Source organism: Triticum urartu, chromosome 2 (assembly GCF_003073215.2).
Source record: "Triticum urartu cultivar G1812 chromosome 2, Tu2.1, whole genome shotgun sequence".
In the NCBI taxonomy this organism is placed as follows: domain Eukaryota; kingdom Viridiplantae; phylum Streptophyta; class Magnoliopsida; order Poales; family Poaceae; genus Triticum; species Triticum urartu.
The window spans coordinates 547804483-547876571 of NC_053023.1; positions in this window are offsets into that span (position 1 = coordinate 547804483).

The following is a 72089-nucleotide window of genomic DNA, read 5'->3' on the forward strand; positions in this document are numbered from 1 at the left end:
TGTCTGCCTACAACATACACACGCACCTTCCATCTCCTCCTTTCTATGTCCATGCCTCGTGTCTCTCATACGGTCCCACATGTGTAAACTCTCTCCCATATTTTCATCGATCTCACAATCGCACACTCCTCCCCATATCTAGCTAGTAGCTAGGCCTCTCGCACCACCTCCTAGCTCAATTCTCTTTGTCTATCCGTCTCGCCGGGCCTTATTTGCCTCTAACAAATGGATGTACACCGACCGATCTCCCGCTATACATATAGCTAGCTAGGTCGTTATAACTCGTTTTCCCCACGCGTCGATCGATCTACCTCATTAGTTATGTCTCTCCCTTCCTCCGACAAACAACAATTGATCTACCAATCTAGTTAGGTTTGCTTACCAAACACATGATCCCCCTTCATCATCCATGCATGCGTCCCGACACATCTATCACGCACACGCACACACAGAAACACATCCTCATTCTTATTGATAATATTGCAGTTCTACCCTCAGTTTGTCTAGTAGGCCTTTCCCACCATCTTTGAGAAGCAACTCCATCACCCATCCAACACTCTACCCCTCTCCCTCCCTCCCTCCTCTCTCTCTCTATCTCTGTCCCAACCTATTTCCCGTCCTTCACTTATGTATGGATGTCGACTTATCTCCCTCAAGACATAGCTGGGTCTCTCCTCCTCAACACATATACGAGTCGATCTACCTCTCTAGTTACGTCTCTGCCTCCCCCCTCCCCCCACACACTGATACATCGAGCGGTCTAGTCATGTCTCCCTGCCACACACAAACTTGCCCTGTGCCCTCTGACATTCCGGTAGGTCAGTCGCCCTATATCTCTGACTTGCACACACACAATTTCGATGGCTCTCTTCATTGATCTCGCACCCACCCACTTGATCCTCTCTTCGACTCTATCGATATCTATGACCCCTCCCTCTCTTCTTGTGGATCGCCCCCTCTATATATGATATAGATAGGCCTCTATTTCACACACATTGCATGTGTCAAATTTTTGTTTGAGATATCATCGACACATATTCCAACAAATACATTCACGAAATCACACCCCCAATAAAAAACACTCACGAATGCACACGCCATTTGTCTAGGTTTGTATATCTCTCTCACACACCCACGTAGGTGGGGGACATGCATGAAGAGAAGAGGTGCACGCACGGCGCATGTACTCCCGTCTCTTTCCCAACCACACCCACACGGGTACACGGTGGAGCTCATTTCTGTATGAAAAGGCAGCCCACGTGGTAATTTGACTTGTGTACTGGTTGTCCACTTGATGGAGGATCGTGTACCATGGGTGAACAAACAAATTGTGACTTGACGGGTTATGTTAAAAAAGAGGCAAACCATGTGGGGCCTACCTTAGAGGCAAGCCTCTATACACTGGAGATGCTCTGTACGTATTATTTTTGATGTGTCCCGTCAACTGGCAGAACGAGGAGAAGCTTTCTTAGTACACCGTCTCCCCTGCCCACGAGCGCGGTGGCTCGCAGGACGAGGTGAAGCTTGCTTACTACGCCCTACGCCCGCTCCCTCGCCCACACGCGTGGTGGCACGTAGGACGAGGAGAAAATTTTACTACTCCCTCTGTTTACTCCTCGTCCCTACCTTGGTTAGAGAGATTATCATATTGTTCGAAATATATGTCTAGATTTCAATATGAACTACTAATACATACTCCAAACACTGATGTATATATACATTAGGGTTTAGATTCACTCATTTTGCTCCGTATGTAGTCCATATTGAAACAGACATAACAGTACGCACTCTCCCTCACCCCTCGCCCCTCGACCCTCGCTTGACCATCGCCCACGTGGTGGATGTGAAGAAATTCATTTGGTCTCAGATAGCCAGAACGATATATACTACAATACCATTATTGCTTGACTTCCCGAAGAGGCGAAGAGCCAAGCGCAAGGTTAATATTTTGGAGATGCCAAGTGCAAGGTTTATAGGAGAACGAGTAGTAGTGGTACTAGTAGTACGTACCAGTGGTATGTACTGTATGAGGAAGAAGGCAACAAGATGTATGTTTTGCATGATAGTCTCTTCTTACAGGATGTGCTAGACCTAGTGGACCTCATTGTTGCAATGGGAGTACTCCCTATCATAGATGGCATGATTCAGAGTGGTGGGCAGCGGGCATAATTCGGAGCTGCTTAGTCTTAAACCCCATGAAGAAGTCCCGTCGAAAGGAATAGCCATCCTCTACACATGCTCCTATGTAAAATGAGTAAATGAGACAAAAAGAGAAAGAGACAAAGTAAAAAAAACCACCAGCCTTAGATCCAGCCCTATTGTAACAGTGAACGATATTTCTACGTCATGATTGACATGGCTATATTATTAACCATGCTACAAAGGGGGAAGCAGATTTTTATTTATTCGCGGAGGTAGCAGCTGATAACCCACAAGTATAGGGGATTGAAACAATTTTTGAGGGTAGAGTATTCAACCCAAATTTACTGATTTGACACAAGGGGAGCCAAAGAATATTCTCAAGTATTAGCAGCTGAGTTGTCAATTCAACCACACCTGGAAACTTAATATCCGCAACAAAGTGTTTAGTAGCAAAGTAATATGATAGTAATGGTAATGGTGGTAAAAGGTAATGATAGCAAAAGTAATATTTTTGGTATTTTGTAGTGATGATAACAATAGCAACGGAAAAGTAAATAAGCGAAGAACAATATATGGAAAGCTCGTAGGCAATGGATCGGTGATGGAGAATTATGCCGGATGCGGTTCATCATGTAACAGTCATAACCTAGGGTGACACGGAACTAGCTCCAGTTCATCAATGTAATGTAGGCATGTATTCCGAATATAGTCATACGTGCTTATGGAAAAGAACTTGCATGACATCTTTTGTCCTACCCTCCCGTGGCAGCGGGGTCCTATTGGAAACTACGATGGAATTACTCACGCACGGCGGTGAGCATCATGAAATTGGTGATGGAGGATGGTTGATGATGACGATGGAGACGGATTCCCCTCTCGAGAGGCCCGAACGGACTCCAGATCAGCCCTCCCGAGAGAGTTTAGGGCTCGGCGGCGGCTCCGTATCGTAAAACATGATGAATCCTTCTCCCTGGTTTTTTTCTCCCCGAAAGTGAATATATGGAGTCCAGGTTGAGGTCGGTGGAGCGTCAGGGGGCCCACGAGGCAGGGGCGCGCGCCCAGGGGGGCAGGCGTGCCCCCCACCATCATGGACAGGTGGGGGCCCCCTGACATGGATCTTCCATCCAATATTTATTATATATTCCAAAATAATGCTCCGTTGATTTTCAGGTCATTCCGAGAACTTCTATTTCTGCACAAAAATAACACCATGGCAATTCTGGTGAAAACAGCGTCAGTCCGGGTTAGTTCTATTCAAATCATGCAAGTTAGAGTCCAAAACAAGGGCAAAAGTGTTTGGAAAAGTAGACACGATAGAGACGTATCAACTCCCCCAAGCTTAAACCTTTGCTTGTCCTCAAGCAATTCAGTTGATAAACTGAAAGTGATAAAGAAAAACTTTTACAAACTCTGTTTGCTCTTGTTATTGTAAATATGTAAAGCCAACATTCAAGTTTTCAGCAAAGATTATGAACTAACCATATTCATAATAACATTTAGGTCTCATGTTACTCATATCGATGACATAATCAACTAGCGAGCAATAATAATAAATCTCGGATGGCAACACTTCCTCAAAACAATCATAATATGATATAACAAGATGGTATCTCGCTAGCCCTTTCTGAGACCGCAAAACATAAATGCAGATCACCTTTAAAGATCAAGGACTGACTAGACATTGTAATTCATGGTAAAAGATATCCAGTCAAGTCATACTCAATGTAAACTAACAGTAATGGATGCAAATGACAGTGGTGCTCTCCAACTGGTGCTTTTTAATAAGAGGATGATGACTCAGCATAAAAGTAAATAGATAGGCCCTTCGCAGAGGGGAGCAAGGATTTGTAAAGGTGCCAGAGCTCGGTTTTGAAATAGATATGAATAATATTTTGAGCGGTATACTTTCATTGTCTACATAACAACCAAGAGATGGCGATATCTTCCATGCTACACACATTATAGGCGGTTCCCAAACAGAATGGTAAAGTTTATACTCCCCCTCCACCAACAAGCATCGATCCATGGCTTGCTCGAAACAACGAGTGCCTCCAACTAACAAGAGTCCCGGGGGAGTTTTGTTTGCAGTTATTTTGATTTGATTTGCATAAAGCATGTGACTGGGCATCCCGGTGACCAACCATTTTCTCGTGAATGAGGAGCAGAGTCCACTCCTCTTGAGAATAACCCGCCTAACATGGAAGATACGGACAACCCTAGTTGATACATGAGCTATTCGAGCATACAAAACAGAATGTTTATTTGAAGGTTTAGAGTTTGGCACATACAAATTTACTCAGAACGACAGGTAGATACCGTATATAGGTAGGTATGGTGGACTCATATGGAACAACTTTGGGGTTTATGGAATTGGATGCACAAGTAGTATTCCCGCTTAGTACAGGTGAAGGCTAGCAAAAGACTGCGAAGCGACCAGCTAGAGAGCGACAACAGTCATGAACATGCATTAAAATGAATCAACACCGAATGCAAGCATGAGTAGGATATAATGCACCATGAACATAAATATCGTAGAGGCTATGTTGATTTTGTTTCAACTACATGCGTGAAAATGTGCCAAGTCAAGCCACTCGAATCGTTCAAAAGAGGATACCACCCTATCATACCACATCACAACCATTTTAATAGCATGTTGGCACACAAGGTAAACCATTATAAGCTCCTAGCTAATTAAGCATGGCATAAGCAACTATAATCTCTAATTGTCATTGCAAACATGTTTATCCATATAGGCTGAATCAGGAACGATGAACTAATCATATTTAAAAAAACAAGAGAGGTCGAGTTCATACCAGCTTTTCTCATCTCAATAAGTTCATCATATAATCATCATTATTGCCTTTCACTTGCACGACCAAATAGTGTGGATAATAATAATAGTGCACGTGCATTGGACTAAGCTGGAATCTGCAAGCATTCAATTCAAGAGAGAAGACAAGGTAATATGGGCTCTTTGTTAGATCAACAATAATGCATATGAGAGCCACTTTAACATTTTAATTATGGTCTTCTCCTCTCGACCCCCAAAGAACAAGAAAAGAAATAAAACTATTTACACGGGAAAGCTTCCAACAAGAAAAAGAAGAACGAGAAATCTTTTTGGGTTTTCTCTTTATTTTTTTGACTATATACTGCAAGGCAACAGCCTCACAGTGCTTTATTAGAAAAATAATAGGTCTACATAATTACAGAGAACCAGAAAGCAAAGAAAGAGATACTTACAAGAGATCTATGAGAGAGAGGCTCTCCAGGAGACTAGGCTATCCTTATATTTACATTTGATTCTATGAGCTAATAAGGAAATATCATGTATGAAGTTCCTCCTCCAAGAAATGAAGGCAGGTCTCTCATTTCTAAAGATTTTCCCATTCCGTTGTGTCCAGATGTTCCAAGTAGAAGTAAACACCACCTTAGTGAAGAAAGGATAACAAAAATCCCTCCTAGCAGCAAGAGCCATGTCATATGTATTTTGGTTGCGTTGAGCATTCCAAGAAATCCCAAGGTAATTCCAAACCCTCTGGCTGAAGTTGCAAGCAAAGAAAAGATGTGCACGATCCTCATGTGAAGTAGAGAGGCAAAGAACACATGTATCATCCTGGATGATCCAGTTCCTGCGTTGCATCATATCCCTAGTGTTTAAACAGTCCATTAAAAGAAGCCATCCAAACACTTTAAACTTTAGCGTGCAAGAAGATTTCCAAATCCATTTGAAGATGGGATCGACCACCAAATGGGAGAAGCAAGACTCATAATATATCTTCGATTTAAACTCCCCAGATTTGGATGGCCACTTCCATATGTCCTTACCCTCCTCATTCAAGTTGACTAAAGTGAGCAAGTCTTGAAGCTGAGTTAGTTCAGTATATGCTTCCTGCGACAGAGGCAGATGGAAGTGCTCCGAGATCTCTGGAAGCTCCAAAAACTCTCTGACTGTGATTGTGTCATCAATGACAAAAGAATGAAGCCTAGGGAATTGCTCGCACAAAAGGACCACATTATTACCCAGCTGCCAGCGACCAAGCCAAAATACCACCGTGTTGCCAGCATGCACTTGTGGGACGAATAACTTGCAGAAGTTGGTGTACAAGCTCATGACATCCCTCCACCAAAAAGAGCCACAACTCTATGTGACCTGTGGTGGTGAAGCAACATAATAAGTGTCCCAAATTAATGTGACCCAAGGCACGTCCAATCTGTTAAAAAACTTGAAAAGATGCTTAAGTAACAAGGCTTCATTTTGGAGACCCAAATTAAGCACACCCAAACCACCACACTTCTTAGGTTTGCAGACCCGATCCCATGCAGCTAAGGATTGTCGAGGATTATTTGTGTTGCCTCTCCACAGACATTGATGCATGATTCTCTCAATCTGTTGCAAGATGCCCTTAGGGAGAGATAATGTGAACAGGAAATAGATTGGCATTGAACAAAGTACAGATTGTAGCAGTTGCAGCCGACTGCCTTGATTTAGCAAACAAGAGGAAGCAGACAGCCTTCGCTCAATACGATCCACAAGTGGCAGCAAATCATAGATCGTGGGCCTGGAAGTACCCATAGGTAGCCCCAGATATGTGAAAGGCATAGATCCCACATCACAACCTAGTAGGTTGGCGACCCGAGCGCCCTCTTCATCAGTCATATTGATTGGAATAAGAGATGACTTACTGAAGTTGATGCGTAAACCAGTTGATGCTGCAAAGGTGGTGAGCATGTCCTTGAAAGCGATCGACTGGTCATCAATCGCAGGAAAAATAATAAGTGTGTCATCCGCATATTGTACGATCGGGTAGTCATTGGAGTTTGTTGGGATTGGTAAAGTGAGTATGTTTCTCGAACACATCTCATTGACTACGGACTGAAGCAAATCCACCGCAATGACAAATAATAGCGGAGATAGCGGGTCACCTTGACGTACACCAGATCTGCAAACAAAATGATTACCTGGCACACCATTTAAGAGAACAGAAGAAGAACCCGTGGACAAAATGCTATTAATCTAGCCAGTCCAACGGGCATCAAAACCCTTGCATTGTAGGATTCAGAGAATGGCCTCATGCTCGATTGTATCAAAGGCCTTAGCGAAATCAAGCTTGAGGAGGATGATGGGTCGTTTAGATGCTTTGCATTGATGAATATATTCAAAACACAAGGCTAGACAATCTTGGATAGAGCGGCAACGAAGAAAACCGTATTGGTTGCGGTGTATACATCTGAGAATCACCTTTCGTAGTCGATTGGCTAGCAATTTAGTCAGAAACTTTAAACACGTGTTTGTCAAGGATATCGGCCTGAAATCACCAACCACTTCTGGACTTAGCTTCTTGGGGACCAAGGTAATTAAGGAATTATTAAGACATTCCAAATTACACTTCCCCTCATAAAATTCATTGACAAGTTGCATAAAATCCTCCTTGAGAATAGACCAACACCTCTTTAAGAACAGACCTGTAAAGCCATCGGGGCCCGGAGCACGGTCGCACGGCATGTTCTTAATTACAGCATCAACCTCAGAATCCATGAACGGCACAGATAAATCTTCCAGACCGTCAACTCTCTGAATTAAATTGGGCAGATTAAAACCCATTTGTATTCCTTTTGCATGGCCCATACGCTGATTGAAATCAGACCAAAACATGCCCGCCAACATTTGGTGATCAGAAACCAACTCACCCGCCGAATTCTTGATTGAAGAAATCGTATTCCTTCGGTATCTTTCAGTGGCCATGGCGTGAAAAAATTTAGAATTTTCCTCCCCAACCTTAATGCTTTTGATCGTGCAGCGTTGCTTCCAATAAACATATTGCCAGTGCAGAATATCCTGCAGATGCAACTTAACTATTCGCCTGAAATTGAATTCAGGCCAACTTAATGGCCGGATCTCCTCCATCTCATCAAAGTACAGAATAACTTTGTTACAATCAGAAATTAGCGCCTTAACTGTGGAGAGCTTTAAATGCCATTGTTTTAATGCATGTTTGAGCGCTTTGAACTTAGCGGATATCGTTAAAGCCGCTGTAGGTTTACGCGCCGTGCTGCCCCAAACCTATGCAACACACTCATTAAAGCCAGGTAAGTCAACCCAGTAATTTTTGAAGCGAAAAACTTTAGCCTTGGGAATGTCTGTGGCAATTGTGACAACACAATTAACATGATCTGATGTCGATCGTGCAAGAGGCAAGACCAAAGTGTTTGGATGATCCGAGGTCCAAGCAACCGAGGTGAAGAACTAGTCAATTTGTTCAAGAAGTGGCTGAGATTGCATATTCGACCAAGTGTATTGCCTTCCCTTAATTGGCAGCTCAACAAGACCCAAGTGACCTATGATTTCATTAAACAAAAAATGTCATTGACATTACCACCAGACAGGTTACGGTTTTCAAGTGACCTCATAAAGTTAAAATCTCCCAAAAGAAGCCATTTGTCATCCCAATTAATGTCCAGATTATATAACCACTGCACAAACTCATCACGTGCAGGACTCTGAGAAGGGCCATAAACGGTCACTAGCTTCCAAACCTCAGATGTATGTTTGGAAAGAAACTCCACAATAATACCAAAAGGTTTGGACTCAATTAACTTGCCCTCAAAAAAAGAAGAATTCCAAATAAAAACCATACCAGCTGATGCACCGACCGAAGGCACATATGCAAAATTGTCAGAACGGCGAGGATAGAACTTTCTAATGAACCTATGATCAATATGCATGCACTTAGTTTCTTGTAGGCAAACCACTGAACAACCACTTTCATCAATTTTCTGTTTGACAGCAAGCTGTCGCGCTTCAGAATTAAGGCCACGCACGTTCCAACATAGAACCTTCCATTCTTTAAACCTAGTCTGATTCATTACAAACCATAAGACGATGCAGCAAAAGTAGACCACGCAATGATCCACATAGACCGGCTAAACAAAGCAAAATGACAGAGTTAGAAACATAAAGACATAAATAAAGATAGATGACGTTTAAAGTGGTACTCCATGGACCAGAAAGCAGACATATGCACTCAATCATCAGAACTGCTGCTGTTGGTAGGTTGAGCTAGATTAGCAACAAGCTTATCCGCAATGATCTTCTCTGGAGCAATGCGCAGACGAGCCCCAATACGCTGAAGGTCAACAATGGCAATTGGTGGAGGCACAGAAGCATCCTCATCATACCTAGGCGACCTGGTCTTGCGTTTCTTCTGGGTGTGCAGAGATCTGTTCGGACCAGTAGATTTACTGTTGCCACTGCTTGGCAAATGGTAGCCATCCCGTAAGGCACTGAGACGTGCACTGCGACGGACTTCAGTCTCTACCAAAGCTGCAGATTTTCTCTTGCGTTCACGTTTCAGAATGACCCTTGGTGCAGCAGTGAACTCAAAAGTCTCAGTTACAGGTTCAGAAATGTCATCAAAACAAAGGGACCGAGCAACTGGCCTTTTTGCTGGAGAAAGCAGGCGAGTACTGACACTTGAAGAAGCAGGCACAAGTGGCAGAACAAAGCTTAGATCATATCCATTAAAGGAAACATCCCAAGACTTGCTAGAGAGCAGAAGAGACCCAAATCCAGACCTGAACATGAGCTTTGGGATTTCAGAAAAGCAGAGAGAGGGCATCATCTTCTGAAATGAGCGGTGCCACAACATGTCTGGAGGCAGGACATGCCCAAAGACTGTGAGAACCTGTCCAATATGCAGGGGAGGCTGCAAGGGAGCCCCATGTTGCTGAACAATGACAAAATCATCCACTGGCATGTTATTGACTGAATCATTTGAAACTTGCAGGACCATGGACTCCTGCGATTGCTCCACAACAACTTGATCTTCATCCACCATCTCCTGCTGCACATTGTGTGGCTAATCATGTGGGGCATCCTGGTGATGCGGCTCATGATTATGCTCTGGTGGAGGTAACTCATCCCAGCCAATTTCAGGAAATTCAGGCATAACCCAGTTATGGTTATGAAACTGTAGGTGTCCAGGGAGAGGATGCGGGTTGCCATCAAAGGGCATAGGGTCCTCATCTGCTGGCAGAATATCAGCAAAGTCTACAGAAAAGATGTATATCGGAGCAGTCCAAGAAATGCGGGATCCCCCAAAGTCAGCAAACTCCCGATACACAACATCATGAGGCACTAATGTGGTTGCAGGAAAAGATACATATGCCAGAGTATGAACAAGTAGAGGATCATCCTGGTGCCAGTGATGGAAACGACCAAAAGTACTGATAGCATCTGAAATAAACTGCGTGCGCCTATAATCCAGAGGAATTCCAACAAACATGACCCAGCCCCTTCTAAAACCTTGGATAGCTCTATAGTTAATACCCTCATCATGCGACACAAATCGAACAAATCTGTCATTGCCAAGATCAAATGGAGGAGGATCTACAAGAGCTTGCCTAGCAAATGGGCTATTGAAACGGAAGAGCCCAACTCCATGAATCCATGGCTGAGCATCAAGAATAGCGCGCCCAAGATTGTGAACCACAAAATTACTGACCATATTTCTGAAGATGAGGGTTTCCTCAGGCAAAGGGGCCGGCTCGACGATGACAATGGCGTAGTCTTCATGCTGTCGACCAGGAGCCACAGCCGGAGAGTAGAAGGTGCACGGGAGTTGCCACGGGCCACCATCGATGATCTCAAAACCATGCGGGATGAACGGCGTGGGGTCGAGCGCAAAGGTGGCCATTGCTGAATCCTGAGCAAGCTCTGCTGGCAAGGAGAGAGTCTTGGAGGATGGTGGCAAGCTGGGCGACGACGACGATGGGGCTGGCGGTGTGGTGGGCGGTGGCATAGAGGTAGGTGGCGGAGGCGTGTTGGGCGGTGGCTCTAAAGGCAATGGTGGAAGCGATGGGGTGGCAGGCGAGATAGGACTGGGCACAGACCCCAGGGTGGAAACCGAGGCGGCGGGCGAGTATATCTCCGCAGACCGTTCCGGAGAAACCGAATTGGTTCGTGGGACCCACCTGTAAGTTGGGGAAGGCGCAGAGTCGGAGCATCCCTTGGCTCTATGATCTGATCGAAAGCATTGACGGCATCTGACCTGGTTGGTGCACGAATTGGTGTGGTGCAACATGGATAAACAGTTCTGGCACTTCCAAACGTTGAACACGATGTCGTCGATAATATTATTAACCCTAGCAGAATCCCCAGCAGAGTCCATAATCAGTTGAGAATAACTTGCAGGCGAAGAAGTCACCTTATCCAAAAGTGGCACTGATGGTTGGGCCGCAACTTGGGCCATAGAAGCCGTACAGGGAGGAAAATCACCATGTTGGGCCAGAGATCCATGATGGGCCTGGGGTTCCGGTGCAACGCAAACAGATGGCACAACATCCTGCATGCCAGGTGATTGTACAGTTTGCGTGTCATGCAACACATTGCGGAATCCAGTGGGAGTTGTTTCGGAAATGATGACAGTATTATTGGCAGGGACGTTGATCGTTCCGAAAGAGATGGGTGGCATCGCCACCGTCCACTGGAGATTGCTCGCCGGCGGCGATGGCAAGATCACCTTCTCGGAAGGGTTAACTTCATAGCCAGCCTCAGTAATGGCGTCAACCAGGGGCTGATTAGCTGGGTATCTATAGCCCTTACAAACAGGGTACTGTTGGAACGTGGCAAAGGAGATTTTCTTCCTTGCCGAAGAACCCAATCTAAGAGAAGACTTTGATGGGGGTTTATTCATAGCAATCAAACCCAAAGTTGCACGCTTTTTAGTGGGACTAACCAGAATCCACTCAGCGTCACATTCCTTCCTCCAGATTACTAACTCACGTCTCCAATTTGGACCACCGTTTCCCCAAAGGTGAAAATAACATTTGAAATGCGGGCATGCATACGATCTCAACTTGAGAATGCAAAGGCCAACTTGCTTACAGGAGACAATAAAAGAAAATACCTTGCCCTTGATGAGTTGGACCGACAAATCAATGGCCGATCCACCAATTGCTGATTCCAATGCAGCCGCCACACAATCCTCATTAAGACAAAAATCATGTCGACTAAAGGACACAACCATAATGAAATGGCTCGTGTCGTCCAAAGGGTGGACAGATCTCCCGCAAGAAATGAAAACCTTATCCGCAAAGATGGAGCCCAGCGAGAAATCAAAACCCAAAGTTGATCCGCCAGAGGAACCCATAGGAGATGGGTATAGCCGTGTAGATCAAAGCCCGCCGGAGAAGATGAGCGGAGAGGATCCACAATTTACAGGCTAGAAGTGTAGGTCGATGGAAAACCTAGGCCGTGGGTGGAGAGGGTGGGTGGGTTCCATTCTCGTAATCTTTCAAGCCGTTTTCTCTTTAATTACTACTACAAGCATGGAAAGTAAACTAATTAAAAGCTACAACTAATTTTTTGTGTTTTTCTTAAGGTTTATTAAACACACAAGAAGAAAGCATAAAAAGGAAAATAAACTAGCATGGATACAATGAAAAAGTATGAGCACCGAAAACTAGCAATGAGTGTGTGAACATGAATGTAATGTCGGTGAGAAATACGTACTCCCCCAATCTTAGGATTTTGGCCTAAGTTGGTCTATGGCCACGGCTGGCCTGGCGGATATCCAAAGTTGTAGTTGGGGTCGTACTGAGATGCAGCAGCTATTGCCTCATGAGCTGCCGCTTGGAGACGGACCGTCTCCATCCTCCTCTTATACTTGTCCGCCTCCTCCCTGGTTATAACATATCTCCCTTTTGCCTGAAAGTCAAAGAAAGCAGGAGCAGGGAGAGCGGCATGATAGGTGCGTCGCATGTCAAAGATTAGTCGGTACTGGAGGAACTGATCGTTCCTCTAAACAAACTGATGACGAACCATGGCCTCATAATCCAAATAAACAGGAGGCAACTCAATATCATACCCACGTATGGGTATACCAAGAAAATTAGCTAGATGGGTTGCATAAATTCCACCAAAGAAATCTCCACTAAATCTATTATTACGCAACCTACATGCAACAATGGCTCCCAAATTATAATGTCTATCTTCTAATACATCACTCCTGAGAACACTGAGGTCAGGGACACACATGTCACATGCTTCATCCTTACCATTTATGAACCTACCTATGAAGAGAGCAAAATAATGTATAGCAGGAAAATGAATGTTCCCTATGGTAGCTTGTGTTATGTCTATAGATTCCCCCACAGTTATACTAGTGAGAAAATCTCTAAATTCAGATTTGTGAGGTTCATTAGGACTACCCCATTGTGGAAGTTTGCAAGCAATGTTAAAATCCTCTAAGTCCATAGTATAAGTATTTTCATAGAGATCAAATAGGACAGTTTGAGAATTGCGTGACGATGAAACTTCAAACCTCCACACAAAGGAATCAGTGAGATAGTGGTACTGGCGGCATTTGTCTGCCTCGAAGCTCTCAAGATCAGCATTACGCACATATGCGTTAAATTCTTCCTTGATTCCTGCTCGATCCATAAAGTCCTCTGAAGGCCATTCACAAGCCCGTACTTGAGCTTCCCTCGGTGGTTCTTCGTCGGCATCGCACATTGCGAGCCTGGGAACTTGCTTCCTTGAATGACCACCTTGGTACATTTTCCTAAGAATATTTCTACCTCTGGAAAATTTCTGAAATTTTAGTAACTTCAAAATAAAAGTGAACCAAACTCAACAAAATTGATAGCAACTACTCCTACAAGTGCCTAGAGGCAATATCATGCATCAAAACTACTTTTGACCACATAAATTTGACATGCAAGCTCAATAACAGGGTCACCTAAGCAGCAAAAATATGCAATGAATAAAGCACTAGAACAAAAACTAATTGGACCATTGGAGGAGTCACATACCAAGGAACAATCCCCCAAAGCAGTTTTGTGAGAGGTGCTTTGAGCAAGGAGATCGAAAATGGCAGCAAAATGAGCTTGGACTCGGGTTTGAGCTGGTAAGTGATGTTTGTGGGAGGAAGAAGGAGTGTGTGGTAGCTGTAATAAGTGGAGGGAAGCCACCGTGGGTCCACGAGGCAGGGGGCGCACCCTCCACCCTCGTGGCCAGGTGCTTGCTCCCCCTGCTGTGTTTTTAGTGCCAGATATTCTCAAATATTCTAGAAAAAATCATATTTAATTTTCAGGGCATTTGGAGAACTTTTATTTTCGGGGTATTTTTAGTGCATGGATAATTCAGAAGACAGACATGAATTACTATTTTTGCTTTATTTAATATAAATAACAGAAAGTAAAAAGGGGGTAGAGAGAGTTATGTTTTCTAAATTCATCCATCTCATGCTCATCAAAAGGAATCCACTAACAAGGTTGATCAGGTCTTGTTAACAAACTCATTCCGATTAACATGGAACTGGAGAATTTTCGAATAACACTAGGTTACCTCAACGGGATATGCACATCCCCAACAATAAGAATATCATATTTCTTCTTGACAGTAGGAAGAGTAAATTCAAAACCTCCAAAAATAACCGATGGAATTTTTCCAATAGAGTTTATAGTGTGGACTTGAGGTTGTTTCCTCGGAAAGTGTATCGTATGCTCATTACCATTAACATGAAAAGTGACATTGCCTTTGGTGCAATCAATAACAGCCCTTGCAGTATTCAAAGAGGGTCTTCGAAGAATAATAGACATACTATCGTCCTCGGGAATATCAAGAATAACAAGGTCCATTAAAATAGTAACGTTTGCAACCACAACAGGCACATCCTCACAAATACCGACAGGTATATCAGTTCATTTGTTAGCCATTTGCAAAGTTATTTCAGTAGGTGTCAACTTATTCAAATCAAGTCTACGATATAAAGAGAGAGGCATAACACTAACACCGGCTCCAAGATCACATAAAGCAGTTTTAACGTAGTTTCTTTTAATGGAGCATGGTATAGTTGGTACTCCTGGATCTCCTAGTTTCTTAGGTATTCCACCCTTAAAAGTATAATTAGCAAGCATGGTGGAAATTTTAGCTTCCGGTATCTTTCTTTTATTTTTAACAATTTCTTTCATATACTTAGCATAAGGATTCATTTTAAGCATATCAGTCAAACGCATACGCAAGAAGATAGGTCTAATCATTTCAGCAAAGCGCTCAAAATCCTCATCATCCTTTTTATTGGATGGTTTAGGAGGAAAAGGCATGGGTTTCTGAACCCATGGTTCTCTTTCTTTACCGTGCTTCCTAGCAACAGAGTCTCTCTTATCATAACATTGATTCTTTGATTGTGGGTTATCAAGATCAACAGCAGGTTCAATCTCTACATCATTATCATTACTAGGTTGAGCATCAACACGAACATCATCATTAACATTATTACTAGGTTCATGTTCATTACTAGATTGTGTTTCAGCATTAGAAATAGAAATATCATTGGGATTCTCAGGTGTGTCAATAATAGGTTCACTAGAAGCATGCAAAGTCCTATCATTTTTCTTTTTCTTCTTCTTAGAAGGACTAGGTGTATCTACATTATTTCTATGAGAATCTTGCTCAATTTTCTTAGGATGGCCCTCAGGATACAAAGGTTTTTGAGTCAATTTACCACCTCTAGTCATAACTCTAACATCATTATAATTCTTTTTACTATTCAATTCATTGAGCAAATCATTCTGAGATTTAAGTACTTGTTCTACTTGAGTGGTAACCATAGAAGCATGTTTACTAATAAGTTTAAGTTCACATTTAACATTAGCCATATAATCACCCAAGTGTTCAAGCATATCAGCATTGCGTTTTAATTCCCTACCAAAATAAGCATTAAAGTTTTCTTGTTTGACCATAAAGTCATCAAACTCATCCAAGCATGGGCTAGCAAACTTAATAAATGGGATTTCAGCTTTATCATATCTATAGAGAGAATTTACCTTTACTACCTATGTCGGGTTATCAAGACCACGTATTTCTTCAACAGGCGGGAAATTAAGACCATGTATTTCTTCAATAGGAGGTAAATTCTTAACATCTTCAGCTTTAATACCTTTTTCTTTCATAGATTTATTTGCCTCTTGCATATCTTCAGGACTGAGAAATAGAATACCCCTCTTCTTCAGAGTTGGGTTAGGAGTTGGTTCAGGAATTGGATCAGGAAGTGTCCAATTATTTTCATTAGTCAACATATTATTCAACAGAATTTCAGCTTCATCTGGTGTTCTTTTCCTGAAAACACAACCAGCACAACTATCCAGGTGGTCTCTGGAAGCATAGGTTAGTCCATTATAAAAGATATCAAGTATTTCATTTTTCTTAAGAGGATGATCAGGCAAAGCATTAAGTAATTGGAGAAGCCTCCCCCAAGCTTGTGGGAGACTCTCTTCTTCAATTTGCACAAAATTATATATTTCCCTCAAAGCAGCTTGTTTCTTATGAGCAGGGAAATATTTAGCAGAGAAGTAATAAATCATATCCTGGGGACTACGCACACAACCAGGATCAAGAGAATTAAACCATGTCTTAGCATCACCCTTTAATCAGAACGGAAATAATTTAAGGATATAATAATAGCGAGTTTTCTCATCATTAGTGAACAGGGTAGCTATATCATTTAATTTAGTAAGATGTGCCACAACAGTTTCAGATTCATAGCCATAGAAAGGATCAGATTCAACTAAAGTAATTATCTCAGGATCAACAAAGAAATCATAATCCTTATCAGTAACAAAGATAGGTGAAGTAGCATAAGCATGATCATATTTCATTCTAGCATTCAGAGTTTTTTGTTTCAGCTTAGCTAATAGTTTCTTAAGCTCCTATCATTGCAAGCAAGAAAATCTCTAGCAGTTTCTTAATCCATAACATAGCCCTTAGGCACAACAAGTAATTCATATCTAGGGGGAGAGTCTTCATCATCACTTTCATCAATATTATCAGTTTCAATAATTTCATTCTCTCTAGCCCTAGCAAGTTGTTCATCAAGAAATTCACCAAGTGGCACAGTAGTATCAAGCATAGAAGTAGTTTCATCATAAGTATCATGCATAGCAGAAGTGGCATCATCAATAACATGCGACATATCAGAATGAATAGCAGGTGTAGGTTTTGCAAGCTTACTCAAAACAGAAGGTGAATCAAGTGGAGAGCTAGATGGCAGTTCCTTACCTCCCCTTGTAGTTGAGGGATAAATTTTTGTTTCGCGTCTTTCAAGTTCTTCATAATGATAAGTTGTCAGATGTGGGGCTCCGGCTAACCCTTAAGGTTCGAACACTGGGGTGCACACGAAGTCTTTCCCTCCTACCGATCTACGCTCTAGCTTGCTAAGATCGTGCGGACAAACTCGATGAACTCACAACACAGAAAGACACGGGGTTTATACTGGTTCGAGCCACCATTGTGATGTAATACCCTACTCCAGTGTGGTGGTGGTGGATTGCCTCTTGGGCTGATGATGAACAGTACAAGGGGAAGAACAGCCTCCTGAGATTGAGGTGTTCTTGTGCTTTCGGACTTGTGTGTCTCTCTTGCTCTGGTCCGGTCTCTCCCCTACTATGGTGGCTAGTCATATTTATAGAGCCCCTGGTCCTCTTCCCAAAAATTGAGCGGGAAGGGAGCCAACAATGGTGGGCTAATTCGAAGGGGGAGAACTAGTAGAAGCTATCCCGACAAAAGCAGTCTTCGCGTGCATAAAGCTCTGGTGGTGACGCCGTCTTGGGCTCCACGATGACCTCCGTCTTGCAGTCCATGGTCTTGGTCTTGTTGCACCAAAATGGCAACCTTTGCTTGAGGCCCCGGTACTCCGCGGCTGCGCTTGCCTCCCTTGCACCAAAGAGGAAACGAGGACGCTGCACGCGCTGGCGCCCGCCTGGTGTCGATCGTCATGGCTCACGTCACGAGAGCCTCGTGAGGTTTGCCCCGCCTTAATATCTCTGCTCCTCATGAGCCTGCCTGACCAGGCCGCTCCAAAGGAGGTCTTGCATCATCTGCCTTGCGAGGATTGGCCCCTCCCGAGGGTCTTGGGTGCCTTGTTGGTGAAGATGGGCCGTACGGCCTGATGGCTCCACCACACCATGGGCCGCAGGCAGGCATGTCTGGGGACCCCCATTCTCGGAACGCCGACAGTAGCCCCCGGGCCCAAGGTGCGCGCGAGCTTGGATTTGCGGCGAAGCCAAGGGTCAAGTTCGGAGCGCCGCGGGCCCCAAAAGCCCGCGGCCTCGGTCGATGCGTGGCGGTTGATTGGACGTGGGCGTCTCCGCTTCCCCACGCTGCCTCGATGACTGCATGACTTGATAAGTCCCTGCGACATGCAAGGGAAACCATCATTACCTGCGATCGTGGGAGACGCCGGTTGGCCTTCTCTTGCTATAAATGGGGAGGGGGCGGAGCCCCCGTTGCCCATCTCTTCCTCGCTTTCTCGCTTCTTCTTTGCTTCATTGATTGCAGCACCTCTGATGGCACCATGAAGGAAGTTCTCTACCACCGGGAAGGGGAAAGCCCCTCACGAGGGCCCTGGTTCCCCGGCGCCCAAGCGTGGTCACGGCCGTCTGCGCAAGAACGCTGCGACCCCCACCGTGGCCCACCGTCAAGGCGGCGCCGCAGCACGCGGAGGGGACCGTCCCAACCATGGTGGTCTAGCTGACGAGGAGAGGTGCGTGATGGTGGCGCAGCCTCCCCGCCCACGCTTCCATTCAGCAGAGGTGTCGCCGGAGTTCGTTGTCTGGTCGGAGAGCCCGACTGGGAACTGGCTCCAGCTTCCGCGCTTCTTTGTCGATGAACTGTTGGCCCCTAGTCCAGGCGGGCTCTGGTTGCACGCGGATGGTTGCTGCAGCAAGGCCTCCTGGGTCGCGGTCGAGACTTCCGCCGCGGGCAACATAGCCCTGGCCTGCGGCTGGCAGACGTTCGCCCATGCGCGCGGCCTGGGCAGGCGGTGCACGCTCCACTTCAGGTATGACGGTGGGTCGACCCTCTACGTGAGGGTGTTCGGGGAAGATGGTCACCGCACCGGGTGCTGCCCCGAGACGAACGACGGTGAGGAGGTGCTCGACATTGGCGACGGTCGCGACGAGGATGAGGGCGAGCCTGCCCTTGGCGGCGACCGTGTCTCTTCCAGCTATGGCGGCACTTCCTCCAGTGACAGCTCCAGCAGCGGTGGCTACGACCAGCTGCCGCGCCCGCTTCGAAGGAGGCAGCGGGTCATCTCATCGCCGTGTCTCCGTGAAGCGCGAGGAGGGGTCTGGCTAGGCTCGGGGCGTCGCCAAGGGCCTGCCTCTGCGGATTGCTGAAACGCCACTTTGTTTAGCTTTTTCCTTTTTTCCTGCATCAGAAAATGAAACCGGTATGGGCCCAGAGGGGCATGTATCGAACTGTGGTTCTTGGTTAATGCAACGTGCATGTTATTCCCATGCCATGTTGTTATTTTGTGCAAAGATAACTTAACCTGATGCGTCTGGGATGCCCTTTCCTTCATGAGGTGCCTGCCTGGTGCGTTTGGGACGCCCTTTCCTTCACAAGATGCATGCGTTTGCTCAGAAACTGCCCAAAAAATTGTTAGTGGGTGCGCTAGAGGGTTTGCCGTTCACCCAAACCTTGACTTGGCGCTTTGTATTACGGTACCCGAGGGGCACGAATTAGGAGAGATGTGCCAGCTTTCAGGCTCGAACAAGGGTGACTCGCGAGAAGGCAGAGAGAAGAAAAACGCTCGCGAGGGCACCTGCCTAGCCCCCTCGCGAGGTATGCGAGAGAGAGACCATGAGCAAACCAGAGCCGAAAAACGCGGTAAAAGGCGAAGGAACCAAATCAGCAAGGAACGCCAAAAGCAAACTTGATTAAGGAGAAGCGAGCCAACTACGTAAAGCAAATGAAAATCCGCGTCTGGCACCTAATCTAGTCTTCAAGTCTTCTCACCAGTGTGGAGCTAAGTGCTGTCCACTAGGCGTGGGAGGGAGCCCAGGGCCTGAGGCCGGCGCTCCTGAGACTCTGGGGCATGTACAGCCCCAACTTATTATTACGTGAGAGTGTCACGGGCGGTGATTCTTCACAGGCACCGGGCCTTCTTCACAGGCTCTGGGCCTTTCTTCACAGGTTCTGGGCCTTGCTTCACATGCTCTAGGCCTTGCTTCATGGGTAGAACTTTCGGAGGTGCTAGATGTTCCAGGCGTTTTGGATAGGTGTCCCTTCTTGCATCTCCAGGCGCACGGCACCAGGCCTGGAGATGTGGACGACCCTGAACGGGACCTCCCACATGGGTGAAAGCTTGTGCAACCCTTCCCTGGAGAGGACCCGCCTCAGGACCAAGTCACCCGTCTCCAGCGTCCTAGAGCGAATGTTGCGGTAGTGGTAACGCCACATCGCTTGCTGGTACCTTGCCGCCCTTGATGCAGCTTCGTGTCGACGTTCCTCCCCCAGTATGAGATCCATCCCCCGCATGGCGTCCTACTGCATTTCGTCGAACGCCAGAACCCACACGGAGCGATGCTTGACCTTGTGAGGAAGGACTGCTTCAGCTCCGTAGACGAGGAAGAACGGGGTCTCGCCCATTGGCTTGGTAGCGGTGGTGCGGATGGACCACATCACGGACTGGAGCTCGTCGTGCCAGCCCTTGCTGTAGGCCTCCAGCTTATTCTTGAAGGTCCTGGTCTTGAGGCCGCTCAGGACCTCAACGTTGGCGTGCTCAGCCTGACCATTGCTCCTAGGGTGGGCCACCGAAGCGTAGCAGATCTACGTTCCAAGGTTAGCACAATAGGTTTTAAAGAGGTTACTAGTAAACTGCAACCCGTTATCTATGATGATACAGTTGGGGACCCCGAAGCAGCTCATGAGGCCCTTGATGAACTTGACAGCAGAGCCGGCTGGAATGGTTCGGACGGCTTCCACTTCCGCCCACTTGATGAACTTGTCGATGGCGACGTAGAGATAACGGTAGCCCCCTGGCGCTCATGGGAACGGGCCTAGGATGTCTAGCCCCCAGACCGCGAACGGCCATGTGAGCGGGATGGTTTGGAGGCCCTGAGCAGGATGATTGATTTGCTTGGCGTGGAATTGGCAAGCTTCGCGGGACTTCACCAGCTCGGCTGCATCATTGAGTGTTGTGGGGCAATAGAATCCACTGCGGAAGGCCTTGCCGACGAGGGTCCGCGCTGATGAGTGATGTCCACAATCCCCATCATGTATGTCAATCGGCAGCTCCCTCCCTTGATCGCTGGAGATGCAGCGCAGCGTGACATCGTTCGATCGTGTCCTGTACAACTCGCCGTCTCGAATGCAGTATGTTGTGGCCTGTCGGGCCACGTGCTCCGCGTCCTCTTCCTTCTCCGTCAGTGTCCCATGCATCAGGTACTCCTTAAACTCCTTGGTCCAGCACTTCTCCTGGGGCTCGAGCGCCAAGAGTAGCTGAGCTCCTGAGGTTGGGCCGCAAGCTGGTGCTCTTGTGGCCGGGGGCTGTGGGAGCTCCTCCCGTGGCTGAGTCATGCTTGAGAGAGGTGGCGTAGCTGACGGCTTGAAGAGCCGCTCTTCGAAGACGCCGGGCTCTTGCAGTTGCCGCTTGGATGCTCTCTTGGCAATGTCGTCGGTTTCCTTGTTGGTGCCCCTGGGCATGTGCTGCAGCTCCAAGCCTGAGAACTGCTTTTCCATCTTGCGCACCTCCACAAGGTAGGCCTCCATGTGCTCGTCCTTTGGCTCATACACTTTGTTGGAGAAGTTGACAAGAAGCTGCGAGTCGCCCTTGATGGTAAGGCGCCTCACCCCCAGAGCCGCCGCAGCCTTCAGGCCGGCTATGAGGCCTTCATATTCTGTGATATTGTTGGAGACCTTCTCGCCGTGCTGGAAGTAGAGTTGCACGGCGTAGTAAAGCATGTCCTGAGTGGGCGAGATGAGCACTGCTCCAGCCCCCGCGCCCTGGTGCACAAAGGCGCCATCAAAATACATGACCCAGCCGTCGGGTGCCTCACTTCCTGGGAGGTGGACTGGTCTTCTCCTTCCTCAAGAGCCGGGGCATCTGTCCATTCCGCCACAAAATCGGTGAGCGCGGCTCCCTTGATGACCCTGGTGGTGCTGAACTCCAGTTGGAATGCTTGCAGCTCGATGTTCCATTCAGCGACCCTTCAGTCTGAGTTTGGGCTCCTAAGTACCCTCTCCAATGGGTAAGATGAGACGACCTTGATGGGGTGCCCCTGGAAGTAGTGTCGCAGCTTGCGCGAGGCCACCAAGAGTGCGAGCAGGAGCTTTTACGGCATGGGGTAGCGTGCCCTTGCGTCTCGCAGTACGGTGCTGACGAAGTACACCGGGTGCTCGATGAGGGCTGGCAAACTGTTGAGGCTCGGATCTTGCGAAGATTGTGGCGCATCCTGAGGTGGAGGGCTTCCTGAGACTTGGCCATCCTCAGGAGTTTCTGCGTGCTTGAGCTTCCGCCGCTGATGGCTCTGGTGTGCCTTCCTGACCCTGCGCTGCATTAGCTCTGACTTGGCGCGGCACACCTTTGTCTCTGCGCTCCTCCCAAACCACCACCAGCGCCATGCTGGCGGAGTACGGGGTGGCGGCAAGGTAGAGTACCAGAGGCTTGAGATGCCGTGGTGCCACCATCACCGGGGGGATGGTGAGGTATTCCTTGAGGTCTTGGAAGGCCCGGTCGGCCTCCGGGGTCCACTCGAAGGGGCCTTTCTTCTTCATGAGCTTAAAGAAGGTTAAGGCGCGCTCGCCTAGCTTAGATATGAAACGCCCTAACACGGTCACTCGTCCTGCCAGCTTTTGCATCTCCTTGAGGGTCTGTGGTGGGCTCATGTCTTTGGTGGCCTTGATCTTCTCCGGGTTCGCCTCGATCCCTCTGTGGGATACGAGAAACCCTAGCAGCTTGCCAGAGGGGACGCCAAACACACACTTCTCCGGGTTAAGCCTCAAGTTCACCTGGCGCAAACTCTCAAAGGTCTCTTCCAAGTCTTGAATCAACGTCCTCACCTCGCGAGATTTGACCACTATGTCATCAACGTAGGCCTATGTGTTCCTGCCAAGCTGCCGCCCCAAGGCGATGTGCATCAGCCGCTGAAAGGTTGCACCCACGTTGCGAAGGCCGAAAGGCAGGCAGGTGTAGTAGTACACCCAACATGGTGTCAAGAAGGCCGTCTTCTCCACATCCTCCACCGCCATCTTGATATGATGGTATACAGAGAACGCATCTAGGAAACATAACAAATCGCACTCGGCGGTGGAGTCGACGATTTGATCGATGCGCGGCAGGGCAAACCGATCTTCGGGGCAGTCTTTGTTGAGGTTGGTGAAGTCGACGCAAATCCGTTCCTTCCCACCTTTCTTCGGTACTACGACGGGATTCGCCAGCCATTCGGGGTATCGAACTTATCAGATGGTACCTGTCACCTCCAGTTTGCGTGTCTCTTGGACGATGAAGGCCTGCTTCTCAGTGGACTGCCGTCTTGCTCGCTGCTTTATGGGGTGTACGTTGGGGCATACCCTTAGATGATGCTGGATTACCTCTCTCGGGACCCCTACCAGCTGATTGGGCTCCCACGCGAATATCTCCTTGTTCATGCGCAAAAACCTCACCAAAGCTTCTTCTTGTCCCGGGCCAAGGCCGGTTCCTATGGTGAAGGTGGCTCCTGAAGACCCATCCTCGTTGACCGGCACCTGCTTGGTCTCCGCCTTGTCTTGGGTGAACAACTGCCTCTTCTTGGTGGGCGCAGTCTCCTTGGCCTCGGGCGCATCGACGCCGGCTGGCTGTGCCACTGCCGCGGTCTTGAAGGCGGGCCTGAGCGCTGTCATGGCCTCCTTAGTGTCCCCCTCAATGGTGAGGACGCCCTTGCTCCCTGGCATCTTCATGAGGTTGTAGGCCGGGTGAGTCGCCGCCATGAACTGAGCGAGAGCCAGGTATCCGAGGATGGCGTTGTACGGGAGACCGATGCGAGCAATGTCAAAGTCCACCAGCTCGGTGCGATAGTTGTCTCGCGTGCCAAAGGTGACAGGGAGGCGGATCTGCCCCAGAGGGTGAGCAGCTCCACCACCCACTCCTATGAAGGGCTTGCTGAGGCCGAGCCGTTCGAGCGGCACATGAAGAAGGTTGAAGGCTTCCACGGAGAGCAAGTTTAGGCCGGCGCCGCCGTCGATGAGGGTCTTGGTGACGGCCACGTTGCAGATGGTGGGCGTGCAGAGCATCGGGAGCATCCCGGAGCCGACGGTGGAGCCGGGGTGGTCTTCCGAGTCAAAGGTGAGGTCGTCCTCCGGCGCAGCCCAACCCGGTGGAGCCCCCGGGCGCCTGCAGGCTGCCCCAATCTGACGGAAGAAAGGTTTGACGTGGCGATCTGAAGGAGGTTCTTGGGAGCCACCTAGCAGTGTCGCGACTGCGTGGTGTGCCGGCGCCGTGTAACGCGTAGCGAAGAGGTCGCGGAGTTCCCCCTAGAATGTCACCGTGGATCCCGGTAGGTTGAGCAGCCAGGCGCGCGGCTCACCGGTGAGCACCAGGGGGAACAAGTTTGCCATGATCTTGTCATCGCCTCCGGCTTCGAGGACAGCCTCCTCGTATGCTAGCAGGAATAGCGCCGAGTCTGCCGCGGCATCTCTGGCCCAAACTTGGCCGGCCACTGCACTTGCCGCAGAGCGGGGGCCAGGGCTCGGTACCCAGACTCCCTGCTGCTGGTGTTGGCCGCAGAGGTTGGTGGCGGGGCACCTGCCATGGGAGCATAGTGCGGTGGTGTGGGGCGCTGGTTGGTGGAGAGAAGCCCCGGCGCACCCCTACCTGGCGCGCCAAATGTCGGATGTGGGGCTCCGGCTAACCCTTAAGGTTCAAACACTGGGGTGCGCGCGAAGTCTTTCCCTCCTACCGATCTACGCTCTAGCTCGCTAAGATATTGCGAACGAACTCGACGAACTCACAACACAGAAGGGGTTTATACTGGTTCAGGTCACCATTGTCGTGTAATACCCTACTCCAGTGTGGTGGTGGTGGATTGCCTCTTGGGCTGATGATGAACAGTACAAGGGGAAGAATAGCCTCCTGAGATTGAGATGTTCTTGTGCTTTCAGACTTGTGTGTCTCTTTAGGTCTGGTCCGGTCTCTCCCTGTGACAGCCTGGGTTTTGCCCTTTCTTATTTGCTTGATTTTTCATTTGAATTTTTTTGAAACTTGGAGTTTCTGAATCTTTTCATATGGACTTAAACACTTGGGCATCCTTGGCTTTCACCCAAGTGCTTCACTTCCCTCCTAAATCATCATTTCACTTCCAACCCACCCAAAAATAATCTTTGGAATATTTTTCTTAAATGAAAAATATTCATTTTCTTTCCAAAAACCCTAAGCGAGTTCTGTTTGCTTCAAAGCAACCCCAATTTTTATGGCTCAGAAAAATCTGAGATAATTCACAAATATTCTATGAACCCTAGTGCACCTTCCTAAGCAAAAATATTTCATCACTTTCTGGAATATTTTTGCTACAGAAAATCTTTTCTATTCTGGACAGAAATGGTGGTTTCTACAACAACTACCATTTTACTTGCTCCATTTGACCTGAACTTTCTTGTGCATCTTTACCTTAGTAACTTACCACTAGCCTCCAAAGCATAGCTTCAAACTCCAAGCCATTTGACCACAGTAACATCACAAAGTTACTGACCAGAAACTTACTTGGTGTGTGAAAACTTCTCTACTGCACCTGGATCCAAACCAAATCGTGGTAACACTCAAAACTACCATGAACAACATGCCAGACATTGAGTTTTTGCTTAGATCGACCTGATGTCATAGTTCACGCGGTGACCGCGTTCGCCCAGGCATGCTGGCATGCAGCCGATGCGCTCTGCGACGCGCCCGAGCCTCTGTTTCTCGCGTGCTCACTTCCCCGCCTGCCCAACCATGCCAACCCTCGCCACCATCATCGTCTCAATGTCCTTAACTCCCCCCTGGCGCTCGCCGACGCCGGAGCTTGCCGCAGCAAGCACGGGCAAGGTCCGGCCAGCCCAACAGTGCGGAGCGCACTGTGCTCGTCGCCATCCTCTTGATCATGTGCTCGTCTCCGCCCGCCCATAGTGGCCGCGTGAGCTCCGTCGCCTTCTCCCCATCTCACTGACGCCGCTCGTCGCCGGGCGCCATGGACAGGTGTCCACCGGCGGAGCCCGGAGCACCCTCGCCGCTCGCCTATAAATAGAGCCCTCCCTAGCCTCCTCGAGAACCATCCAGCACTCACACACACCCCATGATCGAGTAGGAAGCCGGAGCTCACGCGGTAGCTCCAGCCCCTCCCAGACCTGGGCGACCCCTCCAGGGCCTCCGCCTCTCTCCGGTGAGGCCGTCTCGCCCGCTTGGAGCCCCTGGAGTGGCCTCTGCTCGCCGTCTTCCTCAACTCGGCGACCTCCACATTCTGCCTCCGCTTGCGAGGTTGATTCCGACGCCGTCCGACCGCCCCTAGCTATGCTATGGGTATGGGCAGGTGCGCCTCAACCCCCTCTTGCCACCCCTCCCTCTCGTTTGAGCCAAGGAGCCCTCGTCACCGGCGAGAGCTCCGGCGAAGCCGCGACCCCCTCTGTTTCCTTCTCCCTCTTCCCCCACCTGACTAGCAGGGCCCACTAGTCAGCTACTCAGTACGCGCGCGAAGCGGTACGAGTGGTGGCGCCCCTGGGCTTTACGCCTTCGACGTCACCCCCAGTCTATTTCTTTTATTCAAATTCATTTGAATTTACAGAACACTTCAAACAGTTATAACTTTTCAACCATAAATCCAAATGAATTGATTCTTTTTGCATTGTGTTCTTTGATAAGAAATCTAGCATCTCACCAAAGATGAGATTTTTCTGAGCTGTCTAGAATTTCTGGTGATTTTCAGAAGTGTTCTTGATATTTTCTTTTTGTGTTTAAAACTATTTTCAGAAGGTGAAGCTTGTCTTGAGGATCACCAGGAGGCTTGTGAACCTCATCTGCACTAAGGCAAGCCACATCAAGATTTTCATGGTGCCATTTCAATAATTGTGATTTTCTTACTTGAATGAAATGATTAATCCATGCTTTTAAATGATTATGGAGTTATTTATATTCTGTTAGTTGTTATGCTTGATTTACAGAATGGGTGAAACTAGTTTAGTGGATAAAGCAAGATAAGATTTATTTGAGGTGATGTTAGAAATAATTTTGTTATGCATGTTAGCAATTATTTAAAGCTATATTTTTTCCCTCTTAGATTGATAAAAAATTGTTAGAAAATGTTCTGTTAAATACTTGTTTAATCATATTACTTGTCTTACAGAATGTTTGAACCCAACTTAGTGATAAAGAAAGTAAGAGTTGTTGATAGTGAAATATTTTTGACAAGAATATGAGAAATTTATCGGAGTTACTTTCTTGCGTAAGAAATCAATAAAACTTGTTGCAAAATATTTTGGTTAAGTTGTGAGTTATTTGAGCAAGTAGAGTAATTTGAGTTGTTGACGTTATGCGTGGTGTGTATAAGGATGACATTGGTCATTTTTTTAATCACTATATGATGCATGTGTTGTTTTGCATTTCATGGCATGCTATGACACCGATCATTTTTAGTTTAAAGTTAAACCTGAATATAACTCAACTTGAATATACCATTGACTAGGTCATGGTGCCACTGAATCGAGTTTCTTTCCAGTGCAACCACATTTGCCTTTGTGGGAAGGCCTTGATTCGGTCCATTGACACGGCCTCTGGTCAGTGCCTCCATCTAGGGAAGGTTATGTCGTGCTTGCCCTGGCGCGGTAAGCAGACATAATCTTGTGTGCTTGTTGATGAGATTATGGTACCGAGTCCCCGAGTGGGAGTGTCCCCGAGTGGGAGTGTTTTGACCACGACGGTGGTTGGGGTGTCTTTGGTAGACACGAGGCCACCCAGGACCAGCCCGTTGGGGATTTGGGTCGGAGTGGCCGGGAGAGTGCTGTGGCAATGGAGGGGTTTTGACGGAATGCCGTTGGTCCACCCGAATGGGAGTGCGAGGCCATGGGTTCCGTGGTGTGGGTACAGTGTGCTACCTCTGCAGAGTGTGTAATCTATCGATAGCCGAGTCCACGGTTACGGACACCTCGTAGTAGGTCCCACTATGTGTCAACGTTTAATAAAAATTGCACACTAAGCTATGAACTTTGCATTGTTGATGGATGGCAGAAAGGCCATCGAGGCAGTTGGGACCAAATGTTGGTCGTGGTTGTGATCGCCGTAAGGATCATGAGTTGATCTTGAGAAAGACCACTTTGGTGGTGTGTTTGTGATCTAGAGATGATCACGGTTGGTAAGCTGTCCCGAGGGACGTTCGAGCATGATCACAGCATGTTGACATATAGTGTTGCATTTTTAATAATTGGTTAAATATCATGATATTGTTTGTCATTATGATTATGCCTGTTGTGAGCTTGCAAGTACATTCAATGTACTGACCTGGCGTGTCATGCCAGATTTCAGGAAAGTATCGTTGGAGAGGAGCGCTGCTCGAGTCTAGATCGTGTCCACATCGGTGTCCCTGTGATATGGAGCTTCCGCCACGACGTTATTCCACTACCACATAGTTGTTCGGATCGAGGCCCCTTTATGTTCACTAAATAATGTACATATTGTTCAGCTGCACTGAGTGTGCCGCTTGGCCTCGATAGCTGTTGTAATGTAACTTTGTTCCGCTAGCATCAATAAAGCGGTTGTTATTCTGTACCAAGATGTTGTGTGTTGCCAGAAGACATGGTCTGGGCTGGCAATGCATGGTAAACTGGTCGCTCTGAGCCGGGGTGCCACAACGCTTAGTATCAGAGCCGCACCGACTGTAGGCCACGCTAGACTACGACGCGCTAGATACGAGTTTTAGTTGAGTGCTGGTAGTAATTTGTGCTGATTATTGAGTTGCATGCATTCGGTTTATATTTTTTTATGCTAACCTGCTAATGGTTATGGGTGTAGATGGCTCCGGTGCCATATCCGTGCTAGTTGCAGCTGATGCCGTACACGTCTCCGCAGCTCCTTCGCAATGTGTGGCGTCGGTTGTACCCTCTCGGAGATGACCCAGTCTATCGTGTGTACCGGGAGCATCTAGCTGATTCAGTATATGAGTATCACACAGTGGTCACTCTGCGCACTAGTTCCGATTCCTGCTCTTACACTCGCACTTCTCGGAGCGGTTATGCCTCCACCGCTTCTCAGGCTGTCCAGTTTGCTGCATTCGAGGTCCTTGTCGAGCTTCGCTACAACAAGGTCCGAATGCATAAACACCTAGGTTTCTACTACTACCCATCTCTGCACGACAATGGTCGTGTCCGTTTCCTTCTCATTGATCCGGAGTCTAATAGTGTTGCTAGCCACCTTGCTCGTTATATCACTGCTAGCTATCTCATGATCCACGAGCTGGCTCGAGAGTTGACTCGTACTCGTACTACTTTAGCCACTACTTTGGTCACTTCTAGATCCTCCACTACCCCGTCTTCACTGGGATTCACCCCTTATGTCCCAGTCAGTTCTAGCTCCCCTATTTTGCCGGGACTCCCCCGAGTAGCACGGGCGTCTCGGCCGCGAACCCTCTAAGTACTTCTGCCAAGTGGGTCTCATTTCTCGTTACCCCTGTAGCCCCGATGCTTCATCCTACCCCTACCCCTGAGGGAGAGCCCTCGAGGAAGCGCCGTCGTGTTACCTTTAACCCGGAGGTTTCCGTTAACCATGTCAGTTCGGGATCCGAGACCACTTCAGGGGAGGACGCCGCAGCACTAGTAGAGCAGTAGTATCTTTGAGTATTCGCTGTTGTCTGGATGATGTATGGATGTAGTCGTACGAGTCATGATTTTTTGTTGCCTGTATGAGAGTAGTGAACTAGTCATGTTGTTTACTTTTCATGTATGAGTCTATGTATAATTATGTTGAGACTTTATTCGCCGTATTTTTCGCTCTTCTGCTTTCTTCCGGGATTTGTCGCTGGCTTTTCCCCAATCTTACTTTTGGGTGTTTCTCATCTTGATTGTGTTGTCTTGGGAAAAATTCACAATAGGATGATGCGGGGAGGCAGCAGTAGCAACGTTCGTGAGGGAACTCCTGTTCGTCGTTCCACATGACAGGCAGGACATTCTCCCGAGCCGTACGTTCAGCCACCACCTCCACCGCCTGATCCTCCCTCCACCGAGCAAATTCTGCGTATGTTTGAAGAAAAAAGGAACAATGATCTGATTGAAATATTGAGAAGTGTTCAAGCTATGGTTGGACAGAATGGCAACCAGAATGGTCATCACTCAAAGCTGTCAGATTTTCAGAGGACCAATCCACCCAGTTTCAGTCAGAATGTTGACCCAATGGATGCAGACGATTGGTTACGCACAATGGAGAAAAAGCTTGAGATTGCCCGTACTGAAGGAAATGATAAAGTTCCATTTGTAATTCATTACCTTGAAGGCGCAGCTGCCATATGGTGGGAAAATACAAAGGCCATGTGGCCGATTGATGAGAAATCACCTGGGAGAAATTTAAGGATAAGTTCCGAAAATATCATATCCCTACTGGAGTTATGAAGGCCAATCAGCGTGAATTTCTCGCGCTCGTCCAAGGAAATCAGTCTGTGGCTGAATATCTGCAAAAAATTCAATCATTTGGCCCGTTACTCTCTGTATGACATGGCCACCGAAGAAAGGAAGATTGACATATTTCTTGGAGGTTTAAATCCGCAACTTCGGTGTGCTCTCAGTATGTTTGATTTCACGGATTTCCAAACTCTGGTGGACGAGGTGTTCATTGCTGAACGGGAGCACAAGCTTATATCCGATAATAGGCCTGCTAACGACAACAAGCGCAAGTTTGAGCCAAAGAAGGATGGGCCCCCTATGCAAAAGGCTCGTACCTGGCAGCGGACTCAGGTGGAATACAAGCCAAATTGGCAGCAGAATGTTAACAAGACCACCACTCAAGTCAAGAATATTGTGACCAATCCAATGCATGAGGAGCGTCAGCGCAATAATTCTTGTTTCATTTGCGGGTAGCACGGATATTATGCCAAGCAATTCCCCAAGAACAACAAGACGAATGCCCTAATCTGGCCGCAAGTCAATTTTATGGAGTCACGGCCAAACCAGCAAAACTTCACCGGGCACGTGCATCATATCTCCGCCGATGAAGCCCAAGAAAAGCCAGAAGTCGTCATTGGTATGTTTTCTGTTAATGACATACCTGCCATAATTTTATTTGACTCTGGGGCTTCCCATTCTTTTATTTGTCAGAGTTTTGCCACCCAAAACAATTTTCCTTGCACAATTTTGGGCAAAAATATGCTGGTACAAACCCCGGGATCCATAATCAAGAGCAATCTGGCCTGCCGTGATCTGGAGATCAATATCAACGGGGTCCGCTTTCCAACATCTCTGATAATCCTTGAGTCTGAAAAGTTGGATATTATATTGGGTATGAATTGGTTGACCAAATATCAAGTTTGCATAAACTGCGCAACCCGAGAAGTCAATCTGACCAGTCTGGATGGGCAGCTCACCAAATTCTATGCTCACAAGAATATACCCAAGCCAGAATTAGTGTGCACTGCTGTGGTTGAATTGGAATTTATTCCTGTGGTCAGTGAGTACCCTGATGTGTTTCCAAAAGAACTGCCAGGTATGCCACCAGATCGGGAACTGGAGTTTTCCATAGATCTTGTGCCCGGAACCGCACCGTTATACAAGAAGTATTACCGGATGCCCTCATCAGAATTAGTGGAGCTAAAGAAACAGCTTGACGTATTACTCTAGAAAGGTTATATTCGTCCCATCTCTTCACCGTGGGGATCACCGGCAATTTTCGTGGGCAAAAAGGATGGTAGTCTCCGTATGTGCGTAGACTAATGCCAGCTGAATGAGGTCACCATCAAAAATAAATACCCGCTGCCAAGGATTGATGATCTGTTTGATCAGCTCAGTGGGGCTAAGGTATTCTCTAAAATTGATTTATGGACCGGATATCATCAGCTCAGGATTAAAAAGGAAGATATTCCTAAGACCGCATTCACTACTTGCTACGGTCCTTACGAATATACCGTGATGTCCTTTGCTCTCACCAATGCCCGTGGTTTCTTCATGCATATGATGAACAAAGTATTTATGGACTTCCTCGACAAATTCGTGGTAGTCTTCATCGATGACATCCTCATTTATTCCAAGGGTGACGAAGAACACAAGGATTACCTCCGAGCAGTACTACAATGGCTCCGTGACCATTAGCTATACGCCAAGTTTAGTAAGTGCGAATTTTGGCTCAAGAAAGTTGGGTTTCTCGGACATGTACTATCCGCCGAAGGTATAGCCATGGACCCGAGAAAAGTAAAGGATGTGCTCGATTGGGTACCACCCACGACCGTGACATAGATCCGGAGTTTCCTCGGATTAGCTGGATACTATCGTTGTTTATTGAAGGGTTTTCCAAAATTGCTAAACCCATGACGGATCTGCTCAAAAAGGATACAAAGTTTAAGTGGACAAAGGACTGTGAGAAGAGTTTTAATGAGCTGAAGATACGACTGACAACCGCACCTGTATTGACTCTTCCAGACATTTATCGCAGCTTTGATGTGTACTGCGATGCCTCCAGACAAGGTATTGGTTGCGTGTTGATGCAAGACAGCAAGGTAGTAGCATATGCATCACGACAACTATGACCTCATGAGGGAAATTATCCTACTCATGATTTGGAATTGGCTGCAGTGGTTCATGCATTAAAAATTTGGAGACACTACCTCATTGGAAAAAGGTGCCAAATTTTTACCGACCACAAAAGCCTCAAGTACATTTTCACTCAGACAGATTTAAATCTCCGTCAGCGAAGATGGTTAGAGTTGGTCAAGGATTATGACCTTGGAATAAATTACCATCCAGGCAAGGCCAACGTCATTGCTGATGCGCTCAATCGAAAGCCCATCAGCTTAAATGTCATGTTAAAATCATTGCCCACCAAACTCCAAGAGGAGATCGCTCAGCTCAACTTGGTCATCATAGAGGCTGACCTCGCTAATATTTTGGAAGTTACCCCCACACTTGAGATGGAGATCTACAAGGCACAACCAACTGACACCAACCTACAAAGATGTGCCAAGGGCCAGATGGCAAAGCAGGCCTCTGACTTCTCCAAGGACGAATTCGGTACCCTCCGATTCCATGGACGCATTTGTGTGCCAAATCAACTGGACTTGAAGAAGAAAATCCTGTCAGAAGCCCACGAATCCTCATATTCCATTCACCCCGGAGGTACATAAATGTATGAGGACCTTAGACAAATATTCTGGTGGGATGGAATGAAGAAAGACATTGCCTATTTTGTAGCCTGTTGAGACATATGCAACAAGATGAAAGCAGATCATCAGAAGCCAGCCGGACTTTTCCAACCGCTGCCAGTTTCACAGTGGAAATGGGATGACCTTTGCATGGATTTCATCACAGGATTGCCTAGGACTCAGCGAGGCAAGGATGCAATCTGGGTTATAATAGACACCCTGACCAAGGTTGCTCATTTCATTCCGATCAGCACCAGATACAGAGCAAATGAACTTGCACAACTGTATGTATCTAGGATCGTCAGTCTGCATGGAGTACCCCGAAGTATCACTTCTGACTGAGGTTCTTTGTTTACCTCCGCTTTTTGGTCCCGTCTCCATCAAGCCTTGGGGACAACACTGAAATATAGTACTGCCTATCACCCTCAGACAGATGGACAGACAGAGCGGGTAAACCAAATACTCGAAGATATGTTGCGAGCCTGTGTGATAACCAAAGGAGCTAAATGGGAAGACTGCTTGCCATATGCCGAGTTCTCTTATAACAAGAGTTTCCAGACCAGTCTAAAGATGTCACCATACGAAGCTCTGTATGGCTGTAAGTGCCGCACTCTTCTATATTGGTCTCAGACTGGAGATAGCCGTATCTTCGGAACGGATCTCATGCTGGAAGCTGAGAAACAAGTTAGGGAAATCCGAGACAGGCTGCAATTGGCCAAATCTCGACAGAAGAGTTATTATGATGCCAAACATTGGCAGGTCAGTTTTGAACCCAGAGAACACGCATACCTCCGAGTCACTCCTATGAAAGGAGTCAAGAGATTTCAGACTCGTGGAAAGCTGGCACCCAAATTCATTGGTCCATTCCCGATTATGTCTCGAGAGGGAACGGTTGCATATCAACTGGAACTACCCCCGGAATTGGCAGACATACACAACGTGTTCCATGTTTCGCAATTGAGACGATGCATATCCCGCCCGAGAAAAGAACTACAATGGCTGAGATAGAATTGGCAAAAGATTTAACTTCTGAAGAAAGACCGTTCAAAATTTTGGATTAGATGGAAAGGGTCACTCGTAGTAAAGTCAGAAAATTTTACAAGTTTCAGTGGGAGCATCACACAGAGTCAAAAGCAACTTGGGAGCAGGAAGAATTCCTTAGGGATCAGTATCCAGAGTGGTTTTCCCAAGCAACCGAATCTCGAGGACGAGATTCATTCTAAGTGGGGGAGGTTTGTGACAGCGTGGGTTTTGCCCTTTCTTATTTGCTTGATTTTTCATTTGAAATTTTTTGAAACTTGGAGTTTCTAAATCTTTTCATATGGAGTTAAACACTAGGGCATCCTTGGCTTTCACCCAAGTGCTTCACTTCCCTCCTAAATCATCATTTCACTTCTGACCCACCCAAAAATAATATTTGGAATATTTTGTCGGATTTTGGGTTCCGGCAAACCCTTGAGGTTCGAACACTGGGGTGCGCATGGAGATTTCGCCTTCTACCTACCTGCACCCCTCCGCCTCGCTAAGATCTAAGCTATGGAAAGAACATCACAAGAGACACATGGTTTATACTGGTTCGGGCCACCGTTGTGGTGTAATACCCTACTCCAGTGTGTGGTGTGGTGGATTGCCTCTTGGGCTGATGATGATGAGCAATACAAGGAAGAACAGCCTCGCGAGGGTCTGTTCTTGGCTGGGGGGATGAACTGCTAGGAGCAGTTCAGTCGCCCTTCTCTATCTCTCTGTGTGTGATGCTACTCGATCCGATCCTAGCTAGTTTCTCTCTTGGCTTCTAGATTCTCCCTTCTTGATTCCCCTCTACCCTGGGGGTGGCTAGTCCTATTTATAGGCAAAGGCCCTGGGCCTCTTCCCAAATATTGAGCAGGAAGGGCGCCAACAATTGGCCATTTTGAAGGGGAACATCTGGTACACTTATCCTGACTAAAGTTGGTCCTCGCCTTCCAAAGGCTCTAGTGGTGACGCTGGCTTGGGCTCCACAATGACTTCCTCCCTGCCGTTGGACTGGTCTTGGTCTCGATGCACCGAAACGGGTGCCTTTGCTTGATGCTCTCGCCTGCGCTTGCTCCCTTGCACCAAACAGGAAAGGAGGACACTGCGCGGCTGGCGCCCGCCTGGCGCCTTTGGTCGTCATGGCTTGCGTCACGGGCACCTCGTGAGGTACCCCGCCTTGATCTCTCCACCTCCTCGTGAGCCAGCCTGATGAGGCCGTGCCTGAGGAAGCTCTGTGTCATCTGCCCCGCGAGGCTTGGCCCCTCGCGAGGGTCTTGGGTCTGTGTTGATGAAGATGGGCCGCGCTGGGCCCCCTTTTGAGCCACGCCACAGGCCGCAGGCAGGCAAGTCTGGGGACCCCCGTTCCCAGAACACCGACAGTAGCCCCCGGGCCCAAGGCGCGCCCGGACTTGGCCGTGCAGGGAGGCGAATGGGCAAGAGCGAAGCGCCGCGGGCCCTAACAGCCTGCGGCCTTGGGCGCCGCGTGGCGGTTGATTGGACGTCGGTGTCTCCACTTCCCCACGGCGCCTCGACAACTGCACGGATTGGACAAGTCCCTGCATGCAAAGCAGGTCATGATTACCTGCGATTGTGGGGGCCGACTGTTGGCCCTCGCCGACTATAAGTACGGAGCGGCGCACGCCCTTCCAGTTCATCCCCCTTGCTTCTCCTTCTTCTTCATGGCTCCGTCGAGGAGGTTCTCGGCCGCAGGGAAGGGGAAGGCTCGCCAGGTTGAGCCTGCCTCTCCCCAGCCCAAGCGCGGCCGAGGGCGCCCTCGCAAACATCCTGTGGCCTCCACGGCAGCTCCCCGCGGCCGTGGAGATGATTTCCAGCACGGTGACGGGCGGACTACTGCGGCCGGGGGGCGCGCTTCGGTCGCGCATTCCCCTAGGCCGCGCTTTCGCGCTGGAGAGGTGCTGCCGGAGTTCGTTGTGTGGTCGGCTGAGCCGACTAGCACCCGGCTTCAACTTCCTCGCTTCCTCCTCGGTGAGCTCCCGGCCGGCGCCCCAGGCGGCCTCTGGCTTCAGGCAGACGGCTGCTGCAGCCGGGCCTCATGGACTTCACTGGAGGTCTCCGCGGCCGGGAGCCTGGCCTTGACCCGCGGTTGGCAGACGTTTGCCCGCGCGCGTGGCCTGAGCCGTCGGTGCACCCTGCACGTCAAGTTTGACGGCGATGCCACCCTCTATGTGAGGGTGTTTGGGGAAGATGGTCGTCGCGCAGGGTGCTGCCCTGAGGATGACGACCGCGGCCGGGGACCCAGCCCCGACGATGATGGAGAGGACAGCGCTCGCGTGATTGGCAGCGCTCAGGGTTCCCCAAGCTTCACCGGTTCTTCTTTAGGCGGCGATTCTTCTAGCGGTGGCCGCGGTCAGCCTCCACGCCGTCGTACCTGCTTGGGAGGTGGTAGCGCATCTGCCCACCGTCGCGCCTCGGTGAAGCGCGAGAGGGAGTCTGCCTGAGCCCCGGAGGCAGCTCGAGTCTTCCTTGCAGGCCGGTGTGAGGCGAGCTGCGCCTAATTTGTTCTTTCTTTTCCTTTTTCTTGCGTAAAAAGACAGTAGCGTGGAGCCCCATGGGGGCGTGTTTGGGTTATTGCTGTTAATCATCGCTTTGCTTCCGTTATCGTGCCTTCTGGCTACGTGCCCGCGTGTGGATAGTTCCCGGCCCCAGCCGTGGGGGGGGGGGGACTGACCCAGGCCCTGTGTTCGTGTTGCGGTGCCCGTGGGGCACGGACTGGAGGGGTGCTCCTGTAATGGACCCAGGTCGCGAAACCTTTGAACGACTAGGATGGAAACACTCACAAGGGCGCTCGACTGCCCCCCTCGCGAGGCCTTGCATAAGAGAAATCGAGGCAAGAGAGTGAAAAGTCGAAGAACCACAAGCCAAAGACGGCAACAGCTTCAATAAAACTTCGAATGAGAATGAACAAGCCAACTGTGGAAAGCAAATGAAAAAGCCGCGTCCTGCACCTAATCTAGTCTTCGACGTCTTCTCACCAGCGTGGAGCTAAGTGCTGCCACTGGGCATGGGAGGGAGCCCCAGGGCCTGAGGCCGGCGCTCCTGAGACTCCGGGGCATGTACAGCCCCAACTCATTATTACGTGAGAGTGTCACAGGCGGCGAGCTTCACAGGTGTTGGCCTTCTTCACAGGCTTCGGGCCTTTCTTGGGGGGAGCAGGCTTCATGGGCATTTGCCCTCTTCATAGGCTCTGGGCCTTTTCCCAAACGCGACAGCTTCACAGGCATTCGCCTTCTTCACAGGCTCTGGGCCTTTTCCAAAAAGGATAATCTTCACAGGCATTCGCCTTCTTCACAGGCTATGGGCCTTTTCCAAAAAGGATAATCTTCACAGACGTTCGCCTTCTTCACAGGCTCTGGGCCTTTTTAGGGGTAGAACCTCCGGAGGTGCTGGATGTTCCATGCCTTCTGGACCGGCACCCCCTCCTGAGTCTCCAAGCGCGCGGAGCCAGGCCTAGAAACATGAACAACCTTGAACGGGCCCTCCCACATGGGAGAGAGCTTGTGCAGTCCCTCCCTGGAGAGAACCCGCCTGAGCACGAGGTCGCCTACCTCAAGAGTTCTGGGGCGGATGTTGCGGCAGTGATATCGTCGCAGTGCTTGTTGGTACCTCGCTGCTCGCAGCGCGGCCTCTCAGCGATGTTCCTCCCCCAGCACAAGGTCCATCCCCCGCATGGCGTCCTGTTGCGCCTCGTCGAACGCCAGGACCCGTGCGGAGCGACGTCTGACCTCGTGAGGGAGGACCGCTTCGGCTCCGTAGACCAGGAAGAACGGGGTCTCTCCAGCCGGCTTGGTCGCGGTTGTGCGGATGGACCACAACACGGACTGAAGCTCGTCGTACCAACCTCTGCCGCAGGCCTCCAGCTTCTTCTTGAACGTCCTGGTCTTGAGGCCCCTCAGGACCTCTTCGTTGGCTCGCTCGGCCTGGCCGTTGCTTCGGGGGTGCGCCACCGAAGCGTAGCATATCTGCGTTCCAAGGTTAGCACAGTATGTTTTGAAGAGGTTACTGGTGAACTGCGAACCGTTGTCTGTGATAATGCGGTTCGGCACCCCGAACCGGCTCACGATGCCCCTGATGAACTTGACCGCGGAACCCGCGGGGATGGTGCGGATGGCCTCTACTTCAGCCCACTTGGTGAACTTGTCCAGGGCGACGTAGAGGTAGCGGTAGTTGTCGCGTGCCCCGAAGGTGACAGGGAGGCGGACCTGCCCAATCGGGACCGTGGAGCCGTCGGTGACTCCGGAGAAAGGCTTGGTTGGCTGAAGCTGGTTGTAGGGCACTTGGAGATTGTTGAATGTTTCCACGGACAGGACGTTGAGCCCTGCCCCGCCATCGATGAGGGTCCTGGTGACCACCACGTTGCTGATGATTGAGGAACAAAGCATCGGGAGGACTCTGGATGTGGCCGCACACTTGAGCTGATCTGCTGAGCTGAACGTGATGGCGCACGCCGACCAGCTGAGAGGGCGCGTGGCTTCGAGCTTGGGGAGGACTGCATTCACTTTGCGGGCGAACTGCTTGAAGATGCGTTGAGAGGCTGGGGCTTGAGCCCCGCCCAGGTTGCAGGCGATCGCGCGCGGCTCCTGGAAGCCCCAGCCCCCTCGTCCTGATGGCGGTCCTCGTTTCTCCTTGGCTGCGGTGGTAGTGCAGGGAGGCTTACGTTGCCTTGCGGGCGATCCTCGCGAGGCTGATCCCTCCAGTCTCCCTCGCGAGGTGGGTCTTGCCAGCGATCCTCGCGAGGTCGATCGCGCCACCCTTGGCGCGGGCAGCGGTCTTCCCAGCGTCCTGCGTTCCTTCCTCCTCCTCGACCGTAGCCCCGGTCACCGTGGTCGGGGCGACGGCCGATCCTTCCTTCTCGCACGGCTCGGAGCTCTTGTCATTCGTTGGTGTTGTGGGTGTGGAGGCCGTGGTACACACAGTACCGACTTCCCTTGGAAGATTCGGGCTGATCTCTGCCCCGCTTGGTGTCTGGTTCTGCCGTGAGCATGGCAGCCCCCTTGCGCTTCACATCCTTGGCCTTGGGCTTCTTCTCTTCTGGGTCCGCGACAGGCAGCTCGAGGAGGGACATACGCCCTTCCTCAACCCTGGCGCGCTTGGTTTCCAAGTTGAACAACTCCATGGAAGTGCACAGGTCTTCATGCATCGCCAGCTCCTCCTTCATCTTGACATCGCGCACGCCGTCGGAGAAGGCTGAGATGATGGCCTCCTCGGTCACCTTGGGAATCTTGAGGCGTGCGTTGTTGAAGCGCTGGATGTACTTCTGCAGGGTCTCTCCGGGTTGTTGCTTGATGCGGAGCATGTCGCTCACGGCGGGTGGCCGGTCGCGAGTACCTTGGAAGTTGGCGATGAAGCGGGTGCGCATCTCGTCCCAGGAGGAGATCATGCCTGGAGCCAGGTTCAGGAGCCAGGTGCGGGCCCCGTCCTTGAGTGCCATGGGAAACCAGTTCGCCATGACCTTCTCGTCTCCGTTGGCAGCTTCGATGCCCAGCTCATAGAGCTGGAGGAACTCCACAGGGTCGGCCGTGCCGTTGTAACGAGGAGGCAGGTCTGGCTTGAACTTGCGGGGCCACGCGACGCTGCGTAGCTCGGTGGTGAAGGCACGACAGCCTGCTGTGGCCACGGGAGGCCTTGGGTGACGGAGAGCTTGGTCTTGCATGTCCCCACGCGCTGCAGCTGGGAGCAGCGCGGGGTCTTGACGTGCGGGAGCAGGAGCATGGTCGCGACGTGCTGGAGCAGGGAGCGCCCGGGCAGCTTCTTGCGGGCGTGGGACTTCTTGGCAGCTCTGCTCTTGCCGCGCTGGCACCTGACGGAGCGGGTTCCACCCAGGGGCCACGCGCCTTGGAGCCATGGCGCCTTCTTGAGGAGGAGGCGGCTGGGGCGCCCCCGGAGCTTTGTCGCCCGCGCAGGGGCGGGGTGCGGTGCAGCGGAACGGACGGCGCAGGAGAGCCCCCTGCGACGCGGACGAGCTCGGCGACGCGGTCGAGCCATTCTTCGTAGATGTCGTCGATGGGACGATAGCGCAGGAGCTCGTTTGCCGCGATGAGCGCAGCTCGAGCCTCCATGGGTGCGCGGAGCGCGCAGGACGAAGAACCAGCTAGGGTGAGCGAGGGAGTAGCGGTGCGGCCGTCTTGCCGCACGGACGGATGCTGAGACGACGCTTGTTGCTCGTTCCCCGCCGGGCCGGTGGCAGCGTTGATGGCAGGTGACGGGGAACGGCGAGGACGCCCGCCAACAGGAGCCGTCTGGGCGACGCGGGAAGCGAGAGCGGCCCGGCGCTCGGCGCGGGCCCGACGAGCGTCAGACATGGACGCGATGGTCGGAGGAGAACGGGGTGGTGGAAGACGAATTCCGGCGCACCCCTACCTGGCGCGCCAAATGTTGGATTTCGGGTTCCGACAGATCCTTGAGGTTCGAACACTGGGGTGCACGCGGAGATTTCGCCTTCTACCTACCTGCACCCCTCCGCCTCGCTAAGATCTAAGCTATGGAAAGAACAACACAAGAGACACATGGTTTATAGTGGTTCGGGCCACCGTTGTGGTGTAATACCCTACTCCAGTGTGTGGTGTGGTGGATTGCCTCTTGGGCTAATGATGATGAGAAATACAAGGAAGAACAGCCTCGCGAGGGTCTGTTCTTGGCTGGGGGGATGAACTACTAGGAGGAGTTCAGTCGCCCTTCTCTCTCTCTCTCTGTGATTCTACTTGATCCGATCCTAGCTAGTTTCTCTCTTGGCTTCTAGATTCTCCCTTCTTGATTCCCCTCTACCCTGGGGGTGGCTAGTCCTATTTATAGGCAAAGGCCCTGGGCCTCTTCCCAAATATTGAGTGGGAAGGGCGCTAACAATTGGCCATTTTGAAGGGGAACATCTGGTACACTTATCCTGACTAAAGTTGGTCCTCGCCTGCCAAAGGCTCTGGTGGTGACGCTGGCTTGGGCTCCACAATGACTTCCTCCCTGCCGTTGGACTGGTCTTGGTCTCGTTGCACCGAAACGGGTGCCTTTGCTTGATGCTCTCGCCTGCGCTTGCTCCCTTGCACCAAAGAGGAAAGGAGGACACTGCGCGGCTGGCGCCCGCCTGGCGCCTTTGGTCGTCATGGCTTGCGTCACGGGCACCTCGTGAGGTACCCCGCCTTGATCTCTCCGCCTCCTCGCGAGCCAGCCTGATGAGGCCGTGCCTGAGGAAGCTCCGTGTCGTCCGCCCCGCGAGGCTTGGCCCCTCGCGAGGGTCTTGGGTCTGTGTTGATGAAGATGGGCCGCGCTGGGCCCCGTTTTGAGCCACGCTGCAGGCCGCAGGCAGGCAAGTCTGGGGACCCCCGGTCCCAGAACGCCGACATATTTTTCTTAAATGAAAAATATTCATTTTCTTTCCAAAAACCCTAAGCCAGATTTGTTTTCTTCAAAGCAACCCCAATTTTTATGGCTCAGAAAAATCTGATATAATTCACAAATATTCTGTGAACCCTAGTGCACCTTCCTGAGCAAAAATATTTCATCACTTTTTGGAATATTTTTGCTACAAAATATCATTTTACTAGCTCCATTTGACCTGAACTTTCTTGTGCATCTTAACCTTAGTAACTTATCACTAGCCTCCAAAGCACAGCTTCAAACTCCAAGCCATTTGACCACAGTAACATCACCAAGTTACTGACCAGAAACTTACTTGGTGTGTGAAAACTTCTCTACTGCACCTGGATCCAAACCAAATCGTGGTAACACTCAAAACTACCACGAACAACATGCCAGACATTGAGTTTTTGCTTAGATCGACCTGATGTCATAGTTCACGCGGTGACCGCGTTCATCCAGGCGTGCTAGCATGCAGCCGACGCGCTCTGCGACGCGCCCGAGCCTCTGTTGCTCGCATGCTCGCTTCCCCGCCTGCCCAACCATGCCAACCCTCGCCACCATCATCGTCTCAACATTCTTAACTTCTCCCTGGCGCTCGCCGACGCTGGAGCTTGCCGTAGTGAGCACGGGCAAGGTCCGGCCAGCCCAACAGTGCGGAGCGCACTGTGCTCGTCGCCATCCTCTTGATCATGTGCTCGTCTCCGCCCGCCCATAGTGGCCGCGTGAGCTCCGTCGCCTTCTCCCCATCTCACTGACGCCGCTCATCGTCGGGCACCATGGACAGGTGTCCACCGGCGGAGCCCGGAGCACCCTCGCCGCTCGCCTATAAATAGAGCCCTCCCTAGCCTCCTCGAGAACCATCCAGCACTCACACACACCCCATGATCGAGTAGGAAGCCGGAGCCCGTCCGGGCAGGCCTCAGGCCGCCGTCCCCAAGCTCGAGCTCCCCGGCGATCCCCTCTGGTAACCGCAGTAGCTCCAGCCCCTCCCAGACCTGGGCGACCCCTCCAGGGCCTCCGCCTCTCTCCGGTGAGGCCGTCTCGCCCGCTTGGAGCCCCTGGAGTGGCCTCTGCTCGCCGTCTTCCTCAACTCGGCGACCTCCACGTTCTGCCTCCGCTTGCGAGGTTGATTCCGACGCCGTCCGACCGCCCCTAGCTATGCTATGGGTACGGGCAGGTGCGCCTCAACCCCCTCTTGCCACCCCTCCGTCTCGTTTGAGCCAAGGAGCCCTCGTCACCGGCGAGAGCTCCGGCGAAGCCGCGACCCCCTCTGTTTCCTTCTCCCTCTTCCCCCACCTGACTAGCGGGGCCCACTAGTCAGCTACTCAGTACGCGCGCGAAGCGGTACGAGTGGTGGCACCCCTGGGCTTTACGCCTTCGACGTCACCCCCCAGTCTATTTCTTTTATTCAAATTCATTTGAATTTACAGAACACTTCAAACAGTTATAACTTTTCAACCATAAATCCAAATGAATTGATTCTTTTTGCATTGTGTTCTTTGATAAGAAATCTAGCATCTCACCAAAGATGAGATTTTTCTGAGCTGTCTAGAATTTCTGGTGATTTTCAGAAGTGTTCTTGATATTTTCTTTTTGTGTTTAAAACTATTTTCAGAAGGTGAAGCTTGTCTTGAGGATCACCAGGAGGCTTGTGAACCTCATATGCACTAAGGCAAGCCACATCAAGATTTTCATGGTGCCATTTCAATAATTGTGATTTTCTTACTTGCATGAAATGATTAATCCATGCATTCAAATGATTATGGAGTTATTTATATTCTGTTAGTTGTTATGCTTGATTTACAGAATGGGTGAAACTAGTTTAGTGGATAAAGCAAGATAAGATTTATTTGAGGTGATGTTAGAAATAATTTTTTTACGCATGTTAGCAATTATTTAAAGCTATATTTTTGCCCTCTTAGATTGATAAAAAATTGTTAGAAATTGTTCTGTTAAATACTTGTTTAATCATATTACTTGTCTTACAGAATGTTTGAACCAAACTTACTGATAAAGAAAGTAAGAGTTGTTGATAGTGAAATCTTTTTGACAAGCATATGAGAAATTTGTCGGAGTTACTTTCTTGCGTAAGAAATCAATAAAACTTGTTGCAAAATATTTTGGTTAAGTTGTGAGTTATTTGAGCAAGTAGAGTAATTTGAGTTGTTGACGACATGCTTGGTGTGTATAAGGATGACATTGGTCATTTTTTTATCACTATATGATGCATGTGTTGTTTTGCATTTCATGGCATGCTATGACACCGGTCGTTTTTAGTTTAAAGTTAAACCTGAATATAACTCAACTTGAATATATCGTTGACTGGGTCATGGTGCCGCTGAATCGAGTTTCTTTCCAGTGCAACCACATTTGCCTTTGTGGGAAGGCCTTGATTCGGTCCATTGACACGGCCTCTGGTCGGTGCCTCCATCTAGGGAAGGTTATGTCGTGCTTGCCCTGGCCCGGTAAGCGGACATAATCTTGTGTGCTCGTTGATGAGATTATGGTACCGAGTCCCTGAGTGGGAGTGTTTTGACCACGACGGTGGTCGGGGTGTCTTTGGTAGACACGGGGCCACCCAGGACCAGCCCGTTGGGGATTTGGGTCGGAGTGGCCGGGAGAGTGCTGTGGCAATGGAGGGGTTTTGACGGAATGCCGTTGGTCCACCCGAATGGGAGTGCGAAGACATGGGTTCCGTGGTGTGGGTACAGTGTGCTACCTCTGTAGAGTGTGTAATCTATCGATAGCCGAGTCCACGGTTACGGACACCTCGTAGTAGGTCCCACCATGAGTCAATGTTTAATAAAAATTGCACACTAAGCTATGAACTTTGCATTGTTGATGGATGGCAGAAAGGCCATGGAGGCATTTGGGACCAAATGATGGTCGTGGTTGTGATCGCCGTAAGGATCACGATTTGATCTTGAGAAAGACCACTTTGGTGGCGTGTTTGTGATCTAGAGATGATCACGGTTGGTAAGCTGTCCCGAGGGACGTTCGAGCATGATCACAACATGTTGACATATAGTGTTGCATTTTTAATAATTGGTTAAATATCATGATATTGTTTGTCATTATGATTATGCATGTTGTGTGCTTGCAAGTACATTCAATGTACTGACCTGGCGTGTCATGCCAGATTTCAGGAAAGTATCATTGGAGAGGAGCGTTGCTCGAGTCTAGATCGTGTCCACATCGGTGTCCCTATGATATGGAGCTTCCGCCACGACGTTATTCCGCTGCCACGTAGTTGGTCGGATCGAGGCCCCTTGATGTTCACTAAATAATGTACATATTGTTCAACCACACCGAGTGTGCCGCTTGGCCTCGACAGCTATTGTAATGTAACTCTGTTCCGCTAGCATCAATAAAGCGGTTGTTATTCTATACCAAGATGTTGTGTGTTGCCAGAAGACATGGTGTCTGGGCTGGCAATGCATGGTAAACCGGTCGCTCCGAGTCGGGGTGCCACAATCCCCTACTATGGTGGCTAGTCATATTTATAGAGGCCCTGGTCCTCTTCCCAAATATGGAGCGGGAAGGGAGCCAACAATGGCGGGCTAATTCGAAGGGGGGCAGCTAGTACAAGCTATCATGACAAAAGCGGTCTTCGCCTGCACAAAGCTCTGGTGGTGACGCCGTCTTGGGCTCCACGATGACCTCCGTCTTGCAGTCCATGGTCTTGGTCTTGTTTCACCAAAATGGCAACCTTTGCCCCTTGGCCTCGGTACTCTGTGGCTGCGCTTGCCTCCCTTGCACCAAAGAGGAAACAAGGACGGTGCGCGCCCTGGCACCCGCCTGGTGTCGATCGTCATGGCTCACGTCACGAGAGCCTCGTGAGGTTTGCCCCGCCTTGATATCTCTGCTCCTCGCGAGCCTGCCTGACCAGGCCGCTCCAGAGGAGGTCTTGCGTCATCCGCCTCGCGAGGCTTGGCCTCTCGCGAGGGTCTTGGGTGCCTTGTTGGTGAAGATGGGCCGTATGGCCTGCTGGCTCCGCCACGCCATGGGCCGCAGGTAGTTAAGTCTAGGGACCCCCATTCCCAGAACACCGACATAAGCAGATATAAATCCCAAGTGACTCAAAGAATAGAGCTATGCTCCCTGGCAACGGCGCCAGAAAATAGTCTTGATAACCCACAAGTATAGGGGATCGCAACTATTTTCGACGGTAGAGTATTCAACCCAAATTTATTGATTCGACACAAGGGGAGCCAAAGAATATTCTCAAGTATTAGCAGCTGAGTTGTCAATTCAACCACACCTGGAAACTTAATATCTGCAACAAAGTGTTTAGTAGCAAAGTAATATGATAGTAATTGTAATGGTGGTAAAAGGTAACGATAGCAAAAGTAATATTTTTGGTATTTTGTAGTGATGATAACAATAGCAACGGAAAAGTAAATAAGCGAAGAACAATATATGGAAAGCTCGTAGGCAATGGATCGGTGATGGAGAATTATGCCAGATGCAGTTCATCATGTAACAGTCATAACCTAGGGTGACACAGAACTAGCTCCAGTTCATCAATGTAATGTAGGCATGTATTCTGAATATAGTCATACGTGCTTATGGAAAAGAACTTGCATGGCATGTTTTGTCCTACCCTCCCGTGGCAGCGGGGTCCTATTGGAAACTAAGGGATATTAAGGTCTCCTTTTAATAGAGTACTGGAACAAAGAGTTAACACATAGTGAATACATGAACTCCTCAAACTACGGTCATCACCGGTAAGTATCCGATTATTGTCACTTCGGGGTTAACGGATCATAACACATAATAGGTGACTATAGACTTGCAAGATAGGATCAAGAACTCTCATATATTGATGAAAACATAATAGGTTCAGATCTGAAATCATGGCACTCGGGCCCTAGTGACAAGCATTAAGCATAACAAAGTCATAGCAACATCAATATCAGAACATAGTGGATACTAGGGATCAAACCCTAACAAAACTAACTCGATTACATGATAAATCTCATCCAACCCATCACCGTCCAGCAAGCCTACAATGGACTTACTCACACACGGTGGTGAGCATCATGAAATTGGTGATGGAGGATGGTTGATGATGACGATGGCGACGGATTCCCCTCTCCGGAGTCTCGAACGGACTCCAAATCAGCCCTCCCGAGAGAGTTTAGGGCTTGGCAGCGGCTCCGTATCGTAAAACGAGATGAATCCTTCTCCCTAGTTTTTTCTCCCCGAAAGTGAATATACGGACTCCAGGTTGAGGTCGGTGGAGCATCAAGGGGCCCACGAGGCAGGGGGCGTGCCCCCACCCTCATGGACAGGTGGGGGCCCCCTGACATGGATCTTCCTTCCAATATTTATTATATATTCCAGAATAATGCTCCATTGATTTTAAGGTCATTCTAAGAACTTTTATTTCTGCACAAAAATAACACCATGGCAATTCTGCTGAAAATAGCGTCAGTCCGGGTTAGTTCTATTCAAATCATGCAAGTTAGAGTCCAAAACAAGGGCAAAAGTGTTTGGAAAAGTAGAAACGACGGAGACGTATCAGCAGGGGATGGATATTCAACGAGTGAAATGATGGATGCTTCCTCGGTCAAACATAGAGAAAGGTGGGCCTCGTGATTTGACGTCTTATTAGTCATTATTATTGCCTATACTCTGTGCCCATATATAATAACCGCATGGTATAGTAGTGGGCTATACTTTTAATAACCATGCTCAAAGAGAGGAGGTGCATACACCCACGCATGTAATACTAGTAGCACTCTTTGCATCTTTTACGTCTTACCCAACCACACACGTGACACAGTGGAGCTCTTTTCTGTAAGATGATGCAGCCCACGTGATAATTTGTCGCGTCTAGTAGTAGTTACTCACTTATAAATAATGGAGGGTCGGGAACCACGCATGAACGGTGCCGCGTCATTTATAAATAAAGTTTTTTTCTTCATCGGCACGTACGCAACATAAATAGGTTCATATGGAGAGAAAAGGAAAGCGCTCCACTATATACATAGCCAGGACAAGCCGACACGGTTGCTTGCTGGGGTGCTCTCTTCACACTCTCTCGCACAAACCGACTATGGCCGCATCTCTAACATCCGGGCAGATCACGTCCGCCGGGGGAAGGGGTGGATGCTTTGTGTAGATGCGGTCATCGTCACCGACGGCGAAAACCCACTGTCGGCACATCCCGATCAGGGGTCCCCATTGTTCTCTCTCACAAAGTCGGTGAGGTTGCCTTCGTCCCTTGCTCACTCCCGCCACATGGGTAGTTTCCACCTCCCGTCGCCCTCCTCTAGGTTGAGCTACGTCCTGACAACCCCCAGGTACAAATTCTTTGCCAGCTTGCACCACTGCCCCAGCTGCCCACATCGCTCCATGTGGATATTTCTCTACTTCTTTGCCCCGCACATACCTCTACTGGCTTCTACGTACTGTATTTTTGATGAGTTTATGTCTCATCAACTAGTCCCAGTAATCTTATTATAATCACGCTTCTTCAATTTCTTTGCCACAAGGATGCTCATCTCGATTTTAGTGGAACTGCACAAAATGATCCGATGGTCAAAGGGTTGCAAACTTCATTTCTTCAGAAGCTTCAACGTTGCCACCAAATTAAAGCCTGGTTAGGGTTTAGGGTTCAAGTGCTAGGGACTGCATGGATAGGTTTCTTCTTTAGTTGTCTCTGTTCCAAAATAAGTGTCAACTTTAGAAGTAGTACAACTTTGTACTAAAGTTTGCATAAAGTTGAGACAGTTATTTCGAAACAGGGAGTACATATTGGCTATGATCTCTCAATCATTCAGATGCAATAGCATTCATGTTAGTATCCTTTGTATTTGATGAAATGTTGCAACGGGGCAACCTTGGATGCAAGATACAAGAAACAGAAGCTGGAAGTTTCATAGCATTGTACAAATTTATCTCGCTGAGAAATTATAGTACGTACTATGTACTACTACTATGTAAAGAGTTAGGTGTCACACGGTGTCCAGAAATATGGTGATAGTGTGAGGTGGGCCATGTAATCATTGAGCCTGAGTGTTTTCACTGCTTTCGCACTCCTCTGCTGTAAGAATGGAGAAAATTGTAATCTAGTACCTCCTTTCACCGAAGCGTGGGACATCCAGCAGTCGTACCACCTTAGAAATAATGACCAATGAGCCCTCAAATCACATAGACCCAGCAGTAAGTTGGACGGACGAAGCAACCATCACTCTTGAATCCGCTTCTCCCTTCAACACAGGCGTCAGTGAGAGGTCGCGTCCGCTCGACCCGGGCATGAATGCGACACCGATTCTTTGGAGTGGCGCTGACCGTTTCGAGCGGGAAGTGCGCACGGGAGATGGAGGGGCTTTGGGTGGGCCAGGCTGGTCAGGAGCGGGCATGGCGGCTGTCCCGACCGGACACCCGGGAACAAGAGGATGCACCAACTCTCACAGCTAAATCGTACACTACACACCATTTCTCTGTAGGAGTAGGTCGATGTGTCGCTCTCTCTAACACACACACTGTTTTTCTTGAGAGAACTCACACATGATGTTAAACACACACACGCACACACACAGGTTCATAGAATAGGAATATCGTGTGAGTGTGCAGCCACAGGAAGTGAGATACAAATGGAGTACGTACAAGAAGAGAAGAGGTGATGAATATTCCATCAAACCTGGACTGAGGAGTAGTACTCCATCCGTCTAGGTGTTAAGTCATCTTACGAAAATCAGATATTCCCAAAATGTTTAGGCGTCTTCCATTAACTTCACATCTCAATCCCCTCCTAGCCTCGTTGCTAGCGAGCGTTGTTACTTACTCTGCCTTGTTATCTCCCCCGGAAACCCAATGCATGCAGCGCCACTACGCGTTGATCAGTTAAGAAATCAAAGTCGTCTTGCATGCGAGTTAATACGTGGCCCTGCATGGTAGCTAGCTAAAACGGCATCTCTTAATTGTTGTGTTTAGAGACAGAAATCAAGGCTTTGATTGGAGGAAGGACCGGTCAAGTTTCTCCTTCTCCTCCAATCTGCTTGCACCTTGGTCCCGCTGCACCTTCTAACGTGACTTACACCTAGACGGAGGGAGTAGTACGAGATATGGTGGCACACTGATTTAGGTCGAATACAAGTGCCAAAATTATTGGAAGAGAGCAAAGTGTACAAAGTAAATAATTAAAATTGAATTTCTCGTTTATTTTTACGAAACGGAGGCAAAAGATTTGCCTCATCCACTACATAAGAGGAGAATAGAGTTTCAAAATTTTCAAGTGACCCTACAATAAACGCCATGACAATTACTCGCAATACGCCCTAGTTTCTTAGCACCCACTATAACCCTTAGTACATACGGTGGCACACTGACTTAGGCCGAATACAAGTGCCCAAAATATTTAAAATTGGAGGATGGTGCAGCCCACCTTTCCGATATTTTGACCATGTGTGGTTCAGTTGTTGTTCACTTAGGAGGGTCGTGTACCAGACGGGAACGTTAGTAAGCGCGACCGGGAGGCGTGCAGCATTAATGGCGAGTTGACTCCTTCGAGCGTTAAATTTTCTTCACGTATTAGCATTACCCCTAGTATTTTTCTTCACTACGTTAAATAAAGAGTTCTGTTTCATGCACAATTTAAAACAATTTTTATGGAGAGAAAAATAAAACCACTCCATCTATATACGCTTCAGCCTCGGCGCTTGTTTTCTAGGGTTTGCACTCTTCACACTCTCTCTCCACTATATATATACATGCTGGAGCCTCAACGCTTGTAGTTGCTCTCTTCACACTCTCTCACCCTCTCGAGATCTAAACAAGACTTTGTTGGCCTCTCTCTCTCCCCTCACTGCTGGTCAAAGAGCTGGCAAGATCCGTCTGCCGAGAAGGGAAGGAGGCTTAACGCTGTCACCGTCGGCGAGGGAGGGAATCCACTACCGGTGCAGCTGTTCTCTTTCCCCCAGCGGTGGCGCGGGAGGGCCTCCGACCCCTTCTTCCTTGCTGCCGTACATAGTGTGGGCAGATCAGCCTCCGGACGCCCACTGAGCCACACCCCGAGAACCTTAAGGTATAATTTACTTATTACACATGCATTACTCTAGCTGCATGTGGGCTTTTTCCGCTTTTGCACTCGAATCTAGGTGTTAGATCAAACAGGAAAGTAGTGGGAAAAGTTGTATAACATGAATTTAGGACGTGGTTCAAAGAGGAAAGGAAGGGGGAAAGTAGTGGGGAAAGTTGTATAGGATGAATCTAGGATGTGGTTCAAAGAGGAAAGGAAGGAGGGAAAGTAGTACAGACTGGCTATCCAGCACCTACGTTGGTCGAAAAGGGAAAACAATGACAAACGCAGTACGACATCTGTAACAAACTGATCTTTTTGTTTTGGGGGACAAGGTTGTAGAGTTTGAGCAGGACTACATTTGCTGCCCTCACATAGGGAAAGGTGTCTAAAGATAACAAAACTGGGACCAACACAAATATGCTCCTTGGTTGTGTTGTTCTTTGTTGCAACAGACTATGCATCACCCCTTTATACATCGGTAGATGCACATGGTGCTGGTGCGTCCACTGTCCCGTGCAACTCTTTAGCTATTGTTAATCTAAGGCCATGTTTGGTTAAAAAGTCCAAGGAATTTTTTTAGCCCCAACTAAAAATTCCCTAGTCCCTACCTGCTTGGTTTCGGGGACTAAACATGGACTTTAGGTTATTAAATGACATGCTAAAAGACCATGTTACCCCTAGTAATTAACTAATAGAGATAAGGTGCGATGCGGGGTAGGGGCAAATGTTGGAAAAAGTCCCCAAAAGACTCTCCCTCGGGGTATTCTTTCTTTAGTCCCAAATGCCCACTTTTAGTCCCTAAAAGTCCCTCCTGTTTGGTTTAGATGGGACTAAAAGGGACTTTTTAGTCCCTACACCAAAAAGTCCATGTAAACAAACACCCTCTAATAATGCCGCTGGAAAATTGAAGCAATGCCACATTTAAAAGCAAATTACATGTTTAACGAATTTTATTGTTAATATAATCTCTCTGTTAATATGAATCAATGCCACCGTTCGAGAAATGCTACTGTCTTTCTTTCTTTCTCATTTAGATAAGTTAGATGCTTCTTTTTATTGACTTCTGTGTCATCCACCGTTATTGACCACTAGTTGTTTCCTTTGCACCTCTGTGTAAATAGGGTTATCTACTTCACCTGGTTGCTATTGTGACCTTTTGTTGCACTGCATAAAACACTTTTATTTTAAGAGTGTTTGTGCAGTTCAACCAAAATGTCACACCAAGAACATTGCTTGATTGCTTGATCTTAGTGGAACTACACAAGAGGAGATCTGACTTCCTATCCGTGTTGGCAAATTTGTTTCAGATCTTCTTCTTGTGAGTTGTTTGAAGTCCACGTCATGAGAGGTCAGTACTAGCCTTCTTTCACATGATTGTGTAGTGTGCTTTCATATGTTGTGCTACTTATACGGTAATGTTGCTTGATTTTAGTGAATTGCACAAATGGAGACAAGACTGCCAATCTATATGTGCATCGTAATATCCCATTGAGGTAAGATAAGGATATTTCACAACTGTTGGCCTGTATTTTGCCACTTTCATCAGAAAATTAATGTCATTGTTTAGTGCTATAGTACTTATGCTCCCTAATTTACATGCCAAATCTTACATTGAAGGTGAAGCTTGCCTGTTATTGAACCAAGTGATGAAGGGGAAGAACAAGCGGAAGAAAAACAAAAATCAACACCCGGTGCTGTAATGAAGCACTGGAACTATGATGACACAAGTAATGATATAATTTTGCATCTTAATTTATTGCTATGGCTGGAACGAGCAATTGTTTTGCCGCTAATTTGATGCCACTCTTAATGTAATATGTAATTATCTCTACTTGTTCAAATAGGGATCTTCTTTGAAGATAACATATATTTTAGTGGAACCACACAAGAAGATGTTAGAAACATTAAACTAATCGAGGAGTATATAGTAAGCATGGCAACCACAGTAGATAACAACAGATGGTTCCGGAGAAGTGCTTCATCTGTATGCTCTACACAATAAGCCTCCTGACAAAGGTTGGTACTAGCACACAGATTTCGTCCATATGATTGAGCTTTTTCATCTCTATTGGTGTTGTGCTACTGTTTAGATACTGTCATGAGAAAGTGGTATTGTCCTTGAGAAGTGCTTCATCTATGCTATTTTAAATATTCCCTTTCCTTTTTTTTGAGCAAACAGGGATGCTAGCATTTAGTTGTCCTCTTGCCTTTGCACAACATGATCATCCTCCTCTGAAGAATAATATGGAGTACGTGAAGTGCCTAGTTCCAATTATGCCAGGTTAAAAAGCCAAGCCTCTCTTCCTAAGAAGGGAGAAGTTGAGATGGTTACATTATTGCCCACAAGAACAAACTAACTTCAGCAAAGAAGAACTCACGGATCTCCATCTTTGTTGTTGTGATGGCCAATACAATGTTGTTTTAGGATTCCTTCTGGTGAATTCCATTTTTTTAAATGTGTGCTCTGCATGGATCATGTAGGTTGCCTATTTAAACTGTCAAATCATAGTATAATTTGCTTTATACTAATCATTTTTTTTGTATTTATGCAAACAGGGGTGCTCAGCTTGATTTCAATGGGAACTGCACAAAATGTTCACGAATATTCTCGAGTCATTCATTTCCACCACAAGAAAGGAGGTGCTGATATGTTCAAGGCGTTGCAACATATAAATGCGAAATCATACAAGCTACGCGTGAATTTGGTTGATTTTGGTGGAACTGCACAAAAAGAACAGCTGGTTTATTTAGCAAACCCTGCCCATTCCACAATCATAGGCATTTGATATTTTGGAATGGGAAAACCTTGTCAAAGGTTTCTCATTGATGTACGCAAAACAACACGCATTTAACATTTTCAAATGGGACAACCTTGTCAAAATTTTCTCATTGAGGCAGGAAGACATGCGTTTGATATTTTCGAATGGGACGCCCTTTGCTGTCAGTAGCATCGATCGATTTTTTTCTTTATTCTTTAGTCGTGAAGTAAATATTGGCTCTGATATGTGAATCACTGAGATGCATAATCATCGATTGTTTTGAATGTTCTCTATGAATTGTCAGGCCTGTGTGTTTGATTGTAATGTACATGAACACTAAAAAGCTGCTCAAACTCTTTGTACTCCCTCTATTCCTTTTTTACTTCGCATATTAGATTTCTTTCAAGTCAGTTGATTTTACATTGTGAATGTTCATACTTTTCTCTATAAGATTGGTCAAATTAGAGATACTTTGACTTCAGACAAAACTTATATGCAGACTAAAAAGGACCGGAGGGAGTACATGTGAAACTGCTGCACACGAGGTGATCACCCTGGAATAATGCTAGTACGTATTATTTTGCATGTTCATCCAATGCCAGTGATACAAGAATTCAAACTAATCAAACTAAATTCATTCATACACGGCCGGATTTCATATAAACATGCCGGATTTCATTACATTTCATACATTCTTCAACTAAAAAAGGGTGCGCGTATAATTAATTAACCAAAGCTACCCACCCGTGTCCAGCTGAGCCGAACAGAAGCTTCTTCTCCAGCGGACCGAGCTTCAGTGACTTAACTACATGTGCAGTTGTGTAATTGACATGTGGCCCAGATGCATGTTGGGCCCACATATCAGTGACCCAACTGTACCTGCAGTTAAGTAACTGAAGGAGCGTCCTTCTCCAACACAGCTCTCCGACTCCACGTCACCGCCAAGAAGCTAATCAGCCGTTAATGGTCAACCCACCTAGCTCGGCTTCAACTGGAGGGTAGCAGTGGTGGCCTTACTTGGACCCGAGTGGCGGCGACCTATCATGTTCTACTCTTCCTTGTTTTCTATGTGGTGTGGCCTCATTGGCAGTGGGGCGGGGCCTCGACAGAGCCGGCGATGTCCTCTATCTCGTTGTCGGCGGGGCGGCGCCTCGGCGGAGCGGGGGAAATCCTCCCACTCATTACCGGCAGGGTGGGGCCTCGGTTGAGCCTGCGATGTCCTCTGCCTCGTTGTTCACAGGGCGGGGCCTCGATGGAGTAGGGCCTTGCCAAAGCCGGCGAAGTCCTCTGCCTCGGTACCGGCGAGGCGGGGCCTCGACGGAGCCAGCGATGTCCTCCGTCTCATTGTTGGTGGGTAGGGGCCTCGGCGGAGTAGGGCCTCCCTAAAGCTGGCAAAATCCTCTGCCTTGGTGCCGGCAGGGTGGGGCATCGGCGGAGCCGGCAGTGTCCTCTGCCTCGTTGTTGGCGCGGTGGGGCCTCGGCGGAGCAGGGCCTCGTCAACGCTAGCGGAGCATCGACTCGGCGGAGCCGGCATTGTCCTCCGCCTCATCCTCGGTCTCGCCAAACAGTGCCTCACCCGCTTCATCACCCTCTTTGTAGGCAGCTGTAGCCTCCACCACCCTTATGCGGTACCACCAGCGCGCGAGGCGGCTCTCACGGGCGAAGCGGTACGAGTCGAGCAGCGCCTCCGGCTCCGCCCGCTCTGCGTCGATCTGCTCCTCTGCCTGCAGGTGCTCTTGGAGGAAATGGTGGTTGTAGGCGGCATCGGCCTGCGCCTCCCGGAACTGCTCCTAATGCTTCTGCCTCACCGTGTCCCTGTATTGGGCATGGGCCTCGCCGATGGTCATGGTGCAATGCACCGGTGTGGATGGCGCGGTGGAGGGGGTTAGCGTCGGATCGTCGACTACCATGTTCTCCATTGGGACGCCGTCGTCCTTCGGCTGCCTGCCGGCCAGCCAGTTGGTAGCAATGTCTGCCATCTCCTTGTGCTCCGTCATCCGCCCATCCTGAAGAGCACTGGAGCGCGAGGAAGCCATGGTGGGCAGTAGTGGTGTGGACAAGAGAAAGGGAACGGAGGCGGATGACAGCGGCTATGGTCGGCGCAACAGTTTATATAGCAACGGTGGGAGGAGGAGGGATGGACAAGTGGCGCCAGAGTAGCAGCGTCAGCAACCGCATATCATTAATGTGGGCAGCAGACAGATGGACGAACGACACTTGTGTCGTTTGAACACGGAGCAATCGCCTGCACAGGGAAGCGACGCGGGCGGCGCTGACTGTTTCGGGCGGAAAGCGCGCGCGGGCGAGGGAGGCGGTCTGGGTGGGCCAGGGCGGTCAGACTCGTGCTTGGCAGTGGGTTGGTACATCAGCTGGACATGCTGGCTCGCCAGCGAGCTCGCCGAGCTGAGCGACGACAATCAGACGATGGACGTAGCTTCTGACCAAGAGCCGACGCCATTGTCCAAGCCGGTTCATGCCGTGTACACCATAGAGCAGGTGCGGCCGCACTTTGACGCTCTAATGGCAGAAGAGCTACCAGTGTAAGAGGACCTGTGCTGCAACCTCCGTCTCCTCAACGAGCACCAATGAACAAGAGAACGACAATGTCGCCCCGGACATGTGGCCCTATGATCCTGGCTTCCTGAATGAGCAGCGAGCGCTATATCAGACCATCCGTAGGGCCCGCGAGGCCCTCTCCGTCATCCTTCGAGTTGTTGCACTCGCCATGGCGCCGCTGTCTCGCTTTGTCAACATGGTCAACGGACATGAGGAATCAGGAGATGACTTTACTTGGAGAGGATGACAGTGGGGACCCACCAGGGCCATAGCCGCATGTACGCAAGTTCCTCCTTATTATATACAACTATATTTTTTTTTGCTTCCTCCTGGTATCCTGACATCACGGTCCCACACCATTGTCAACCTATGTAGTCAATAAACGAGAGAATTGCACAAGGAGCGGCCGGTAGCTGAGACCAAGCAGCTTGAGCAATATTTCTGTTTTTGATGTGTGAGCACTGCAGAGTTTTTCTTGAGCGATGTTTTTGTTGGTGTTCATAGGAGAGCAAGGTATTAACTGGGCGGGCTGTGGCCTGTCTAGCCCAGGCCAGATAACCAGCCCAGTTATTAATTTTTTCAAGCTGAAAATGGCTAGCCCAGCTATACTTCTTTTTGAGGAATACCCAGGCAAGGTCAACTTGTTATTCTCCGCCCCGCTGGGCTGCAAATCTTTCCTAGGAGGGATGCAGTAGGCTTAACAAGAAAATGGGCTTTAAGAAATAATAAATGAGATGTAATTATAAAAACTAGGCAGTAACTATAAAAAATGCACCAACCACGTAATTAGTTTTAAAAAAAATATTATTTTTGGATTTTGAAATTTTTAATTTCATTAATTGTTGCGCGTGCAATATTTTGTTGGATTTCTACATAATACAAATTTATTTTGAAATTATATTTAATCTGACTAGAAATTTCGGGATAAAAATATTTCGGATCCCATCAAAATGTGGGAAATTTTATTGAATTCTGTTTTGAGCAGTTGGTTCAAATTATTAATCGTTGTACTAGCTAGAAAATGGGTTGTACTTTTAACAAATTATAAATGGTCTGTAGTAAATTCCATTAGAATTAAAAAATGGGATGTACATTCATACAAATCGCAAATGAGCTATATGTTCTCTACCACACACTTGTGGGCCTACTAAGTTGACGCGTCCCCTAAAAAAACTAAGTTGACGCGTATGCAAGGCTTTGTCAACTTATAGTCACCACACAGTTCTAGCAGCAGTGGCCGTTGGATGTCCATCCAACGGATGCGTGCTTCTTCTTCAATCTTGGATATTCTCCCCCTGACATCTGGGGCACACCGTTTCGGAGGATGACCTGTGGGAATACTAAGTTGACATGTACCAAGGGCTTTGTCGACTTAGTCAATATAAACGATTCTAGCTATAGGACCGTACGATGTCCATCCAACGACCGTCGTGCTTCTTCAACCTCTGGTCTTCTTGCTCCAGCCGCCCAAACCAGTGCCAGCCGTGCTGCCTGCTCTTTCCTCCCATGTTCGGCTGTACTACCACCACTGGCCATGCCATCCCTCTATACTCACCCACACCTCCTGTTATTCTCCGGTGACAGCAGCCTCATACCGCAGCCGAAGCGGTCAACACACGTACTCCCCTCCGCGTGGGCTTCCACTGCCGCGTCTTCCCCACCTCCGCGTCGTTCCCTTCCTAGGCCTCGCCATTGTCCACCGCCTTGGTGCTCTCTGCGCGGTGTGGTCAATGTGGTCAAGGACAACCATTGGAAGAGGACTTTAGGCGGTGAGGCTGACAGCTGGACCCACCAGCTACATCTTCGAACACAAGGAAGTGCCTCCTTATTACTCGCAAAGGTCAATCATCAGTTTTCAAAACTAACCAGGCTATGCATTTTGTCGTGGGAGATCTGTTTTGTTATGAGTTGCTCTGACTTCTCCCCAACCTAGAGCGAGAGCGCTCGCCCCCACCGCCGTGCGCTACTCCGGCGCCGGTGTCCCTGCGCTTTGCGCCCATGCCGCGGGTCACTCCGGACGCGGCGGCCACCTCAAGTATCCCTGCCCCACCACCCACCTCCGGCCACCCCCTTCCCCCTCTGCTTCGTGCGCCATGGCGGCAAGCCTGAGATCGGTGACCTCCATGTTTCGGCCGTCGGGAGAGCGTCTGGTGGTGTCATGGACGGGGATCTCTTCCTCAGGTTCCGATGGCTCGGAGGTGCAGGGGGGGCAGGCATGGCTCTCGCTGCGCTGCCGGAGCCGGCACTGGGGTCTACGGAGGCGACAACGGGGAAGGCTCGCTGGGACAAGCCGCCCCCACCAGGAAGGAGCTTTGGAGACGGTGCCATGCCATGGGTGCCCATGCAGGGCTGGGGCCGACGGCTGGGCGCGAGGAAGGCCGGCGTGAGGTTTCACCGGAGATGAGGGACAAATGTTTCCGCTGCCAGGAGAAGGGCCACTACCGGGTGGACTGCACCAATGACATAGTTTGCTTCCACTGCGACCTCCCCGGCCATGGATCCGAGGACTGCAAGCACCCTCGGAGCCCCTCCCGCATCAACGAGCTGCGGCGCAATGCGGTGGCCAAGGTGGCTCATCGGGTTTCGCCGAGCGCTAGCCTTGTGCCACAGGTGCACAGGCTCCCCCCACCGCCCCGCCGCCTCCCCGGCAGGCTTCTCGCAATGTGTGCCTGATCTGGCCGCCACTGGCTCCGCCATGCCTTTAGGTGTCGCTTGCAATGGAGGATGACTAGGACGCGCTCTGCATCACCACAAGGTCCCCACTCGTGGCGGACCCGAAAAGGAGGCTTCGGTTTGCCATGGTGGCCTACGTGGGCGGCACAAGGAGGACAATTTTGTCGGAGTGGGTGCGGGAGATGCTCGAGGGCAAGCTGGGGATCCCACTAGAGTTCATCTCGGTCCATTGCCACCGACCGGAGGACTTCCTGGCCGTGTTTGCCTTGGCGGAACTCAGGAACAGAGTCTCGGCATACCCATCGGTGAAATTCCAAGGTGACACACTCATCTTCAGGCCATGGAATCGGCAATCGTAGGCGGTGCATTCGGTGGCGGGGGTTCAAGGTTTGGCTCAAGCTGGAGGGATCCCGCCCCATGCGTGGGACCGGTCAGTTGTGGAGGACTGGTTGGGCTCATCATGCCGGAGACTGCCTCTTGGGCTAACCTGGATTCGTTCAAGACCACGGCATGGACGGCGGACCCGCAGTGCATCCCTACCCTGCGCTGGCTCGCCGTGCTGGAGCCGGGGGAGGAGCGGCCGCCGATGTTCCTCCAGTACAAAGTGCGCATTCACTTGGACGTGGTGATGAATCTCCGACAGGCCGGTGAGCCGGTGTTCTTCGATGGCTCATCAGACAGTGGACAGAGTGGCATTCCTGAGCAGGATGGAGACATGGAAGGGCCAGGCCCAAGGCCACGAGGGTGCCATGGCAGTTTGGGGTCCGCGACTCGCGTGGTGGTAGCAGCATCACCGGCGGCTATGGTGGCGGCCGCGTTCACGGAGCTGCTAGCGGCCGAGTTGGTCGGGGCGGCTCCTCTGCTTCAGATTGGTGCCTCCCTCCAATGGGCGCGACCTGCGAGGCAGGTCTGGGACCCACAAGGGTGATGGCAGCGAGCAGGATAACGCGTAGGCTGTTCGCTTTTGACCGGCTTACCACGGCTGTGGGACCGGGAGAACGTTCGACTATGGTTTCAAACGAGGCAAGCAGGAGAGGCACTTAGAGTGCACAGCCAGCGCTGGAGGTGGTCACGCCAAGGAGATGTGTGGCATCGGATCTGCTGTCCAATCAGAGGAGGATGGTGGCCTCGGGTTCGCTGCCCAACCAGGAGAGGGGACCCGAGGTGGGTGAGTTGCGGGACCAGGAACCAGCCACCCTACAACTGCGGTCGGAGAACCTAGGGACGCGGGCCCAAGATAGGGATGAGCCGCTGGCTGCCCAGGTACAAGGGGCGGGCCACCACCGGGTGGACTATTGGCTCGCGAGGCAGATTGCGACAAGGGAGACCAGGTGGGTCCAACAGAGCAGGAGGGGCGCTAGGCGGATAGCTACAAAGAAGATCAGGTTAATAAGGCTGAACAGGAGCTGAGGGTGGACCCAGCTGGGCGGGACCGGAGGGGACATGTGCAGGACGACAAGATGGTGGGTGGTGCGGTGGAGACAACTAACCCCACCACCACAGAAATCAAGGCCCCACCACCGCTGGAGGATGGGGCCTACCCGGACAAGAATCATGCACATGCAACGCTGGGTCTGGCTACGTCGGCTACGTGCGGGTTAGAAGAGCCGGACCCTGATCAAAATAGGAGATCAAAATAGGAGATAGTGACGACGGCCAATGCATGTATGATACGTCTCCAACGTATCTATAATTTTTGATTGTTCCATGCTATTATATTCTCTATTTTGGATATTTAATGGGATTTAATATGCTCTTTTATATTATTTTTGGGACTAACCTATTAACCGGAGGCCCAGTGCCAGTTTCTGTTTTTTTGCCTATTTTAGAGTTTCGCAGAAAAGGAATACCAAATGGAGTCCAAACGGAATGAAACCTTCGTGATGATCTTTCTTGGACGGAAAGCAATCCACAAGACTTGGAGTCAAAGTCTGGAACTCCACGAGGTGGCCACGAGGCAGGAGGGCGCCCCCACCCTCGTGGGCCCCTCGTAGCTCCACCGACATACTTCTTTCGCCTATATATACTCCTATACCCTAGAAACATCGCAGAGAGCCACGAAACCACTTTTACACTGCTGCAACCTTCTGTAACCATGAGATCCCATCTTGGGGCCTTTTTCGGCGATCTTCTGGAGGGGGAATCGACCACGGAGGGCTTCTACATGAACATCATTGCCTCTCCGATGAAGCATGAGTAGTTTACCACAGACCTTCGGGTCCATAGTATACAAAGTTCTCCTCGATGTTCTTGGAGATCTATTCGATGTAATACTCTTTTGCAGTGTGTTTGCCGAGATCCAAAGAATTGTGGGTTTATGAACAAGATTATCTATGAATATTATTTGGTTCTTCTCTGAATTCTTATATGCATGATTTGATATCTTTGCAAGTCTCTTCGAATTATCGGTTTAGTTTGGCCTACTAGATTGATCTTTCTTGCAATGGGAGAAGTGCTTAGCTTTGGTTTCAATCTTGCGGTGTCCTTTCCCATTGACAGTAGGGGCAGCAAGGCACGTATTGTATTGTTGCCATCGAGGATAAAAAAGATGGGGTTTACATCATATTTCTTGAGTTTATCCCTCTACATCATGTCATCTTGCTTAATGCGTTACTCTATTCTTATGAACTTAATACTCTAGATGCAAGCTGGATAGCGATCGATGTGTGGATTAATAGTAGTAGATGCAGAATCGTTTTGATCTACTTGACAAGGACGTGATGCCTATATTCATGACCATTGCCTTAGATATATTCATAACTATGCACTTTTCTATCAATTGCTCGGCAGTAATTTGTTCACCCGCCGTAATACATGCTATCTTGAGAGAAGCCACTAGTGAAACCTATGGCCCCCGGGTCTCTTTCTTTTTATATTGCATCTATTTTATTTACATCGCATCTCGTTTACTATTTTGCAATCTTTACTTTCCAATCTATACAACAAAAATACCAAAAATATTTTTTTGAATATTTACTGTGAGGCAAAGCCCCACAGCCCTTTATTAAAAAGAAATAACTATACAAAAGTACATAAGGAATATATACAAGAGCTAAGAAACTAGACTAGAAAACTAAAGAACTAGAGTACATCAACCTACCTGGACTAATTAGACTAAAGAGTTTATACAAGCTTTAAGCTTGATGCTACTATCCTCCTTAAGCCTATGAGATAGAAGTGTGAGATCATGTACAAAGTTAGACCCCCAAGCAGCAAAAGTAGCTCTCTCCCCTCTAAAAGTTCTTCCATTCCTGAGGATCCAAATGTTCCAGGCAGCTGTCAACATAACTTCAAAGAAGAAAGTATGTCTGAAACTTGATCTAGCATGTTGGATACATTGCAACATTTCTGGCCCTCTTGACCAATCGATAGAAAGATAGTTCCAGACCCTCCGACTGAAATGGCATTTGAAGAACAAATGCAGCCTATCCTCATATGAGAATTCCTGACAGATAACACAAAGATTATCATCCAAAGGGGATCTCCAGTGCCTGCGGATCAGGAGGTCCTTGGTGTTAAGCCTGTCAAAGAAAAGTAACCAGCCAAAGACTTTGATCTTCAATGTGCATCTGCTTTTCCACAACCATTTACACGGTTGAATTGTAGGCAAATGTGAGTGCATTAAGGTGTAGAAACTCTTGGCTGAGAATGCACCCGATTTGCCCGGCCAGACCCAGACATCTGGTATGTTAGTGTTCCTGTCCAAAGCCATTATCCAATCCTCTAGCACCTGCAACTCCTGAGCAGCCTCATGAGACAAGGGCAAGAAAAACATTGAAAAGATATCCTGTGATATGAGGAATTCATGCACTGAAACCTTGTCATTGTTAACAAAGGATAATAACCTTGGCAGTCTCCAACATAAAGGTCTAGAAGATCCACCAATATGCCAAGCATCAGTCTAGAACAGAGCAGAGTCACCCATGTTTATGTGCACTGAGGCAATAGGTGTGTACGCATCATGGAGCCTGAGGATATCTCTCCACCAAAAGGACCCCACTGGGGTTGTAGCATGTCAGACACCATCAGCATAATAACTGTTCCAGATGAGGGACACCCATGGTATGTCAACCTTATTATAGAACTTATGCAAATGCTTGAGTAGTAGCCCTTTGTTTTGGATGTTTAAGTTGATCACTCCAAGACCTCCTTTATCTTTTGGCCGACAAACTAGATCCCAAGCAGCCAAAGATTGCTTTGGAGCATCAGAACTCCCCCTCCAGAGGCATTGTCTGAAGATTCTGTCCAACTGCTTGATAATACCATGAGGGATTTGCAAGCTACAAAGAAAGTAGATTGGCATGGAGGTCAGGACCGAAGTTAGGAGCTGTAAGCGTGATCCTTGATTGAGCATGCATGAGCTAGCAGTCAAACGTCTCTCCAAAGTATCCACTAAAGGCATGAGACCAACAATCCTGGGTCTAGTGGTTCCAAGGGGCAGCCCTAGATATGTAAAAGGGAGTTGGCCAATCCTACAGCCAAATAGGGTAGCTAACCGAATTGCTTCACCTTCATCAATGTTGAGTGGGATCATTGAGGACTTTTCAAAATTGACCTTGAGACCAGTAGATTGTTGAAAGGTGAGCAGCATGTTCTTTAGAGCCACCAGTTCCTCATCTCTAGCTGACAGAAAGATAACAGTATCATCAGCATACTGTATAATGGGAAACTCCTGGTCATGAGTGGGGATTGGGAGTGATAAGACACCCTGTGTCAGCATTTGATTAATCGCAGACTGTAAGAGGTCATCTGCAATTACAAATAGAAGAGGTGATAGAGGATCCCCTTGTCTGACCCCACATTTGCATTTGAACTGCTTGCCAGGGATGCCATTTAGCAACACAGAAGAAGACCCTATAGAAAGGATCTCTTTGATCCATCCAATCCATTTATCATCAAAACCTTTGTGTTTGAGCATCAGCAAAATAACCTCATCATTAACAGTATCAAAAGCCTTGGCAAAATCTAATTTCAGAATAACAATAGGCCTCTCAGACTGTTTGCATTTATGTATATACTCAAAACTCCAAGCCAGACAGTCCTGGATTGATCTACCCTTAAGAAAACCATACTGATTCTTATGGATGCAGCTTAGAATCACCTTTTGCCATTTATTAGCCAGCAGCTTGGTGAGAAACTTCAAGCAAGTGTTTGTAAGAGAAATGGGCCTAAAATCATCCGGTCCCTCAGGAGATAACATCTTAGGGATAAGGGTAAAGAGAGACCCATTAATGTTTTCCAGAGAAAGTTTCCCTTCATAAAAGTCTTTTATCAAACTTAAGAAATCTTTCTCAATGATCGGCCAATAACGCTTGACAAACATGCCATTAAAACCATCGGGCCCTGGTGCCTTGTCAGTTGGCAGCTCCTGCAAGACCGTTTTAATCTCAGCATCAGAGAAGGGAAGCGACAATTCCCCCAGACCAGGGACAGGCTGGATGAGTGTGCCCAGATCATAGCCCATTGAAATGTCCTGGGCCTGGCCCATTCAGTTTTTGAAGGAAGCCCATAGGATTCCCGCCATTTGAGCATGATCAGAAACAGGGTCATCCATCTCCTGCGTTTTCAGACTAGCTATAGAGTTTTTCCTCATGCGCTCAGATGCCATGGCATGGAATTTTTTTGAGTTTTCCTCCCCCACCTGGATGTACCTAATCATACACCTCTGCTTCCAATAGATATAGTGGAGCTTCAACAAATGTTCATAATGCAACTTGACTATTTTCCTGAAATTGAACTCTGATCTAACCAGTGGCCGTAACTCCTCCAACTTATCAAAATAGAGAATAACTTTACTGCATTCCACAGTTAACTTCTTAAGGTAAGAGAGATTTTTGCTCCAAACTCTTAAGTCATACCTGAGACATTTAAATTTCCTAGTTAAAACTGCAGATGCAGAGAGATCAGAAAAAACAGGGGCCTCCCAAGATTTCTTGACACACTCCATAAACCCTGGCATTTCAACCCAGTAATTTTCAAACCTGAAAATCTTGGACTTGGGAATTTTAGTGTCAATTGAAACCACACATGGAACGTGATCCGAAGAGGTTTTTGCCAGAGGAAAGACAACTGTGTTAGGATAGTGAGAGATCCAATCAGAGGATGTGAAAAACCAATCAAGTTGTTCCAAGAGAGGGATTTGCTGCACGTTGGACCAAGTAAAGCTTCTACCCTTTATTGGCAATTCCAGAAGCCCAAGATGGCCTATGATTTCATTAAAGAGAAAGATGTCATTTATATCTCCTCCTGGCAGATTTCTGTTATCTAGAGAGCGGATGAAGTTAAAATCACCAAGAAGCAACCAATTCTCATCCAAGGGGATAGTTAGGTGATATAACCAACTCACAAAATCATATCTAGGTTGACCATCACATGGCCCATAGACAGAAACCATAGTCCATCATTCTGAGTTATGAACAGACTTAAAAGAAACAACAATACTAAAGCGTTGGCATTCCACTAGCTCCCCCTCAAATACTGAAGAATTCCAAATGACCAAGATTCCACCAGAAGCACCCACAGAAGGAAAGAAAGCAAATTGATCAAAATGCTTAGGGCAGAAGGACCGAATCTTCCTAATGTCAAACTGCTCACACTTAGTTTCCTGCAAACAAATTATGGAGCAGTGACTCTCCTCTATCTTAGCTCTAATGTCATGCTGTCGAGCGTCAGAGTTCAGACCTCGCACATTCCAGCACAACACATTCCAATTACGAAACGATGTAGTCTCCATAGATAACTAACAAAAGATAATAGAGTCGAACTGCGCTGCTTAACAGCTCAGTTATAAGTGTCGCAGAGTAACACACAGCCACATCAGACAAGTTCAGAGAAACATAAGACACAAGTAAACCAAAAGAACAAACGACCAGGTGTTTCCATGGTCCCAGCAAATAACTCTGTAGTTCACTCATCATGAGAACTGTCATCTTGTGAAGCTTGTTTAGGAGAAGCCATAAGCTTCTCCACTGATAACTCCTCCGGAGCGATCCCAAGTGATGCACCGATTGCCTACATTGTAGCGATGGGCGTCGGAGGTGGAAGAGGAATTTCTTGGCCTGCCTCCTCATCCAGCTTGAGCTTCTTGGCCTTGGGGCGACGGAGAGGCGTAGGCTTCACAGGAATTGCAGAGGTGGGCTTCATGCCAGTCCTTCTTGCACAGCTGCGTGTCATCCTTCTGACAGAAAAATTGGTCAACTCCTCAACAATCTGAACATCTCGCTTGGAGCGACGCGTTTGTCTTGGTCTTTTTCCCAAGGGCGAGGGAGTGACAGATGTGAACTGAAAGTCATCCTGGGAGAGATTTATTGCTTGAGAGACAGGGTCCTGCAGATCATCTGGTATCTCTTCAAGAACAACAGAGGAGCATGGCTGTATGCAGAAGTCAGACTTATCGTAGACCAGGGATTGCCAGTGTTGCTCCAAAAGGGGGGAGCTCATGTTAACAGACGCGGGTGGGAAGCAAAGACTTGGCAGGCAGCTTGGAACATTTTTGATGAAGAACTCTGGCATCAAAGACTTGAAGGATCTTTCCCAAATCATAGCTGGCGGGAGCACTGGACCATAAAATACCCTGACAATGCCCAAATGAATAGGGTCTAGAGGGCCTACTGGATGAACTTGCACCAAAGGCTGTTGAACTTCTTCCATGTCATCATCATCGTCAGAATTCATTGAAGGATTGAGGATCATGGAGTTATGGTCCTGTACGATTGGGTCCTGTACAGGGTCTTGGTCGGGCGGGTTAGCATCCACCCAAGGGCCCCAGCCATCGTCATTGTTCAAGTTCTGTCCCTAGCCTGGCGCATCATTGTGTCCTTGCTCATGGCCAGGGGGCACTGCATTCCAACCCAAAGCAGGGTAGGGTGGCATAGCCCAGAACGGCTGAGGGGGAGCATTAGCCCCTGGCATGGGATGTGGGTTGCCATCCAGGGGCATTGGGTCCTCATTGGCGGGAATCAAAGCATCCACAAAGTCACCATCCAGGATATAGCAGCCGGCCGTCCAAGAAACCAGAGTACCGCCCCAAGTGGCAAATTCCCTAAAAGTAACAGAGCGTGGCACCAACGCGTTGTCAGGGAACGAAGCATGAACCAAAGACCTGACTTTCCGACGATCTGTACTATTCCAGTAGTGGAACTGACCAAAGGTGCTAACCATATCCGCAATGCACTTTGTATTACGATAATCCAGAGGTATGCCAATAAACATCAACCAACCCTGCATGTGTCCATGTAGAGCTCCAAAACCCTCTCCTTGGTTATGCAAAATAAACCTGACAAAGATCTCTTGACCATCCTCATCTAAACCCAAAGGAAAAGGCGGATGCGAAGTGAAGGAGGCACGGACCACAGGATCTTCCATCTCGAATAAACCAACTCCTTGATACCAAGTTTGAGCAGAGATGACAGGAACATGCATGGTCTGGATTAAGAAGTTGAGAACCTGCTGTCGACGAGCACCAACCAGATGAGCCGGGGGAGCAGGCTCCATGATTCCCACCATGTACTGCTCATGCGCTCGGGGGGTAGGGGTCGCCGGAGTGTAGTAGGTGCGCGGCAGACGATCCGCACCACCATCCACAATGTCGAAACCAGCTGGGATGAAGCGGAAGGGATCGATCTCATACACCGCCATTGGAGGGGGCGGGCAAGGAGCAGAGCTTGGTGCTGCTTGTTGATATGTGGTTTGGGGCGGTGGGTGTGTCGATGGCAATGCCGGCGGAGTAGCAGGAGGCGGGGTTTTCTGCTGCTGAGGTGTTTGTTCTTGGGAAACCGAAGAGGCCGAAGAGGCAGAGTAACTTTTCTTCCTCTCACGATTTCCAAAGCTAGGTGATGGGACTTTGGGCACTCAAAGGGATAAGTCAGGAGCACGGCCAGTGCAATCTTTTTTAATATGACCAGAACGAAAACAATTTCTACACCGTATCAGGTTCGTGCAGGTCTCTGACATGTGGCGCATGCCCAAACAATTTTGGCAGTCCCAATAACTTGCGGCTAAATCCTCAATCATCTCATCAAAACTCTGCAGATCATCAACAATTTCTTTCGGAGAGGGAAACTGAATCGCCGGCGAAGATGGGCTGTCAACTTCATCATCCGATAAGCATATGGGCTGGGCACTAGAGCCCAAAGCCATGATAAGGCCCAAAGATGCAGCTATAGGCAATGCAGGTGGATCTGCACTTGCTGTGGCAGGTAACAACAGACCGCCCGAGAATCCGGACGTACCGCATGCATGGGATAGACCCTGCGGGGAGGCGGTAATGATCCAAACTGAATGATTGGGCCCGCCAGCGGCGAAGATGCCGACGACGGAGGAGATTCTATCACCGGCGAAGATGCCGACGACGTGGAAGGATGAGCTTCCTGCATAGAGACCATGTAACCTGCCTCCTGGACAGTTGCGACCTCATCGGACGTAGGCCCATAATTATATCCTTTTTTAGCCGGGTATTGCATGAACGTGGCAAATTTAATATGCTTGGGATGCTTAGATCTAGCTGATTGAGAACGGAGAGAAGATTTCCCCGGGACATGTTGCATGGCTTCCAAGCCTAACCTAGCTCTCCTCTTAGATGGACTGACCAAGGTCCACTCCTAATCACATTTAGCTTGCCATAGCCTAAATTCCTTTACCCAATCAGGGCCACCATGACCCCAAAGATGAAAGAAACATTTGAATTGCGGGCAGACAAAACTCCTTTGATGCAAGATAAAAAAACCCAACTTCTTTGCACGAAACATTGAAAGAAAAGACACGATCATGCAGTTGAGATACCTTGAGAGCAGAACAATGTCCACCAATGGCTGATTCAAGTGCCAAGCCCACGTTGTCCTCATCCAAACGGAAAGAATGCCGTGCAAAAGAGGCCACCATCACGAAATGATCAGATCGGTCCGTGGGATGGACCGTGCGGTGGAACAAGCGACCGATCTCATGCGCCATGTCCATCCCCGCAGAGAAATCCAAACCTAGGGAGATGGAAGCATGTACCGCCATTGAGATGATAACTAAAAGAGGGGGCAGACGACGCCGAACACGATGGCTGGATCCAATGAGCGATCTCACGGTCAGACGTAGAGATCGCCGGCGGTGAGTGGACTAGGGTTTTGGGGGGGGGGGGGGGGGGGGGGGGGGGGGTCATCTTGTCGTAACCGAAGCACCGGGTGTGGATCCCAAGCACGGCACTACTGCTTACCAAAAATATTTACTTTACTATCTTTATTAGATCTCACTTTTGCGAGTGACCGTGAAGGGATTGACAACCCCTTTATCGTGTTGGTTGCAAGGTTCTTGATTGTTTGTGCAGGTACTAGGTGACTTGTGCGTTATCTCCTACTGGATTGATACCTTGCTTCACAAAACTGAGGGAAATACTTGCGCTACTTGCTACATCACCCTTTCATCTTCAAGGGAAAACCAACGCATGCTCAAGAGGTAGCAATGTACGACTCTGATATGTGCTCCCATGGATGAGGAAACAGAGGGGATGACTACCAACGAGGCGGCGACATATGGCAAGCTCAAGAGCTTTTGTTCTAATATCATCAAGTGCCTCGCCACACCGTTGCTCCAGGAAGTGCAAGCATGTCAGCTACGGCCTGAGGCTGAGCCCTTCACGCCCAAGAGGACCACAAGAGCTTCCAAGAAGAGCACGACGACCAAGAGGCCTCGAGACACGCCGGTGGAAAATGTGCTTCTCCACGCACTTGCATGGTGCCGGGAGATCTGGAGGTGGATGATGGGGTGGTGCACGAGCTCAAGGAGCTCTTTGATTCTCCGCTGCATGAGCAACATGTGCAGATCATTGTGGCTCTCTTCGACAAGTCGTTACCATCGGTAGAAGAGATGGAGGCACAAAACACGGTGGTGGTGTGCGCTTAGGCGGAGTGACCTAGTAAAGTTGGTGAAAGCATTAACATGGATCCGCACCCAAAAGTGCTATGCTGGAATGTTCGGGGGCTGAACAATCCGGCTAAACGTAAGGCGGTGCGCGAGTTCGTGAGTACATTAGAGGTCAATCTCATTTGCTTCCAAGAGACTAAGATGGATGTAATAGATAGGTTCACTGTGATGCAATGTATGGGGCAATCCTTTGATGGCTTTTCTTACTTGCCGGCAGAGGAGACGTGTGGTGGAGTGTTGCTAGCTTGGGATAGCTTGGTTCTGGAAGTGGAAGCCATCCAACTCGACACGAACTTTATCACGAGCAAGGTGCGTACCAAAGTTGGGGATCCATGGTGGATCTCGGTAGTATATGGACCCCAAGGCGACGAGCGGAAGAGTCAGTTCTTGGATGAGCTTAGGCTGAGGCGCACGATTTGCCCCGGCGCTTGCCTGGTGCTTGGAGATTTCAACATGATTCTGCGAGCCTCCGAAAAGAGTAACAACAATCTAAATAGGAGCATGATGAACAAGTTTAAGGATTTCGTGGATGATCATGAGCTTCGTGAGATGTACATGCATGGGAGCAAGTACACTTGGTCCAATGAGAGGGACGTGCCCACGCTGACTAAGATTGATCGTGTCCTCATGACGGTGGATTGGGAGCTTCAAAATGCGAATCACCGGCTTCATGCACTATCCATGGGAGTCTCGGATAATGCACCACTACACCTCACCACGAGTGTAGACTTTTGCCCCCCAAAATGCTTCAGATTTGAGCTCTTCTGGACCAGATTAGAGAGCTTCGAGGAGGCTGTGCGTGAAGCCAGGACATGTGATCCCAGGATTATCGACCCCTACAAAAGACTGGACGCGCTGCTGTGCAACTCAGCGGTTTCCCTCCAAGCATGAGGCCAGCAGAAAATTGGAAATGTGAAGCTGCTGATGAGGGTTGCCACTTGGCTAATTTAGAGGCTCGACATTGCATAGGAGAATAGGGCATTGAATGTCAGGGAGGTATGGCTTTGATGCACGCTCAAAAAAGCGCTGCTAGGCATGGCGGCACTGGAGAGAACGATAGACCAGCAACGATCCCGATTGAGACGGATTAGAGAAGGGGATGCCAACACACAACCCTTTCAGGCAGTGGCTAATGGAAGGAGGACTAAAAACTTCATTGCTCATGTCAAGCTGGGGGATAGTATCATTATGGACCAGGAAAGGAAGATGGAGGTGTTCACGGAGGCTTACGAAAGACTGTTGGGGACTGCACGATCAAGGGAGCACACCCTCAACATGCACTACTTGGGGATCGAGGCTAAGGAGCTGAGCAGCTTGGAAGATATTATCACAGAGTAGGAGGTGTGGCAAGTTATTAAAGAGATGCCTCTAGACATGGCTCTGGGGCCAGATGGCTACATCAGAGCTTTCTTTCAAAAGGCTTGGCAAGTCATAAAGCAAGACGTCATGGTCGTGATGATGAAGCTCTTTGTGGGGGATACGAGAGGCTTTGCCAAAATGAACAAAGCAAACATAATCCTCATCCCCAAGAAGCCTGACGCAGAGGAGATAGGAGATTATAGGCCAATAAGCCTAATCCATAGCATCCCAAAGCTATTCGCAAAGATCCTGGCCAAACGGCTAAGGCTACAAATGAAGGAGCTGATGGCGATGAACCAGTCGGCGTTCATCAAGGGCCGGCACCTGCATGATAACTTATTGGTATGGCAAGTGGCGAGGAAAATTCATGCGAGAAGAACACCGGGTGTCTTCCTGAAGCTGGACATATCGAGAGCCTTTGATTCTCTCTCCTGGCCATTCCTCTTCGAGGTGCTGAGAGCGAAGGGCTTCGGCCAAAGATGGATAAACTGGATGGCAGCGCTTTTGATGACCACAAGCACAAAAGTGGTGGTGAATGGAGTTCAAGGTAGGAAGAATGTGCATGCCTGCGGTTTGAGGCAAGGAGACCCGATATCACCTATGCTCTTTGTCATTGCCATGGAAGTCCTTTCGGCTCTCATGCACAAGGCCATGGATGTGGGTGCGCTTAATTCCTTCACCAGGATCACTCTGATGCGGAGCGTATCCATATACGCTGACGACGTGGCCATGTTCACTAAGCCTTCATCGCAAGATTTGGCGATAGTCAGGCCCATATTGATAGTGTTTGGAGAGGCCTCGGGGCTAAAGGTCAACTACCACAAGTCAACAGCTATTATCATCAGAGGCACTGACGAAGACAAGATTAGAGTCGTGAACATGCTCCAGTGCAACACCTCAGACTTGCCCAGCAAATATCAGGGGCTACAGCTTGCAATCAGGAGTCTAACATGCATGGACTGGTGATATGTCCATTTTGCATCATGCTTTTATATCGATATTTATTGCATTATGGGATGTTATTACACATTATGTCACAATACTTATGCCTATTCTCTCTTATTTTTTAAGGTTTACATGAAGAGGGGGAATGCCGGCAGCTGGAATTCTGGGGTGGAAAAGGAGCAAATATTAGAGACCTATTTTGCACATCTCCAAAAGTCCTG